Raw genomic sequence first — 71,172 nt, 5'->3', positions numbered from 1 at the left:
TGACAACAAATCTGTAAGTACAACTCAGAGTATGTCCGCTGTAGAGGAGAAGAAGCCAAGAGCTTCAGCTCACTTCCAGGATATTTTCAAGAAGAAGATTTCTATAAAGATGGGGAATTTCCTGAGATTGTTTCCAAATTCCTTCTCCCGTGAAATGGAAAAGATAAAATATTATAAAATTATTAATTTTGTATCTGAGAGACCTGAATTGTAGCCCTGGGTGCTCTGTAAGTCAATGGTAGTTTTCTAAAGAGGTTTCAGCCACTCTGCCCTTGGACAGCACCAGCATCCCCTGTGCTGGACCCATCAGGCTCAGTCTGACCTGTCCTTTCTCCAAGCTGCAAACAGAACCTGCCCCCAGCCAGTGCCCTGCAAACAGGCAGGGTTCTGTAGGGACAAGGAGAGTGCACAGAGATTTGGGGTGTGTGAGTGCTGGCAGAGGGAAACAACTCCAGGAGGAAAATCTCCAGGAAGCAGAGAGAAGTTCAGGGAAGGAGAGAAAACAAAAACCAAAAAATGTTGTGGCAGGGAAAGTTTAGACATCTCCAGAGGATCCCCCTCAGCAGTGCAGCCCCTCGGTCTGAAGAAGCCCCTTCCCTCCTGTCCCCCAGCCAAGCCTCTGCCCTCAGGGCTGGGGCTCCAAGGCGTGAAGCCCCTCCTGTGCAGGCAGAGCTGCAGCAGAGCTGTGGGGCAGCTCTGCAGCCCCGGGCCCAGTTCCCTCTCCTCTCATCACTTTGCCCCACAGAAGGTGCTCTGTTATCCCTGCCAGCAGCAGAAATGCTGAGGGTTTCTGACACCTAAAAGAAGTCAGCAAGAAAAATAAACAATACCTTTTAAAAAAATGTAGAAAATGTTGACAGGTTTTACCATTCCCATTCCTACACAGCAGGAGTGAAGATGATGAGGGGTTCCTGTTCATAGGAAAGGATTTCCACAGAAAATATTGAACAGTAGGTCTGGTCCCTGTCCCCTCCCACCCGTGCAGAGTAGACCTGAATTGACATGAGGACCTGAGATGATGTCCTTCCCATCACTGCAGCTGTGGTCTCCACCAAACACACCTCCCACTCAGCCCTGAGGGAGCATTTCCTGAAAGAGAAAGAGTTTTCTATTTGAAAGCAGGAATGTCTTTGATTTTGGAAATGGCTTTGATTTTGTGTTATACAAGTCCCACCTAACTTGTCTCTTACTTCTTGTCCTGTAAAAGATTTTCATGCCAAGAGGGGCCAAATGTCCAACAGCAGCTCCATCAGGCACTTCCTCCTGCTGGCATTGGCAGACACGCGGCAGCTGCAGCTCCTGCACTTCTGCCTCTTCCTGGGCATCTCCCTGGCTGCCCTCCTGGCCAACGGCCTCATCATCAGCGCCGTAGCCTGCGGCCACCACCTGCACACCCCCATGTTCTTCTTCCTGCTCAACCTGGCCCTCACTGACCTGGGCTCCATCTGCACCACTGTCCCCAAAGCCATGCACAATTCCCTCTGGCACACCAACAACATCTCCTACTCTGCATGTGCTGCTCAGCTCTTTTTCTTTACATTCTTCATTGGAACAGAATATTCCCTCCTGACCATCATGTGCTACGACCGCTACGTGTCCATCTGCAAACCCCTGCACTACGGGACCCTCCTGGGCAGCAGAGCTTGTGCCCACATGGCAGCAGCTGCCTGGGCCAGTGCCTTTCTCCATGCTCTGCTGCACACAGCCAATACATTTTCCCTGCCCCTGTGCCATGGCAATGCCCTGGGCCAGTTCTTCTGTGAAATCCCCCAGATCCTCAAACTCTCCTGCTCCAAATCCTACCTCAGGGAACTTGGGATCATTGTGCTAAGTGCATTTCTGTATTTTAGTTGTTTTGTGTTCATTGTTTTCTCCTATGTGCAGATCTTCAGGGCTGTGCTGAGGATCCCCTCTGAGCAGGGACGGAACAAAGCCTTTTCCACCTGCCTCCCTCACCTGGCCGTGGCCTCTCTTTTCCTCAGCACTGGGTTTTTTGCCTACTTGAAGTCCCCTTCCATTTCCTCCCCAACCCTGGATCTGTCCCTGTCAGTTCTGTACTCAGTGGTGCCTCCAGCCCTGAACCCCTTCATCTACAGCTTGAGGAACCAGGAGCTCAAAGCTGCAGTGTGGAGATTGCTGGCACGAGGATTTCATAAACATTGAACGGGGGGCCAATTTTCACAAATCACTTGTAATAAAAGTAATTTTGAATACTTCTTGTTAGTTTGGTTGTGGAATTTTCTTCCTTTGTTTTTTTATATTGTCCACAAAGGAAATGTGTAGATTGTGCTGGTTATAATTTTGTTTCTCTCCACCTTCACTGTGGCCACAGAGTGTGTCAGTGAGTAGCTGTGCTCTAAGTGTCTTTAATGAACTAAAGGATCTCTCTCCCAGCACATTTTTTTCCAGAGATGTCCCTGTTGTTCCCTTCTCTGGAGCTGCAGCAGCAATGTCTGTGTGCAGAGCTGGGGCAGATCAGTGCTGGCACAGCAGCTGTGCCCAGCAGCAGCAGCAGCAGCACTTGGTGTTGCCAGTGCTGCTCCCGTGCCACTGCCCCGCTGCCCTCCTGCCCCTGGTGTTGCTGCAGGGCCTGAGTGCTCTCAGGGCCGGGCACAGCCCTGGGGGTGGCAGTGCCAGGGCTGCAGCAGGGACAGGCCATGGGCACTGCTGGGGCAGCGCTGACACCTCAGGGCAGGGCCTGGGGGCTGGAGGCTCCTTGCCCAGGCTCTCTCCAGAACACCTGGCCAGGCCAACGCTGAGCACAGAAAAGCCCCGGGAGCAGCCCCAGGCTGGCCGTGGGCAGGCTGGGCCCAAACAGCATGGCTGGTGCTCTGCAAGGTCCCTGCAAAGGGAGAGCCTGGCAAGGAGCAGCAGAGCAGGGGCTGATCCATCCCCAGTGCGCTGGACACCCCAGGGCAGCGTCCCAGAGCGTCCTCGTGCACCTGCCAACAACATCCCCCCTCTGCAGCCCTGGCCTCTCCCCCAGCTCACACAGGTGCCCCATCCTTGCAGGCACACACACGGCAGCACTGCCTCAGGAGCCCCTGTTTGCATTGCACAGAGCAGGCGTCAGCACCGCCATGGTGCTGCTGTGGGCAGAGGGACCTGAGGGAGCACAAATGCCATCAGCCCCTGGGGCCAGCAAGGGCTGCGGGACCAGAGGGAAACCACTCAGGTTTGTCGTGGCCTCTGAAGTCAGACAGAAAGTTTGTTCCCATGAGCTGTGACTTTCCTGTCCCACTGCAGACGTTGCTGCTCAGAGCCAGGGCTGCCTGGCAGCCACCCCCACACTGCTCTGAGCATTTCCTTTGCTTCATCTTTGCTTTCTTTACTCTTTCCTGATCCAGATTTCTTCCTGTTGCGCTTCCCTGTAACCTCCCCTGCAAACCACCCATCCCTTTCCTCTCTGTCCCCACTCCCCATTTCACTTCCTGATCTGGCACATTGGGAATGTCCCTTGGGGTGCAGGATCATCCTCCAAGTGGTCCAGGAATTGTCTGCAGGGTCTTGCAGTGCCTGGTGCCGCTCCCTTGCCAGAGGCACCACAGGCCAGGGGGGCACATCTGGGCTGGTGTGTCTGGCTGTGGAGCTCCCTGTTGTGGGCAATGAGGAGGGGCTGGAGAGGCTCTGCAGGACTGACAGGATGGGCTTTGGGGGCTGTGAGGAGAAGCTGAGGGACCTGGGCTGCTGCACCTTCTGAGGAGGAGGCCCAGGGCTCATCCTGAACTGCTCAAGGGGTGGTTTCAGAGAATCACAGAACGAGGAAGGCTGGAAAAGGCCTTGGAGATCATCAAGTCCAACCTGTGCCCTGACACTGCCTTGTCTCCCTGAGCTTCCTTTTGTCCAGGATAAACAATCCCAGTTCTCCCAGCCCCTCCTCACAGGACTTGTGTTCTAGACCCCTCACCAGCCTTGTTGCTCTTCTCTGGACGCACTCCAGCCCCTCCATGTCCTTCTTAAATTGGGGGGCCCAGAACTGGACACAGCACTCAAGGTGCTGTGCAGAGCACAGGGGAAGAATCACTGCCCTGCTCCTGCTGGCCACACCATTCCTGATCCAGGCCCAGGTGCCACTGGCCTTCTTGGCCACCTGGGCACACTGCTGGCTCATGCCCAGCCTGCTGTCCATCACTGCCCCCAGGTCACTTTCTGCCTGGACCATTTCCAACCACTCTGTCCCCAGCCTGTAGCACTGCAGAGGTTGTTGTGGTCAAAGCGCAGGTCCCCATTCTTGGTCTCGTTAAATGTCACCTTGTTGGATTTGGGCCCTGGATCTAGCCTGTCCAGGTCCCTCTGCAGAGCCCTCCTACTCTCTTGCACATGAACACTGCCAGAAAACTTGGTACCACCACAGTTCTATGAGTCCCTGAAGTCTCACAATTGTCTCCATGATTCCATGAGGCCTCCCAGTGTCACAATGGCCTCTTGGTCTCAAGAGGCACCACAATGTCATACATGTTTCCTTCATTCTAAGAGTCCCTGTCGAGCAGACCTGGCCCCTTGGTTCCATGGGGCACTACAGTGTCACAATGGCCCCATCATTACACGAGGCCCTGCTCTGTCACAATGCTCTGCATGGTTCCACAAGGCCCTGCAGTGTCACAGTGACCTCTGTGGTTCCACGAGGACCCAGACTGTCACCATGGACTCCTTGATTCCATTTATCCCCACAGTGTCACAATGGCCCCTTGGTTCCACAAGGCCCTGCAGTGTCACAGTGGCCTCTGTGGTTCCACGAGGACCCAGACTGTCACCATGGACTCCTTGATTCCATTTATCCCCACAGTGTCACAATGGCCCCTTGGCTCTATGGTGCCATGTCGTACACAGTGTCACTCTGGTCCTCTCCGTTCCACCAGGCCCCGCAGTGTCACAGTGGCCCCTTGCTTCCCCAGGGCCCTGCAGTGTCACAATCATCCCAGAATCACCAGGGCTGGAAAAGACCTTAGAGAACATCAAGTCCAACCTGTGACCCAACACCACCTTGTCACCCAGACCATGGCACTCAGTGCCACATCCAGTCTTTCCTTAAACACTTCCAGGGATGGTGACTCATCCACCTCCGGGGCAGCCCATCCCAATGGCCTTCCAATCACCCTTTTTGTGAAGAATATTTCCTAATGTCCAGCCTAAATCTCCCTTAGTGCAGCTTTAAGGCTGCATCCTCTTCTCATGTCTTTGCTCCCTGGGAGAAGAGCCTGACCCCCACCTGGCTGCTCCCTTCTGTCAGGGATTTGTAGAGAGTGATGAGGTCTCCCTTGAGCCTCTTCTTCTCCAGGATAAACATCCTCAGCTTCATCAGCCACTCCTAAGAGGAACTGTGTTCAAGACCCCTCGCCAGCCTTGTCGCCTTCTCTGGACACACTCCAGCTCCTCCATGTCCTCCCTAAATTGGGGGGCCCAGAACTGGACACAGCACTCAGGGTACTGCCTAAGCAATGCCAAACAAAGGGGAAGGATTACTGCCCTGCTCCTGCTGGCCACACCATTCCTGATCCATAGGAATCACTGGAGCTGGATGACAGAAATGGTAGGAAGGGTGTGGGGACAAAGTGTGACTGATTGTCAGCCATGAAGGGTCTTGATTTTCATATCTCTTCAGACTGCACTAGACGGTTCTGGGGGTCAATATTAATTGGACATTGCTGATGTCAACCTAGAAACAGGAAAAGAAAACCTAACAGGACAAAATACTTCTCTCTGCATTGTTGTCAATATAGTATATTCTCTTGGAATACAGTTCTGAAACGCATCTAATTAATAACAGAGGATTTGATAACTTCACTTATTCCCACTTATTCACTTATACTTTTTTTCTTTATTTGTTTTGAACAAATGTTTATGAACTTTTGTGTCTGAAGTTCTGAACTCCATAAAAAAGAGGCTTCTGGAGTAGTAAAATTCTTCAGCAACCTCTAAATCATTGAGGATCCATCCTCATCAGAGCAGGAATGAGCAGAAATGAGCCCAGCTTTGTGGCTGCCCCAGCTTTGGGATGGGCCCTGGGCCTGGAGCAGGAGCAGCTCTGGAGGGCCCCAAGGCCGGGGCTGTTGTGCTGGCCTGGGCAGATGGGATGGCAGGAGGGGCTGCAGAGCTCTCAGGAGCTCAGGGAGAGGGCAGCAGGGCACACAGGGAGCCTCCTTTGGCCTTGGCCAAGCACCTTCCCCCATGGCCGGGGCTCAGTCCTCTCTGGGCTGCACTTGCTCACCCAATGGTGATGGCAGCAGCTCGGGCACTCGCAGTGTGGTCAAACCCACACACGATACAGGGGATGCCAATAGCAGTGCTGTGGGAGCTCCGCTGTCAATGCAGCAGGGTGGCAAGGAAAGGATAGGGGTCCTGGATATCAACCATCCCTCCCTCGGCTTCCTGCACTTCCTGCCTCTCCTCCCATGCTGCGTTCCCGAGGGTGCACTCACTCTCCTTGCTGCTTCCCTGGTGGGTGGTGCCCACGGCATCTCTGCTGGGCTCTCATGTCTGTGTCCAGTGCATGGCTCTGAGCCCCTTCTCTTTCTCCTGGGGAAAATCACGTTCCCATATCTCCAGCCGCTTCTTCTTTTTATAAGAGTCCTCTGTTTACAAAGGTCCCCAGCAGGTTTTTCCATTCACAAGGTCCAGACCTCCACAGATCTCAGCTGCTGGCAGCTCTTCCTGGTCACCTTCCCCTGCTGGGGTTCCATCTCCACCGCTGTCCCCATGGTCGGGTTATTGCTGATCACTCATGGCAGTGGAGACAGAAGGGATGACACAAAACTTCATGTTCATGTGACAGTAATTACTAACATTTCAGTTATAAAATTACAGTCAGGATTAATTATAACTGTAAGACCTCAAGGCCAGCTGTTAGCCACTACACACAGCCACTGAGCAAAGCCACTGACCAGCCCCAATCACCACTGCTCACAGACCACCTCCACTGACCACACCAACAACTGACCACACTGCACTGGCCACCCCATTTACCACACCCACTGACCACCCTCTCACTGCCCAAAGCCACTCACAACCCCCCAGCAACCAACTGACCACACCCAATGACTACCCAAATGACCACACCCAAATGACCACACCCAAATGACCACACCCAAATGACCACACCAGTGACCACAGCCCACACCAGTGACCACACCCAGAGACCTTCCAACTGCCCACACCCACTGCCCACACACAGTGATCACACCCACTGACCACAGCCCAAAGGACTCTCAGCTGACCATACCCCAGCTAACAACCCCCAACCATAACCACTGACCACACCCCAATGACCCCTAAACTGACCATACCCCTACTGAACAGCTCCATTGTCCTTAACCAGTGACCACAGCCAATGACAACACCCATATCAGGAAACCAATGTCCACACTCACTGACCACACCCCAATGACCACATCCACTGACCACTACCCCTTGACCTAACCCCACTGGCCACACCCCTTGACCACACCCAAAAGACCTCCCAACTGATGATACACCCAGGGACCACACCCACAACCCACATCCACTCCCCACACCCACTGACCAAACCCCAATGACCAACCCAATGACCACCCCCTCTGACCACTCCACACTGGCCATGTCCAATGACCACACCCACTGACCATAACCACTGACCACACCCAGTGAACACACCTATTGCCAAGACACCAATGCCCCCACCCCACTGACCACACTCACTGACCACAGCCCACCAAATTCTGCCACGGACCACCCCCACTACCCACATCTACTGACCACATCCAACTGACCACACCTACTGACCACAACCACAGTCCACACCTACTGACCACAGAAACTGACCACACCCCAATGACCCCCAAACTGACCATACCCCCACTGACCACCTGCACTGACCAGAATCACTGACACCCACACTGACCACACTCACTGACTCCATCCATACCAAAAAAACAGTGCCCATATCCTAATGACCACTGCAACTGGCTGCACCCACTGACCTCCCCCAATGACCACATCCACTGCCCACACAGACCGCACCAAGAGACCACCCCTCACTGACCACATCCCAATGACCACACCCACTGACCACATCCACTGACCACACCTGTAGCCTTGTGAAGCCATATGTTCAGTGACTGAATTGTCTGTAAAGGCATCTTCCTTATCAGTCACCATGGACTCCTGAGTTCTGTGAGGAGACACGTTCCCACACAGTCACAATGGCCCCTTGGTTCCATGAGGATCCATAGTGTCTCCATGGTGTCCTTGGATCTGCTGCTGTCCTTGTCACAACTGACCCATGGTTCCATGAGGTTCTGCAGTGTCACCATGGTCGCTGTCAGAGGCTGGATGAGATCCATGTCCCCAGACACCTCGGGATGAGCTGTCAGTCAGTCCCACAGTGGGCTGGTGCTGACCCAGGCTCTCATTGCCCGAGCCATCCCAAGTCCCACCTGGGGGGAGGCCCACAAAGGGTCAGGGGCTGAGAACACAGAGCAGGAGCTCATCCCATGGTGCGTACCCTGCCTTCTCCTGGGGTCTGTGTCTCACCCACACTGCAACCCTAGGAGTTGGTAGCCATGTGTGTGTGTCTTTCTAGAGAGCTTCTGTCCTTCTGTCTCTCTCTCTTTCTTCTAATTCTCATGTTCTTTATATGGAACAGTTTGGCTACCTCAACAATTAAATGTTTAAAGGTTTCTAAGGTTACATGGGCTAAGTTAAAGAAATTCCTGCCATGATAAGAGTTTTATGTTGAATTGAATTCTATATTAAATCATTTTCCAGAATTCCTTGATTTTCTATACTTTGCCACTAAAGGTTTTGTGCCACTTTGACCTCTTGAGAATATCTGGCTGGGGTTTCTCCTGTGCACCAAACTCAAGTAAAGGAACCTTTGGTTACCCATATCATTTCATTGTTCTGGGGTGTTACAGCCCTGCAGGCTCACCATGGCCTCTTGTTTCCATGAGGCCCCACAGTGTCACCCTGTGCCTTGGTTCCATGAGCATGTGGAGTGTCCCACAGGCTGATGCCATTTGTCCTTGCTGCCCCTGCCATCCCACTGCCCCAGCAACAGCCCCGAGCCACCCGTGAGGGACAGGCCCTGCTGTCCCAGGCCTGGGCTCAGCCTTGGCCTTTCTGCTTCCTCCAGCCAGCCCAGGCCTTGCTCAGCATTGCAGTTCCCTGCTCACAGCCTTTGGCTCCTGCAATCCTGCCCTCAAGGATCTGCTCTCCCCAGGCCCTGGGGAGCCTTGGGCCCTCCCTGCCCTCACTCATGGCGGCCACTGATGCTCCAAGGCACTTGCAGTTTTGCTGCTGACTCCTGCAGCAGCTTCTTCAACCTTCTCTCAGTGCCTCAGGCTCCTGCCATCAGCCCCAAATCCCCAAGTCTGGGCATCATTAAAATACACAAAGGCCTTGGGAGCTCTTTGTCTTCCTTCCATTGTCCTCAAGTCTCCAGGGCTTGTGCAGCTGCTTGCAGTCACTTTGGAGTTCTGTTAAGGAGGGAGATTTCAAAGTGCACCTCAGGATTTTTTGTTTTAATCAAGGGCATATTATTTTTGGTTTTCAGTTCCGAGAAGAAGTGACAGAAGCATTCCCCAAGTGATGTTGATGCTGAATGTCTCCTTAGGAGATCTGGGCACAGAGCAGAATGATCCCTTTCAGGGCTGACCCTGTTTGAACAACCTGCTCCTCACCCCCACCCTCACCGTGTCTGACATTGCCCACCTGAGACTGACATCCTGAAAAATAAAAAAAAAATCCCTATAAATGTATTCTTATAATTACAATTAAAGTAAACAATAAAATTATAAATATATTTTCCTTATAAAAGGAAATATTAGCAGTTTTTCATTTAATAAATGAAAAATAATTAAATTTACTAAAGAAATTTATTTTTCTATTTATAAAAAGAAACATTATTTTTAATTATCTAATTTTAGTTTTTATATTAAAATCTATCAATTTTTTAGAAACCAGAGAAGTTACTAGTCATTGGTTCGAAGCAACACAAATCCTTTAAATTATTGGCTGTTCATTTCTCCTTCTTTATGCTAGTGTTTTTAGCAGTCCTTTTGTAATCCCTTTTATGCCAGTTTGGGATCTATGGAAACTTTTTTGGGGCACATTTGGGGATGATTTGTGTCTGGGGAGGGAATTTAGATAGAACTTGAGGGTCTGCAGGACACTTCAGGGAGCCGGGTGGGCACTGGGCAGGGCACTGAGGGATTCTGACGGACACCTCGGCGTCCGGGGCAGCTCTTGGGGGCCCAGGGGGAAAAACTTGGAGGTCAGGGAGGGGAATGTGGAGCCCTTCGGGGTCCGGGCGGGCACTTGGGAGGCTCGAACGGGGCTCTCTGGGGCGCGGGGCATGATGGGAGTTGTAGGCGCGGGTAGAATACTGTTCAGTGGAGCCGCGGAGCATCACGGGAGTTGAACGCGCAGCTGCAATGTCTCTCTGTCGGGCGCGGTGCATGACGGGAGCTGTAGTCCCGGAAGTGTCTGGGACGGGGCATTTGGGGTCCGGGAAGGCTCCTGGGGGACACTTTTGAGTCCGAGCTGTGACTTGACGTGCTCAGGGGGGAACGTGTACGGTTCGGGAGCATTTGGGGGGAGCTTGGGGAGGTCTAACTGGGCCCTTTAGGGCGAGGAACACGGCGGGTGTTTTAAACGAGAAACTGCGTTATATGGGGCTATGGGGCCGCGGGAGGTGACAGGAGATTAATTCCCAGAAGTGGTTGTAACGGGAATCTGTGGCGCTGGGAGCAATCAGGGAATCCGGAGCCGCTTCTGGGGGCTTCTGAGAGGATGGTGAGGGGGCACTTCGGGATCCTGGAGAGTGTGGGGGACTATTATGGTACATGGGGGGAGGGGGCAGATAGCGGAGTTCTGTGGAGCGCGGGGCATGATGGACGTTGTAGTCCCAGCTCCAATGGGGCTCTATCGGGCCGCGGTGCATGATGGGTGTTAGAGGCGAAAAGGAAAAGATGGCGCCTTCACAGGCCCCGCCCCCATTCCCAGATTCCCGGCGCTGATTGGCTGCGGGCAGTGATGGGCGGGGGCGGGAGCAGCCCATTGAACCCCTCCAGTCCCTCCCAGTACAGCCCAGTTCATCCCCAGTACAGTTCAATACAACCCCAGCACCTCTCCAGGCCCTCCCAATACACCTGAGTTCATTTGTATTCTCTTCCAGTACTCCCCAGTGTCATCCATAGTACGCCCCAGTGTCCCCCGTCATCCCCACACTGTTCAGAGTGTCTCCAGTTTGTCCCAGTATACCCCATTATCACTCAAAGTATTCATAAATTGCTCCAGTATTGCCCAGTGTCAGTCCCAGTATGTCCCAGTATGTCCCAGTGTGTTTCTGTGAACCCCCACAGTCCATCCCAGTCCACCCAGATCCCCCTCAGCATTCCCAGTGTTCCCCAGTGTGTCCCAGTCCTCCCCACTGTTTCCAAAGAAAATTGAACTTCTCATGGTTTCCATGGCACCCAAACCCAGCAGTGGGGTAAGTGCAGTGTCCATGGCCACAGCCCCTGGCAGTGCCCAATGCAGGTTGGGATGATGATCCACCCTCACAGCTGGCCCAGGGCAGCTCTGCAGTGGTTTTGGTGGCACCCTGGGCTGGCACACACCTGAGGAGTGTCTGTTTGCAGTGGGGGAAATTAGGAGTTTCATAAGTAGAGTTGAAACTTTCCTCATGAACTGCAGCAGACCAGTGGGGAATCAAGGCAGAGCTGTGGTTTGTTAGGAACCCTCTCAAGAACTCCAAGTCAGAATCGAAGTCCAAAGATTCTTTCATTTTTAATGGATCCCACTGAGGGACACAACTGAGAAAGTGTGCCCAGGTTGCAGTCAGAGCAGGAAATTGGAGGCAGTGATGACAGGAGGGGACAAAGAGAAGCCAAGTCTTGGTGGCCTGGGGCACAGCAGGGTCTGTGCCACCAAGGGCTGTGAGCAGACACCTTGTCCTGAGCCACTGGGGCCTCCTGGCACAGCCCCAGCAAGGCTGGGCACTGTCAGCCCTTGTCCTGCCCTCAGCATCCCCCCACATGCCAGTGGCCTCAGGGATCTGCTGGGACCAGTCCCTGGGGAGCCTTGGTCAGGAATGGCCCTGGGGGCTCCTTCATGCTCCCAGGGACTGCAGGTTTTTCAGAGGACTTTGGGTTTTGCTCTTGCCTTGGAGTCTCTGAGAGCTTTGTGCAATCATGGCCCCAATTATCTGGTTTAATTAGTCTCTGGAGAGCCTTTCTCAGTAACAACAGTCAGTGGGGCTCATGGGATCTTTAAGGTACTTCAATTTTTGAGGTACTTTCCTTTGTCCTTTGTTCTTTAAGTCTGGGAGGTTTTTGTGCAATCATGGCCTCCAGTTCTCTCCTCCAAGGAGTCAAAGAGGATCCTGTTGGGGATGGACCTCAGTGGAACCCATTAAGGCTTTGAGACACTTTGGGTTTTTCTTCTGACTCTCACTCTTGGAAAGATAACTGCAATCTCCTGTCAGGCCCTGAGGTTCAAGGGCTCAGCACCAAAAGCACCATGGAGCTCATTGGGATCAAGCAAGTCCTGACAAACCACGGCTCTGCCTTGATTTCCCTCTGGTCTGGTGCAGTTCATCAGGAAGGTTTTCAAATCCACTTAGGGGGAAATATTTCATAGAGTTTCGGAGAAATATCCATTCCTATTTTGAATGAATGGTTTTTAATACTGCTCTGTTTAGAGCAGAGTTGACTGCAGCACTCTGTGACTGATGTTGATCCAGGGTCTCTCCTCAGGAGGTCTGTCCTGCTCAGAGGAGCTGTGACTTGAGGTCTGACCCAGTGTGGACAACCTTGCTCCATATTCCCCAACTCCAAGCTGTCTGTCCTCCCTCATCTGGGATCTGCTTTGCTTGCAGAACTGGCTGCACTCAGACAAAGGAGAGGATTTTCCTTTACTTTTTTTAGAAGAATCTTGAATTCCTAACTTTCACCATTAAAAACAGACTCACTCCTCAGGTGTGTGCCAGCCCAAGGTGCCACCAAGGAGGTTCCCCCTTCCCCGAGGCAGAAACCTGGAAAGAATGTTTGAGACCTTTGAACTCCTTGGTTCCCTGAGGCCTTGCAGTGTCACAAAGGTCCCTTGGTTCCAGGAGGTTCATTGGTGTCACCATGGTCTCTCTCCATGGTTCCATGAGGTTCATTGGTGTCACCATGGTCTCTCTCGTTGGTTCCATGTTGTTCATTGGTGTCACCATGGTCTCTCTCCTTGGTTCCAGGAGCCATCACAATGTCACAACGACCCCCTGGTTCCAGGAGGTTCCTGCAGCAGGACTTCCCCTGTGGCACAGCAGAGCTCAACTGTTCTGTCCATCAGCTGGGCCATCACTCAGGGCATCTTCCCCCTCTCAGCAATTGCTGAGGTAACCCAGGCTGGACATCTGTCCTGTGCTGAGTTATCTCTGGTGCCAGGGAGGTGGTATTCCCAGCTGACCATGAACATCCTGCCTTGAGAGCAGACTGAAGGGAGGGAGATAAGCCTTGAATTTCTGAGTGACACACACTTCAGTTTAAAAAACTATAAAATATACACAAAACTTTCACCATACAAAACCCTTGTGCATAGTCCCTGGAAACAGGCAGGGCTTCACTTCGAAGTCTGGATGAATCTTTGTGGTTCCATTTCTGGAAGCTGAGTGAAAGGGCTCCATGTGCACTCCCTCATCAGTTCAGTGGTAAGTTACATTGACTCCTGATCTCTGCTATTTCTTCACTTGCTGTAATATAGGTAACTTTATTGTGCACTGGGTTTCTATCTACTTTTACTTCTTTGGTTTATCCTGGGCAGTAAGTAGTCCTTTTAAAGTCTCTTCTCTGTTATTCATGAGTTCATTAGGTAAATAATTAAATTTATAATAGACCTAATTTTCTATTCTGAAGAACTTGAGGGCAAGAGTAATTTGGGGTTCAGGTACTTGAAACAGAGCTACTGCCACAAACCTGAGCATAAGGCAGAACTTGTCTAAGCTTTCAGTGAATCTGTAACATATTTTATTTAAAAACAATGAGCAGGAATATATTGTTTTCCCATTTATTCTTTTCCACGTTATAGATTGATATCACCAATCTCCAGCTGATATTGACCCCCAGCACCTCCTCATGCACTCTGAACAGATATGAACATCCAGACCCTTTATGGCTGACAATCAATCACACTCTGTCCCTACCCCCACCCCACCATTTCCCTCATCCAAGCCCTGGCACTCAGAGCAGCCCAGTGCAAATCTGAGCTTCCTCCAGTCCAGGCTGTGCCTGCAGCTTTCAGCTCCTTGGCACCAAGTCCCAGCTGCTTTCCTTGGAGAAGGAGCTGCCCCAGACACAGAGGGATGTTCATTTGGGGTCAGCAAACAGAAGCCAAGGCAGGCCCAGCTCCATGGCAAACACAAGTGCAGCCCAAGGAGTGCTGGGCAATGGAGCCACATGCAGGGGTGTCCCCAGGGCTCAGGACTGGGGCCAGGGCAGTTCAATGTGTTCCTTGCTGATCTGCACCAGGCCATGGAGGGCACCCTGAGTCAGTGTCCAGGGGAGCCCAAGCTGGCTGGGAGTGTGGCTGTGCTGCAGGGCAGCAAGCTCTGCACAGGGATCTGGCCAGGCTGGAGCCATGGGCCCAGGACAATTGGATGAGCTTCAGCAAGGCCAAGGGCCGGCTCCTGCCCTGGGCTCACAACCACCCCAAATCCCTGGCCGTGCCCTGCCCCTGATCCCCACAGCCTGTCCTGTTTCCTTCATCCCTGCATTGCCAGGGACTTTGTGGGACAAGGGAGCTCTGCTGTGGCTGTGGAGGGAGGTGCAAGAGCCACCAGTGCAGTGGGCACCAGAGCTCATCAGGTTTGTGTCCTTTGGGGGTCAGGAACTGCTGAGACTCAGAGGCACAGGAAGGTTTCTCTTCATGGCCAACGTAAAATAATGTAGCAACTATAAAACTTAATAAAGATCCAAATTCTTCCCTCATCTCTGCAATATCAAGCCGTGCCTAATATTTCTTCCATGCACAAGGGATTTCCATGCAGGAACAATTTTAGACAAAGACATTAGAAAAAGCTGATTCTGTGACAGATGTAAACACAATTAAGATGTTGACTGATGTGGAATGACCAGAGAACAACTGGAGAAGGAAATCTGGGAGCAATGGGAAGGCCACAGAACCAGCTGGTCTAGTGAAGAGTCATCCTTAGACACGGCCATTTAAACAGGAGTGGTGGAAACACCCAAATGAAGAGGGATATGAAATAATAGACAGTACAGTGGTAACACAGGTAGAGGGAAAGAGCAGGATTTCTGTTCTTGCCATCAGTACACATCCAGGAAATTTCTGTTTTCTCCTGGTGGGAAAACTTGGACGTTTCTTCAAGTACACAAATGCCCCAACTTATGACATGTGGTCATGAACCTCGCAAGCTACAGGTCCCCAACATCACCAGGACTGCTCCTGTCCCATAAAAATCTGCTGTGTCCCATTCCAAAATAGGGATTAACATGGAAAATATTTTATCAAGTCTGCAGAAACTGGGTCAGACCAAGTGGTTCAAGGCTGGATTTGGTCTGAATCTGGAAATCCCGAAAGACAGAGACAGAGCATCATTCCAGAACCTGTCTGAGCCCATGGGAACAAAGGTTTTCCACATGTCCTGTCTGATCTCCCCTCTTTCCCCCTTTCCACCCATTGTCTTTTGTCTCCCCCCAGGCCCCCCGGTGAAGATCCTGGCTCTGTGTTCTCCATCAGCTCCTGGCTGGCACTGCCAGGCTGGGATGAGGAGCCCCTCAGCCTTCCCTGCTCCGGGCTGGACAAGCCCAGCTCCCTCAGCCTCTGCTCACAGCCAAAGGGCTCCAGCCCCACCTTGGAGGCCCTTCCCTCACCCTGCTCCAGCTGCCAGACATCTTTCCTGCCCTGGGCAACCCAAACCAGGCCCCAGTGCCCTGGATAATCCACGTCCTTGATGTCCTGGTCCCACAGCCCTGGGTGCTCCTGCCCTGCCTCGCTGCCAGGGCACACGGCTGCCTCCTGCCCAGCTCCTGCCCACCAGGAGTTTTCTGACAGGGCCTGGTGGATACAGGGAGGGCTGGGGATGTTGTCTACTTGAACTTTAGCCTTGGACACCCCATCCCACAGCATTCCCTGGAAAAGCTGAAGCCTGTGGCTTGGAGCGGTTCACCCCTCCCTGGGCTAAGAACTGGATGGACATCGGGGCCCAGAGAGTGGTGGGGAATGGTGCCACATGCAGCGTGTGTGCAGTGGTGTCCTGCAGGGATCAGTGTGGGCCCATTTCTTATTTCTTATAAAATTTTTAGCATTTTTAAAAAATTTATTTTATTGGATGGTTGTAGTTAGATTTCATGTTTGTAATTAGGTTTTATGTTTGTAGTTAGATTTTGGGTAATGTATATTTTGTAGGGTTTTTTTTGTTAATTAGGTTGGTGAATAAATATTGATTGTATTTTGTTTTATTATTTTTTATTTTGTTTATTGAACTGTTGTAATTATTTGATGATCTAGAATTCGAGTTTTAGTTAAGATTGGGGGTTTTTGTTGGTTTATATTTAGTTTGGATGAGTATTAAATGGGTAGTTTTTAGGTGGGTTTTTATAATAGTAATTATTTTGTTAAAAATATATGGTTTAGAAGATAATTTAAAATTAGCACTATTATTAGTTTGGTAAGAGATGATAAGAGGGTGGGGTATGGTTATGGGGAATGGTTAAACTATGATTTATATTAATTTTGTTGGGGGTTTTTGGGATTTCTTTTTTTAAATTTTTTTGTAGTTTTGTTATGGTATTTTGTGTAATTTTGGTATGATTTGTATATATATATAGGGTTTTTTAAGAATAGTGTAAAGTTGTTTTTTTTTCTTGTAAAAATATTAATGGATGAGGAATGGTGTGGCCATCAGGAGCCGAGCTGCTGTGCCACCCCTGACCTGCCCCCACCTCTGCCCAAAGATATTGCTGCTGCAGCTCTAGAGAAGGGAGCAGAAGGAAGCTCCAAAGAAAGGAGATCTCCAGTAAAAAAAAAAAAAAAATAGGGAGACCCTTCAGTTAATTTAAAGCTGCAGAGAACAGAGCCCATCCTGGACAGAGTCTGGGGTGAGAGCAAAGGAGGAGAGACAAAAATATATCACAAATATGGGCATGATTTTGTGCACAAATTATTAGACTAAAAGGTAAAAACTTCTGGCAATGAAGGAAAAGAAAGAATTCTCAAAAATTATTTATATTACAAGTGACTAGGAGAAATTGGCAACTTGCACAAATTGGAAAGGTTCACTGTTTCTAAAACCTTCCAGTCATCAGTGTCCACAGTGCAGCCTTGAGCTCCTGGTTCCTCAAGCTGTAGATGAGGGCGTTCAGGGCTGGAGGCACCACTGAGTACAGAACTGACAGGGACAGATCCAGGGATGGGGAGGAGATGGAGGGGGGCTTCAGGTAGGCAAAAAAGGCAGTGCTGAGGAACAGGGAGACCATGGCCAGGTGAGGAAGGCAGGTGGAAAAGGCTTTGTGCCGTCCCTGCTCAGAGGGGATCCTCAGCACAGCCCTGAAGATCTGCACATAGGAGAAAACAATGAACACAAAACAGCCAAATACCAAACACACACTAACAGCAAGAAGACCAAGTTCCCTGAGGTAGGATTTGGAGCAGGAGAGTTTGAGGATCTGGGGGATTTCACAGAAGAACTGGCCCAGGGCATTGCCATGGCACAGGGGCAGGGAAAATGTATTGGCTGTGTGCAGCAGAGCATTGAGAAAGGCACTGGCCCAGGCAGCTGCTGCCATGTGGGCACAAGCTCTGCTGCCCAGGAGGGTCCCGTAGTGCAGGGGTTTGCAGATGGACACGTAGCGGTCGTAGCACATGATGGTCAGAAGGTAAATCTCTGCTGACATGAAGAATGAAAAGAAGAACACCTGAGCAGCACATGCAGAGTAGGAGATGTTGTTGGTGTGCCAGAGGGAATTGTGCATGGCTTTGGGGACAGTGGTGCAGATGGAGCCCAGGTCAGTGAGGGCCAGGTTGAGCAGGAAGAAGAACATGGGGGTGTGCAGGTGGTGGCCGCAGGCTACGGCGCTGATGATGAGGCCGTTGGCCAGGAGGGCAGCCAGGGAGATGCCCAGGAAGAGGCAGAAGTGCAGGAGCTGCAGCTGCCACGTGTCTGCCAATGCCAGCAGGAGGAAGTGCCTGATGGAGCTGCTGTTGGACATTTTTGGTGTCTTGGCATGGGGACCTGTAAAAAAAGAAATCATGGATCAGATCAGATTGGAGAGGATTTAAATATCCCAGCCCAGCTTGGTGTCACTTTCCCCCCAATGCCTGCCCAGGGCTCTGCTGCCTGGAGCTCTCCCTGCCAGCTGCTGCTTCCCTGTGCCCAGGGCTGGGCCCTGCCAGTGCTGCCAGAGCCCAGCCCAGCCCTGGGGGCTCAGCTCTGCCCTGCAGACCCCTCCCAGCACAGGGCACTGCCAGGGCCAGCTCTGCCTCTGCAGGCTCTGATGGCAAATCAGAGCAACCCTGAGGAGGCTGGAAAAGCAACAGTGATGCTGCCTGTAAGGGACCCTCTGCTGATTTCTTTCTTTTCCTGGTTTATTCAGACCTAAGAGAAATTGTTCTTATTGTTCTCAACCTGAACAGACATATGAATATCAATGTTCAATTTTCCATCTAGGCAACCCTGATCAGTAGATTATAAAATCAGGATTTTCCCTTTTATGCAGCCCCTGACTTGCTGTGCTCCCTGTATAATCTATTGGAAATGTTCTGTAGTTAAATGTCGTGCTGGGGTCAGTCCTGATCAATGCACCATCCTCACCGCACAAGGAGAACACTTCCAAGTCTCACCAGCTGTCTCCCTCCACCCAGACCTTGTCCCCCAGTGCTGGCAGCAGCTCCCAGGGCTGGCTGAGAGCTGTCCCTGGCAGGCAGCAGAGTCCCTGCCCAGCACAGCACCCTGGGCTGCAGGACCCTGCTCTGCAGGACAGCCCTGGGCACCCCTGGCTGCTCTACAGGAGAGAGAATCAGAGAATGTACTCACAGAGTCTGTAGGCATTGGGATGTTCCAGCTTTAGGAGATCACTGCAGGAGCTGCGGCTGCATTGTCCTGCAGCCAGAGGCTTCCTGTGCCCAGGGCTGGGAGTGATTCTGCCCCAGGCACTTGTGAGCATCTTCCCAGCCCTGACTGATTGAAGATCTCTGTGCTTCTGTGCTGAGCCTGGTGTGGCTGCAGTCAGTGCCCTCAGCCCTGCTGGGCTGGGAGAAGAGCTGCAAATCAGCAGAAAGGTCTTTTTCAAGCTTTTCATGGTTGCCAAGAGCTGCCTCTGTGCCAGGAGCCCAGCCCAGCTCACTAGCAGAGACACAGCACAAGGACTTTAATGGCCCTCTTGAGGCTTGGATGCTGTTTACATCAGACACGGTCCCCCATACTGTGCTTAAAATCTTCACAAAAACCCAAAGTGATATTCAAACTGCAAAGTTTCTTGAAGTTTTAATGGATTCCAGTAAGGAACAGAACTGAGAAAATGTCCCCATGTTCCAGTTAGAGCAGAACACTGGAGGCAGTGATGACAGGTGGGGACAAACAAGGGAAAGGTGTCCCTGATGCTGAGCAAACCTGGATGTGTCTCAGCAATGCCAAGGGCCAAGGGCTGAGCCCCAGCCCCTGGCAAGGCAGATCCTGTCCCTCCCTCCTTGCTCAGGGCTCTTCCCGGGGCACTGGGCTCTGGGGATGTGCAATGCCAAGGGCAGCACCATGGGGCGGCCCCTGCCAGGCTGCTGAGCAGGGACAAGGAGGCAATGAGGCCCCAGCACAGCAAGGCTCACTTGTCCCCTGCTGGCCAAGGGCCCAGGGCCAGCAGCCATGGCCAAAGTGCTGCAGCACTTGGCTCTGGCAGGGCCTTTCAGCTGCTGCCCATCCCTGTGCCCTCTGCAGCCCAGGCTGTCCTACGGTGTCCATGCCCTGCCCCTCTGTCCCTGCAGGCTGTCCTCATCCCCCGGCTGCCCCACCTGGCTGGCCCCTTCCTTTGCTGACAGCTCTGCGTCCTGCCTGCCTCTGCCTGCACACACAAAGCCTTGGGCTGCTCCAGATTCCTTCTGGGGGACGTGCTGCACTCAGCCCTACTCTGGGAGGGAAATTCTTTTCTCCTTGGGTCCTGTCTGGGCTCTCCTCTGCTCTCCTCAGTTTCAACTCCATCGTGCACAGAGCTCCTTTGTCTCTATATTGTGGTCATGTGCCCAAAGCCTCCAAAACCAACCTTGGGTGATTTCTGGGCCCTCTTAGAGGTGTTTGCAATTGAAAACATTCTGTTCATAGTCTACTGAAAAAAACCAGAGGAACAAGGCAGCCAGATCTCCCTGTTCTGCCTAATACTTTCTAGGAGCTATGCTTGGATACATGGAATTTTGGAGGCCAATTTTAGCCATTGCATCTGGACAAGAAGCTAGGTTTTTTTCCATAGAAAGGAAGGAAGTATGCACCAGTGTTTCAGGGGCGAATGAGCATTCACCACCGGAGGCCAAGGCCAGCTGGAGCGGTCTGGTCTTGTATCTTTTGCCTTAGAGTAACCCTTTTATATATGGAAGTTTTAGGGGGAGCTCCAGTTTCAGCTATGGGTTACAGGAAACGCAGATGGTTCTTTTCCATAGGAAGGAAATCACAAAGTCTCAGTGCTCCAGTGCAGATGAGAGGCAGCCCTTGACATGCTAAATTCAGCCAGACCTGCCAGGTAATCTGTGGGAGTCCCAGTCACCAGAGCTGTTCCATGACCCCTTGGTTCCATGGGACCCCACAGTGTCACAATGGTCTCCACGATTCCATGGGGCCTTGCAATGCCACAATGTTCTCCATGGATCCACGGTGCCCTGCAGGATCACAGTTCCCCTTTGGCTGCACGAGGCCCTGTAATGCAACAATGGCCTCTTGGTTCCACACAGCCCTGCTGCTTCACACCGGCCCCTTGGCACCATGCAGCCCAGCAGTGCCACAGTGATGAACTTGGTTCCAAGGGGTTTTGATGGTGTCACAAAGTGTCATTTCACAACTCCTGAAAGTGTCACATTTGTCTCCATGGTTCCATGGGACCTCTCAATATCACAATGGTCTGCACAGAAATGAAACCACAGAGCCCCAGTGTTTCAGGGGCTGAGAAACTGCAGTCAGCAGAGGCCAAGACCAGACAGACCTATCTGTCCTAGCAGCATTTTGTGGGAGAAATCCTTGAGGATAGGAATCTGGGAGGAAAAGTTCCCATTTTGGCCTTGGGTGCTTGTACAGGAGGGATGGTTCTTTTCCTTAGGAAGGAAAGCACCGAGCCCCAGGGTTTGAAGGAAGGTGAGAGCTGGCTCTAAGGAAGACAAGGACAGCCAGACTTGTTGGTAATGGCAGCTTTTGTATGGGAGCAATCCCTGGATATTGGGAATTTTGGAAGGGGAATCTAATTTTGGCCATGGATTCTTGAATGGGAAGGACAGTCCTTTTCCATTTGAAGGAAATCCCAGAGCCCCAGTGTTTCAGGGCAACATGAGAAGAGACCCTTGACATGCCAAGGGCAGTTGGACCAGTCAGGTCAATCCAACCAGACCTGTTCCCTGTTCCCTTGGATCCACGGGGCCCTGCAGTGTCACAATGGCTGTGTCATGTTGGATCCTTGGTTCCATGAGGCCCAGCTGTGTCACACTGCCCTCTTGTTTCCAAGGGGTTCCACAGTGTCACAGTGGTTCTTTGCTCCCATGTGGCCTTGCAGTGTCACAGGGGTCTCCTTGGTGCCTTGTGCCACCAAAATGAACCCTTGGTTCCATGGGGACTCACAGTGTCACAAGGGTCTCCTTGGTTCCATGAATCCCTTCAGAGCCCCTCGATTCAACGAGGCCTCAAAGTGTCCTCATGGCCTCCAGGATTCCATGAGGCCCCAGTGTCACAATGGACCTGTGGTTCCATGGGGTCCCACACTGTTCCATGAATCCTTAGTTCCATGGGGCCCTGCAGTGTCACAATGGACTCCTTGGTTTCGTGGGGCTGCAAAGTGTCACAGTGGCCCCTTGGTTCAGTGACAACTGTGATGCCTTAAGCTTTTAGCCTTGGTATTTTTCAAATCCTGTACTGCATCAGTGAATATCTCTAAATGCCATAGAAAATGTCAGTTTACCATCTTCACATTTTGATCAGGCAAAACAATTCCTCCTGGCCTGAAACTCAAGGACACCCTACAGCCGCAGGGTCTGAAAATATAAATAAACATGAATTTGGGGGAGCGAACTGGGGTAACATGGCTTCATTCCCTGAAGCTGCAAAGGGAGAATTAACCACTGATATTGAGACAGACCAAACTTACAATTTTTTTTAAATTTAATGGGGACCATCATTTTTGTATGTAGGCGCTAGCCAAGAATTGTGCCCAGACAAAAGTATCCAGGACACAACTGTTTGGCTGCCTTGCCCTCTGTTGATTTGGTTAGATTATGAGAAGAATGTTTTAATTTGCCAGCAGTGTGGAGAGGGCCCAAAAATCTCTCAAGATGGTGTTTGGAGGCTACAAACAAACGACCACTATATAGGGACAAAGGAGCTTTGTGCCCAGAGGAGTGGAGACTGAAGAGAGCAGAGGAGAGCACAGACAGGACATGAGGAGAAAGGAATTTCCATCCCATGGCAGGGCTGGGGCCTCATTGCCTCCTTGTCCCTGCTCAGCAGCCTGGCAGGGGCCGCCCCATGGTGCTGCCCTTGGCATTGCACATCCCCAGAGCCCAGTGCCCCGGGAAGAGCCCTGAGCAAGGAGGGAGGGACAGGATCTGCCTTGCCAGGGGCTGGGGCTCAGCCCTTGGCCCTTGGCATTGCTGAGACACATCCAGGTTTGCTGGGCATCAGGGACACCTTTCCCTTGTTTGTCCCCACCTGTCATCACTGCCTCCAGTGTTCTGCTCTAACTGGAACCTGGGGACACTTTCACAGTCATATCCCTCGGTGGAATCCATTAAAACTTCAAGAAATTTTGGAGTTTGAGTAAGACTTTGAGTTCTTGACAAGTTTTCTTTCTGCTCCCTCTCAGGGACTGATGTCCAGGGACTCAGCACTCTTGGAACACCCCAGCTCTACAGACAGGGCAAGTGTGAGGAATTCTTCTGAAAGATATTATTACATTATCAGTCTTGTAAAGGGTGAAATATAAGAGAGGTAAAACTACATGCCAGTCTATCAGAAGCCAATGTATTTCCTGATTGCAATGCAATAAATAAATATTTTTCAACCTATTAGCTTTTGCCAGACAGTAGAGCTGATATTTCTAACATAAATCAAATATTATTGTATCCCATGTGGTCTTGCCACAATGCATCTTTTACAGTTTACATCCTCCAAAATATCTGGTCTTTTTGCAGGGCCATCATTTGAAATTTGTTTCTAGTTCAATCTCTCTCTCTACAATGCCTTCTCTATTCCATGGCCTTTCTAAGTCAGCACACCTTATCTCAGAGTTTTCATGCACATGAACAAGACTGTGAGAGCTTTCAGTCAGGCTTTGAGAATCCTTTACAAATCCATTTCTCACAAGTATCAATCACAAAATGCTACAATGACCTCTGCTCTAGAGACAACAGTAATAAAATGCAGCCTTGATAATACCAATGGAGATTTCTAAGTTCTTTGACATATTTCTCAATTAATGGAGTTGAAAATTTTCTGATGAACTGCACCAGAGCAGAGGGAAATCAAGGCAGAACCGTGGTTTGATAGGAAACCTCTCATGAATTCAGTCATAATCAAAATCCAAAGTTTCTGATATCGTTCATGGGTTCCACTGAGGGACACAACTGAGAAAGTGTGCCCAGGTTCCAGTCAGAGCAGGAAATTGGAAGCAGAGATGACAGGTGGTGTGGGAAATGCAGGCATGGAGAGCTCCCAGGGCCTGGTGCATACAGGCTGAGAGATAGAGATGGATCCAAGGCTTGACCTAAGACCTTGGAGAAGAATTGGAGAGTTAGAGCATTAAAAGTAAAATAGACACAAAACAAGAATATAAGTTTGTAGTTTAAGTAGAAATGTGTTTTAAGCAAACAGAGATGTGTATTATGTAAGCAAAGCAGTATGTTAAGTAAGATAGTAAAAGATTATAAAGATTAGCAATAGAACCTGTTATAAAGCTAAAAGCTTAAGATGCATCAGTGAAGGTTTGTGAAGTGTTTTATGATTAGTTGAAAAATGACACACTGCAGCAAAGCCATGGGAAGGAAAGCAATTAATGTCTGGTGTCAAAAGACACTGGCAAAGTTCATAGAAGTATTGGATTGGCTAAAATCCTGACATATGGCATTGTAACTAAGAATTAGATGGCTTTTGATATTTTGGTGTTGGATGTAACACCTTTAATATCTCACCCTTCAATGAGACTGATGCAATAAAGCAATAAACCATTTTTTACAATATCTCTCAGTTGCCCCATCTGTTGTAATTTTAATCTCCTGATAGAGATTTTTCAGACATCAGGAGTGCTCCATTGAATTGAATAGGGATGTAGGGACACCAGGTCTATCCTGTTGAAGTCAATATGGATTTAGGGACATCACATTTGCCCTATTGAAATTAATGAAGATTTTAGGGAGACCAGGTCTATCCATTCAAGTCAGTGGGGATTTTTTTTGAAATTTAGTGGTAAAATTTGGAAAACTGGGTAAACTTGGGGGAAATCTAGGGCTGAATTGCAGGAATTTCCACTCCAGAATCATGGTGCTGAGACTGCAGAAGTCCTGGATGAATTCCTGGAAGCCAATCCCAAATGCCTTATTTCATGTCTGCAGCCTTTTCTGGAGTTGTGCCTCCAGGCAAGCCCAAAAATCTCCATTTTCACCCCAAAAATGGGATTTTGAGCACCAAAATCTATGGCAAATCAGGTTGACTGGCTGAAGCCAATGGAGATTGAGGGACACCAGGTCTACCCCATAATAGCATTTGATTGGGAAGGTTCATGGTTAAACTGGGAGCACTGGGAGCAGCTAAGGCAGGGCACTGGGATTACTGGGAGCACTGGGGCAAAAGTGGGACCACTGGGAGGGATTAGGAGAGATAAATGAGGATGAGCAGGACTCCAGATCTACCCCATTGAAATCAAAAGGGATTTAGGGACACCTGATCTGTCCATGAAAGTCATTGGGGATTCAGGGGCATCAAGTCCACCCAGTCAAAGCCATGAGGATGTTTGGGACACCAGGTTTGGGGGTTTTTCAGTGATCCAGGTTTCCAAGGGGTAACCAGGTGGATCCAGGTGTTCTTTGAGATGATCCAGAATATTTCTGGGGGTACCCAAGTGTATCCAGGTGATTTTTGGTGGATCTAGGTGTACCCAGGTGATTACCGGGGGGATCCAAGAGCTTTTGGGTAGTACCCAGGTGTACCCAGATAATTTTTGGGGATATCCAGGGAACTTCTGGGGCACTCAAGTGTCCCAACTTACCCTGATGGGCTGGGGGAAGATGACAGCCCAGTCAATGTGGACACAGATGACCCTCAGCAGTGGGGGAGTGCCAAAAGGGACCCCAGTATTCAGAAGGCAGCCCAAAACTCCAGGTGAGGGCCCCGGGGGTGGGAGGGAGGCCTGAGTTACCTCAGCAGAGGATGCAGCACAGGTACACCGAGGTGCATTGGTCTGTGGGGTTGGTGAAGACAGAGTTCTGCACCAGCTCCAGCTCTGGGGTGGCAAAGGGGGTAAACCAAAATCTCAGGGGGGCAGTGGGGGACACACCAATATGTGAATACCCAGGTGTGCAGGAGTTCAGGTCTACCCATTAAAGTCAATAGGGATTTAGGGGCACCAGGTCTATGCATTAAACCCAACAGAGCCCACCATCTCCCACTTCATGTGAAAGAGAGGTTGGAAAATTTGGGGATTTTGGATTTCCCCATAAAGTTCTGGGAATTTTTACAGGGAATCCCTCTCCTTCCTTTAGCACTGGCCTCACCCTTGCTGGAGCTCCTGGCGAGTGCAGGTTCCAGGCTGAGAAGTTGGAGAAGCAGCGGCTCAGCAGGGCTCCAGTGAAGGCTAGCTGGGCCTCGGGGTCCTGCCCAGCTGCCAGTGCCTGCTGCTGTTCCCAGGCATGGACTGGGAGGGCACCAGTATAAACCAGTAAGCACTGGGAGACACCCCTGAGCCCCTGAGTCCTTTGGCAGCAGGTCCCAATATAAACCAGTAAGGATTGATGTGCCCAAACCTGCTTCCAGTGTGGTCTAGAGGCTCCAAGTGTGGTCTAGTGAGATGGGGTATGGTTTTGAAATACATGGTATATATGGGTTTGAAAATTCAGAATTTTAGAAGCCTATAAGATGCTTAAGCAGGTGGAGGGGAAATAGAACACATGGCAGGAACAGTATGGAACAAACCACACAGGAACTTAGTTGCCAGGAAAAAAAAATCCATTAAAATAAGATATATTGTGAAAACTCAGCAAAGCAAGACCCAACAGAGCAGAAACCTGTGGCTCCAGAAACCAGCCAGGAGCAGACGGGTGGTTTTGAGCAGGACAAGCTGACCTGAGGCAGAGACAAACCTCCACTGCACCTGCCCCAGAAGGAGAGGTCAAACACTGATCACTGAGGAAGACACCCGGCCTTCATCCCAAAAACGACCGGACACGACCTCCAGGAGGTGTGGCAGCTAATTATAATACAAAGGGAGAGAAGGTGGAGATGGGTGGGCAGGGAGGTGTGGGCTGGTGGGATCAATGTGTATTTCTACCTGGAACCTGTCTTGACCAGGTATGCATGGTTTGGAGGAGATATCCCCTCCATGTGTCCCAGCTGGAAATAAAACATACTCTCCACAATTTTGGTTGTCAGCTCCTGATTCCTGAAATCAATTGGCAAGGCCAGCCAGGAGCTCTTTGTCTGGCTGCTGAGTGCATTGGACATGGACATCCCAGTGTGCCCTGGACTTTTTTATGGAAGGGATCTCCACTCCCTGCTCACTCACTGTGGAAGCAAACAGCCAACCTCCTATTCGCCCTAGAAGTACGTTTTATTAATTCTTTTGGGGGTGGCACCAAGGTAAGGAGGCCACTAAGACACTAGGGACACCTGCTCATAGTGATTGGAGTTTTGTGTTTGCATCACTCTAATTTTGGTGGTGGAGATTTTGGATTTTGGGTAACGTTTTCTATGTTTTCTAAGGTGGACTTTTGCAATACCTTTGATGTCACACTACCCTCTTGTGTGATTAACTGTAATTGCAGTGGGTTAGGATTTCTGTTCTTTTCTGAGGACTCTGTTGTTTTGGAGGTATTTCTGCCCTCTTGTGTCTATAAGTCTCAATGACAGGGAAGTGATTTTTTGGGACACTAGGGAGAGAGGGATGAAGGCTCGACCAAGCGAGGAAGCCCTTTTCAGGTGGTTTCAGCTTGAGCCCCTGGATTTCTTGAGGGACCAAGGGAAACTTGTACGGGTGGTACAGGAGGATGGAGCAGTTAGAGCAGGTATATTCAGGAGGAATAGTCTCAGATTCAAGAGAGAGTTATCTGGCTTTTGATTGGGAGCAACCTCTAATCAAAAGGGAACCTAGAAGGGTTAGACGAGTTCCTTGCCTTGCATGTGGACTAGCAATTTGGGCACCAAGGTGGCCTCCAGCCTGGGTCCTCCTACGGTGCCATTGGTGTAAAAGGAAGTGGTAATGCACATCTAGGAGGTGGGTGCCTACATGGCCCAGGTGTACCCTGGACCCAGGGCATCATATTCAGGAATTCATTCATGTGGAGTGTGAGACTGTGGAGCTGATCTGTGGAAAGAGTAATTCAATCCCCGAGGGTTGGCATGTTTTTGAGGACCACTGGGAGGAAGTGAAAGAACATTGCCAGCAGAGTTTTGGGAGAGGAGATAAGGGAAATAAGGAGATAAATCAGGAGGACCCAGCAAAGCAAAAAAGTGCCAAGGAGGAGCCCTTTAGGATGCATACTACCCCATTGGAAGGAAGTTGTGGGGAAAAGAGGAATGGAGAGCAAAGGGGTTTTAATAAAATATTGTCATCAGTGGTGGCCTCTGCATACATTAGAAGATGAGGCAAAGGGGCCATTAAATGGATGCACAAACTATAACACCATGTTGCACTTAATGTTATTTTTTAAGGTGGGAAGGAAAATGAGATGAGGCATCATATGCAGAAATGTTTTTCACCTTATAAAACCACCCAGAATGGCAAAAGGATTGTGGTATTAATCTTCTACAAGACCTACTGATCCTAGCAATGGAAAGAGAAAACAGAAGGGTCCTGCATAAATTCAAACAATGCTGCTCAGCGTGTAGTCTTGGTCAGACATGCACTAAAAATATAACAAGGTGTATGATGAAGAAGAGTCTGATCTGGATGATGTCCCCTCCTCAATCACTGGAGTTGGGTGGGAGCCCAGGAAGGGCACCAGATCAAACTCCAACGCTCCCAGGCAGTCCAGTGTCCTCCCATACAAGGGCAAACCTAGGGAACAACCAATACTTTTGCAAACACCTCTTAGAGAAGCAGTGGGACCAGATGGAGCCATGATGTTACTGAAGGTTCCCTTCAATACCAATGATTTGGAAATTTGGATAAAGAATTTAAAGGACTGAAAAATGGACCCTGCATGTATAGCTGGACACTTCTGTTTAATAGTAAAAAAAGATAACCTGGATTGAAATGATTTTACAGTTACTGTTACATAGAATGACAGAAACAGAGAAACAGCTGATTCTAAAGGTATTTGGGGATTTGGCCGAGGAGCACTATAAGACATGGGGGGAGGATGCAAAGGAATTTTTTTCCCTCCAGGATCCAAAGGGGGATGTGAATAGAATGGCAGAAAGACAGAAGTTACAAGAATATCAGGAGTGGACTGCAAAGGGAATAGAGAAAGCCATCCCCAAATCTATTAACTGGTCAGCTTTGTGTGCCATTAAACAAGGTCCCTTTGAGTCACCATCTGAGTTCTTGGACAGGCTGAGAGACACAATGTGTCATAGTACACCTTTGGACACAGAATCAGACACTGGAGTACAGCAGTTAGCTTTTTATTTTAGTTTTAATTTTAGTTTTAGGTCAATCCGCCACTGATACAAGACATAAAAAATTAAAACCCACTGAAGGAAGAAACTTCGAAATATTACTGGATGAAGACTGGAGGGTGTTTAGCAATTGAGAAGAAGGGAATAAAGGGAAACAAGAAAGGGTGATTGCAGCAGTTAAAAGGGAAGACAACAATTTTTAAAAGGGGCTTCCCCTCCCCACCTGGGGAGAAACCAATGTGCAATCTCTAAGCAATGAGGCCACCGAACAAATGAATGCCCAGAAAGCTGGGAGAAGGGAAACAAAGGGGCATGAGTGGTAGCAAATGTAAATAAAGACTGACAAGAACCAGGGTGGTCTTCCCTAGATTGTGCTCCAGTTATAACAAAGCTAGGGGAAAGAGAAAATCAAAAGCAATAGAATTTCTGATTGATACAAGGGCAACACATTCACTTTTAAACACAGCTCTAACTCAAGTGGGAGAAGATCACAATATAGTTAAGGGAGCCACCAGCCAAGCTGAAAAGGCTTATTTTTGTGAGTCACTAAAATATAAATTGGGAAAACATTTAAGCTTGCATAAATTCTTATACATGCCTAATTCACCACTCCTTGGAAAGGATTTGCTTGAATAATTGGATGCAACAATCAGATTTGGAAAAGGGGGGATTGCTCTGGAGGTGTATACTCAACAATATATTCAAATAATGAGTTGACTTTTAGTTGATGCTCCCATCGAATTAAAAATGGGTGAAGATCTCACTGACCAGGTGAGCCCTGGTGTGTGGGCCACTGAGAAGCCAGGAAGAGCTAAAAATGCATCACCAGTAAGGGTAAAGCTTAAAGAGGGACAATGAGCAGTAAAGACAAAACAATATCCCTTGAGAAGAGAGGATAGGGAGGGAATCCAGACGGTGACAAAAAAAATCTTGCAATGGGGTCTGTTAAGGGAATGCAAATCTGATTTCAACACTCCCATATTACTGGTTCATAAACCTGATGGAACATACAGAGTAGTCCAGGATTTAAGAGCACTCAGTAGAATAGTAGAGGATTTATATCCTTCAGCAGCAAACCCATATACTTTGTTAACAGCATTGACACCAGAACTAACCTGGTTTACTGGTTTAGATTTCAAAGATGCTTTCTTTTGCCTCCCTCTCTGTGAAGCCAGACAAAAGGTATTTGCCTTTGAATGGGAAAATCCTAAAAGTGGATGAAAGACCCAGCTCACTGGGACTGTGCTGCCTCAAGGATTCAAGAATTCCCCCATCATATTTGGTAACCAACTCACCAAGGATCTTGAGTCTTGGGAAACACCACGCAGGAAGGGGAGACTGCTACAATACGTAGATGACATCCTGATTGCCACTGAGACAGAAGATACTTGCATGGCTTGGACTATAAGTCTCTTAAAATTTTGAGGCTCCAAGGGTACCCAGTTTCTAAAAAAAGGCCTGGACAATGCAGCAAGAAGACACTTACTTGGGGTATAAAATCAGTGTGAGGCAAAGGGGCAAGCCCAAAAAGAAGGCTTTATGCCAGACAACAAAACTACAGATTGGAAGAAACTGAGAACTTTTCTCAAAACGACCAGGTAGTGTTGCCTTTGGATCTGTAAGTAGGAGCTGCATGTTAAACCCCTGTATGCAGTAATCAACTCCAGACAGAAGCATCTGCAATGGGACAAACAGGGCATAGGAGCCTTTGAACAAATGAAAAAGGCCCTGAGGTCAGCTCCAGCTCTGGGACTCCCTGATGTGAGTCAGCCTTTCTTTTTGTTTTCTCATGAGGAACAGGGAATCACCCTGGGAATATTGGCACAAGATTCAGGTTCATATCACAGAGCAGTCACCTACATCTCCAAGCAATTGGATGGGACTGCAAAAGGGTGGCCAGGATGCCTTTGTGTGTGGTAGCAGCAGTAGTGCTAAATATCCAGTGCTAAATATTGAAAATTCACCTTGGGACAAAAAGATGACTGTGTTGGTGTCCCATAGAGTGTCTGCAGTATTACAAGTGAAGGGCAGGTACTGGCTTTCTCCACAGAGGTTCCTGACATACCAGTCCATACTGGTGGAACAGGATGATGTGGAGATTGTGGTCACTAACATTGTCAATCCAGCTTCTTTCCTCACTGGGAACACAGTGGAACCAGTACACCATGACTGCTTGGAAACCATCAAAGCAACATACCCAAGCTGCCCGGATTTGAAGGATGTTCCTATGGGAGATGCAGAGGGCTGGTTCACGGACAGAAGCAGCTATGTCCTGAATGGCAAAAGGCATGCAGGATATGCCATCACCACCTGCCATGAGGTAATAGAGTTGGAACCACTGCCTGTCAATACCTCTGCACAAAAGGGGGAAAAAATCGCCTTGACCTGAGCCTTGGAATTGGCCCAAGGTAAGAATGTGAACATAGACATGGATTCAAAGTACACTTTTGGAGTTGTGCATGCTGATGGAGCAATCTGGAAGGAAAGGTGACTATTGAACTCTCAAGGGAAGAACACTGAACATGCAGAAGAAATTCTGAAATTGCTGGAGGCAGTACAGCTCCCAAAGAGAACAGCAGTTATGCACATCAGAGCACATGAAAAAGCAAACTCAAAATTAGAAAAGGAAACGAGCTGGCAGACAGGGAGGCAAAAGAAGCAGCAAAAAGAGAGGTAAAATTGGAAGGAGCTCTAATCCCAAATGGGAAAAACTCCCTTGCGTGTAAACCAAATTCTGACAAAGAGGATCTGAAGCTAATTACAAATTTGGTTGGATCATAGAGTAAAGATGGTTGGGTCCATTCTCCAGAAGAAAGGGAAATCATACCTAGCCATCCAATATGGTCTGTAATAAGGGAAGAGCATAGGAAAAGGCAGTGGGGAGCAGAGGACTTGTATGAACACTTCAGTCAGAACATCATGGCTAGAAATGTATACACTATGGTATAGCAGGTAAATCAACAGTGTGACCTCTGCCTCCAGACTAATCCTAAAAGCTCTCCAAAACCAGAAATGGGTGAAATTGGGAAGGGGAATGTACCTGGCCAATTATGGCAAAGAGACTTCACAGAACTCCCCAGAAAAGGGGGGTTTGTTATTTTCTGGTATTAACTGATACCTTTTCAGGATGGCCTGAGGCTTTCCCTGCTAGAACTGCTAAGGCCCAAGAAGTGTTCAAAGTATTAGTTAAGCAGATAGTACCACAATTTGGGGTTTCCAGCTGCCATTTCCTCAGATAGAGGACCCCATTTTATCACAAAGGTGGTACAGCAGGTTAGTTGTACTTTAGGTATAGATTGGACACTACATACCCCATGTCATCACCGGTCAAGTGGACAAGTAGAGAAGATGAATCATTTCATCAAACAGCAAATTCTTAAATTAGGACAGGAGGTCAATCTGCCTTGGCCTCAATCCCTTCCTTTAACCCTTTTACACAAATGAACTAAACCAAGGACAAAGAAAAGGCTGAGTCCTTTTGAGATCCTGTATGGGTGACCTTATGCAATACAGAAGGAAATATCAGCACACATAGGGGAAGAAAGTAAAACAGAATATATGGTGGCCCTAGGGAAACAAGTCAATAATATCAGGAATCATGTATAAGGAAGCCGGTGTAGGGGATTGGATGGACCAGCCCATAATGTGCAACCTGGAGATTATGTGTATGTGAAGTCTCTTACAGAAAAGACTTTGGAACCACAGTGGAGAGGACCATACCAGGTGCTCCTCACCTCCTTCACCACCATCAAGGTCAGAGAACAAGCGGCATAGGTACATCACACTGGGATTAAAAAGGCTTCACAGTCACCGTGGAGAATCAAGCAGGTGCACCCTGGGAAGCTGTGGCTCTCAGGATCACAGTCACGGCTACAGCTACAGCAGACATCAGTGCAAGACCTCCTCTATACATTGTGACTGGCATTTCTATGTGTCAGGGAAAGGCTTCTGACTTTGACTCTCACAGCTCTCCGTGGCAGGTGCTAAAAGTCACAAATGCAACATCTCTGGGAGAGATGTCTGGGGATGCAAATTTGCATTTGTTCAGGATGGATTCCATCAGGGACCTCTAAAACCCATTCAAATTGGTAAGGAATGGTGTGACACATGCTTAAATAACTGTTCTGAATTCAGGCTTAAAATAGAGGGATGTGAAACCAAGGCTTTTAGAATTAAACCATGAGGGAACTGTGCTACATCCTCCTGAACACAGAATGTGGGCACAAGAGGTTAAAGGGAAGTGGAAGAGTATTAACACTGGGCTGTGTGCCACAAGAAAACAACTGGGGTTTATATGTGGAGGAAATGTAAACGATGACTGAGATATCTGCCTGGATACAGAACAAAGCATCTGTCACTTGGAAATCCATTCAGTCAACAACCTGGTTCTTACATATAGGATTATATACAGGATTATGTATAGGGTTGTATATGCCTCAGAACAACGTGCCCCACCATAATAGTGGACAAGCTCGTTATAAATGAAACACAATCTAATTTGTGCATTTGTAACTTTGTCAAAATTGAGGGATGCAATTTCTCCTAGTGGGTACCTGTATTATCACATCAGTATATAAAGGCAAACCAGACAGCTGAGCAGGATGTATTGCCTGTGCCCATAGGAATGAATCTCACTCTAGTTAAAGAGCTACTAAAACACAGAGATCTTCAGGAAATTCTTAAAGAAATTAAAAATATGGGCAAGAAGACCTTGATTGAAATACACCATGACACAGACTATAAGGAGGCCTTAGAAGGTTGGAGGGAGACACATCTCACCACTGGTGGGATGTACTTTTTGGGTGGTCTCCTACTGCAGCCAGGTTTATAAACTGATTGTGTCATCCCATAGAAGGTTTTAGTTCAGGTTTGCTTAAATAGTAGATTTTTTTGTGTTCTTGATTATGATTTTCTGGAATTTGAAACTGTCCCAAAGAATGGCTGCCTATGGTGTTATCTAATCAACTAGTTAAAGACAGTCGTAGAGAGTACGATAAATATCTTAGAAAGCAAAAGAATTTGCATCATTTAGAAGAAAAATAAGGAATTGAGATGGGGAATATATATGATTTTGAAAATTCAGAATTTTAGAAGCCTATAAGATGCTTAAGCTGGTGGAGGGGAAATAGAACACATGGCAGAAACAGTATGGAACAAACCACACAGGAATTTAATTGCCAGGAAAAAAAAAAACATTAAGATAAGCTATATTGTGGAAACTCAGCAAAGCAAGACCTGGCTATTGCACAAACCCAACAAAGCAGAAACCTGTGGCTCCAGAAACCAGCCAGGAGCAGACGGGTGGTTTTGAGCAGGACAAGCTGACCTGAGGGAGAGTCAAACCTCCACTGCACCTGCCCAGAAGGAGAGGTCAAACGCTGATCACTGAGGAAGACACACGGCCTTCATCCCAAAAACCACCGGACACGACCTCCAGGAGGTGTGGCAGCTAATTATAATACAAAGGGAGAGAAGGTGGAGATGGGTGGGCAGGGAGGTGTGGGCTGGTGGGATCAATGTGTATTTCTACCTGGAACCTGTCTTGACCAGGTATGCATGGTTTGGAGGAGATATCCCCTCCACATGTCCCAGCTGGAAATCAAACATATTCTCCACAATATTGGTGTCAACTCCTGATTCCTGAAATCATTGGGAAATGTGGAGCAATGTTGTCCTCACTGGGTCAGATGTCAAGGCACAGCTTCTCTGAGCACGATGAGCCTCCTGAAGAGAGACCCTGGATCCATTTCAACCACAGAATGCTGCAATCACCTCTGCTCTAAGGAGAACAGCAATAGAATACACTCTCTAAACTAGGAATACATATGTCTTAGAAGTTCACTGAAATATTTCTCCATAAATGGAGTTGAAAACTTTCCTGATGAACTGCACCAGAGCAGAGGGAAATCAAGGCAGAGCCGTGGTTTGTCAGGACTTGCTTGATCCCAATGAGCCCCGTGGTGCATTTGGTGTTGAGCTCTTGACCTTCAGGGCCTGAAAAAAGATTGCACAATTCTTTCCAGGAGTCCAAGTCAGAAGAAAAACCTAAAGTGTCTCAAAGCATTAATGGGTCCCACTGAGGTCCATCCCCAACACAGGATCCTCTTGGACTCCTTGGAGGAGGGAATTGGAGGCCATGATTCTCCAAAAACCTCCCAGACTCAGAGAAGAAAGGAAAAAGGAAAGTACCTCAAAAAACTGAAGAACCTTGTAACACTGATGAGCCCCACTGAGTGTTGTTACTGAGGAGCCCTCTCAAGAGACTAATTACAGCAGAGAATTGGAGGCCATGTCTGCACAAAGATCTCAGAGACTCCAAGGCAAAAGCAAAACCCGAAGTCCATGGAAAAACCTGCAGTCCCTGAGAGCATGAAGGAGCCCCCGGGGCCATTCCTGACCAAGGCTCCCCAGGGACTGGTCCCAGCAGATCCCTGAGGCCACTGGCATGTGGGGGGATGCTGAGGGCAGGACAAGGGCTGACAGTGCCCAGCCTTGCTGGGGCTGTGCCAGGAGGCCCCAGTGGCTCAGGACAAGGTGTCTGCTCACAGCCCTTGGTGCCACAGACCCTGCTGTGCCCCAGGCCACCAAGACTTGGCTTCTCTTTGTCCCCTCCTGTCATCTCTGCCTCCAATTTCCTGCTCTGACTGCAACCTGGGCACACTTTCTCAGTTGTGTCCCTCAGTGGGACCCATTAAAACTTTTAGAATCTTTGGAGTTTGATTCTGACTTTGGGTTCTTGAGAGGTTTCTCCACCTCCCTCTCAGGGACTGATGTTCAGGGTCTCAGCACAAAATCCCAGAGAGATTCATTAAAGTCCTTGTGCTGTGTCTGTGCTGCTGAGCTGGACTGGGATCCTGGCATAGAGGAAAATCCTGGCAATCAGGAAGAGCTTTATAAACCCATTTCTCTTGCTGAGCAGCTCTTCTCCCAGCACAGCAGGGCTGAGGGCACTGCCTGCAGCCACCCCAGGCACAGCACAGAGGCACAGAGAGCTTCAATCAGTCAGGGCTGGGAAGATGCTCCCAAGTGCCTGGGGCAGAATCACTCCCAGCCCTGGACACAGGAAGCCTCTGGCTGCAGGACAATGCAGCTGCAGCTCCTGCAGTGATCTCCTAAAGCTGGAACATCCCAATGCCTACAGACTCTGTGAGTACAACTCTGAGTGTTTCTGGTGCAGGGGAGATGAAATGCTCATGAAGCTCTGAAATGCTGAGGGTTTCTGATATGGCATAGAATGTTTCCAAGGGAAGGATTTTGATAAATATGAAGAAATTTCCTAAGACATTGTATTTGGTTTTCTAGTATAGCAGAATGGCAGGGAGGGAGGGGATAAATATTAAAGGTAATATGAATTTTCACAAATGCCTGAGGCATGCAAACTGTTATTTTTAGTGATCACTAGGTACACAGGAGTTTCTTAATGTACTTTCAGCCATTGCCCTCTTGCCCTTTGCTCGACCCATCAGGCTCAGTCTGACCTGTCCTTTCCCCTTCCTGCAAACAGAACCTGCCCCCAGCCAGTGCCCTGCAAACAGGCAGGGTTCTGTAGGGACAAGGAGAGTGCACAGAGATTTGGGGTGTGTGAGTGCTGGTAGGGAGACATCAGGGACAGGGAAGGATCTCCACGAGGAAAACCTGCAGGAAGCAGAGAGAAGATCAGGCACTGATAGAAAACAGAAAACCAGAAAAGTTGTGTCACGGAGAGTTTAGAGATATCCAGAGGATCCCCTGCACCAGTGCAGCCCCTCGGTCTGAAGAAGCCCCCTCCCTCCTGTCCCCCAGCCAAGCCTCTGCCCTCAGGGCTGGGGCTCCAAGGCGTGAAGCCCCTCCTGTGCAGGCAGAGCTGCAGCAGAGCCGTGGGGCAGCTCTGCAGCCCCGGGCCCAGTTCCCTCTGCAGAGCACAGGGCTGGGAGCAGCTGCCCGGCACTGGGGGCTCTGGGAGGGGGCACAGCTGGCTCAGGGTGACGCTGTCCCCAGTGCCCGGCTGTGGGCAATGCTGTCAGTGCAGCCAGGGAAGGAGCTGCATCTCCCTTACTCCAGTGACACCACTGGGACACTTGGAACTCTCCCTGAGATTTCAGTCCAAACATGGAGCTTTAATCATGGATGACAACCTTTCCAAGAGCATCTCTGAGTTATAAATGAATGGGGAAAGGCAGAGCTGTTCTGGCACTGCACATGCTGTTGGGTTGGTAAAATGAGCAACAGGAGTCCTTGGTTATAGATGTGGTGCCGGACTCTGGTGGATCCATCTGTTCTCAGGAGTAGCTGTTGGTTTTTAAGGGAAACATGGGAGGATAATCACCCTCCACTTGAACAAGGTTAAAGCCTAGAGAAACTCTGAACTGGTCAGAATGAAGAGCCTTTGTCCTGCTCCCTCCACTCACCACTCTGCCTCACAGAACATGCTCTGGTCTCCCTGAGGGGAGCAGAAATGGTGAGATTTCTCATATCAAGAAATACTAGGAGAGATATGGGGGAAGTTTACAAATCTACTCTGAAATTCTTAAAATGTAAATTGTGTCTATGTGTGTGAGAGGAGAGGATGTCAGGGAAATGGCTTTGATTTTGGTTACAGGTGTGTCCTCTATCTCTTCACTGTCTCTTTCTCCATGACAGAACCCAATGCCCAGAGTGCAGACATGTCCAACAGCAGCTCCATCAGGCACTTCCTCCTGCTGGCATTGGCAGACACGCGGCAGCTGCAGCTCCTGCACTTCTGCCTCTTCCTGGGCATCTCCCTGGCTGCCCTCCTGGCCAACGGCCTCATCATCAGCGCCGTAGCCTGCGGCCACCACCTGCACACCCCCATGTTCTTCTTCCTGCTCAACCTGGCCCTCACTGACCTGGGCTCCATCTGCACCACTGTCCCCAAAGCCATGCACAATTCCCTCTGGCACACCAACAACATCTCCTACTCTGCATGTGCTGCTCAGCTGTTTTTCTTTGTGTTCTTCTTGTCAGCAGAGCTGTCCCTCCTGACCATCATGAGCTACGACCGCTACGTGTCCATCTGCAAACCCCTGCACTACAGGACCCTCCTGGGCAGCAGAGCTTGTGCCCACATGGCAGCAGCTGCCTGGGCCAGTGCCTTTCTCAATGCTCTGCTGCACACAGCCAATACATTTTCCCTGCCCCTGTGCCATGGCAATGCCCTGGGCCAGTTCTTCTGTGAAATCCCCCAGATCCTCAAACTCTCCTGCTCACACTCCTACCTCAGGGAACTTGGGCTTCTTGCTGTTAGTGTCTGTTTAGCTTTTGGTTGTTTTGTGTTCATTGTTTTCTCCTATGTGCAGATCTTCAGGGCTGTGCTGAGGATCCCCTCTGAGCAGGGACGGCACAAAGCCTTTTCCACCCTTTTCCTCCCTCACCTGGCCGTGGTCTCTCTGTTCATCTGCACAGCAGTGTTTGCCTACCTGAAGCCCCCCTCCATCTCCTCCCCATCCCTGGATCTGGCCCTGTCAGTTCTGTACTCAGTGGTGCCTCCAGCCCTGAACCCCCTCATCTACAGCCTGAGGAACCAGGAGCTCAAGGCTGCACTGTGGACACTGATGACTGGACAATTTAAGAAGCATTAAAGTTGTAGCAAATTTCTGCATAGCTCATGTAATAAAAGTAATCTTTGCTAGTTCTCTTTGGATTTTTTTTCCCTGTTTTTTATCTGTATTTTCAGTTTTTAATATTGTCTATAAACCAAGCCCATTGTTTCTGCCATCTCTCCTTTTTATCTCTCCACATTTTTTTTTACTGTGACACACAGATTGTGTCAATGCAGAGCTGTGCTCTTGATCATTTTAAATGAAATAAAGGATATGCAAAAAGTCTTTTCATGGCAGATGCTCCTTGTATTCCCTCCTCTGGAGCTGCAGCAGCAATGTCTGTGTGCAAAGCTGGGGACAGATCAGTGATGGCACAGCTGGCCACACCATTCCTGATCCAGGCCAGGTGCCATTGCCCACCTGGGCACACTGCTGGCTCATGTCCACCCTGCTGTCCATCACTGCCCCCAGGTCCCTTTCTGCCTGGCCCCTCTCCAGCCACTCTGTCCCCAGCCTGGAGCACTGCAGGGGTTGTTGTGGTCAAGGTGCAGGACCCAGCTCTTGGTCTTGTTAAACCTCACCCTGTTGGATTTGTGCCCTGGATCCAGCCTGTCCAGGTCCCTCTGCAGAGCTCTCCTGCCCTCCAGCACATCCACACTCACACCCAGCTTGGTGCCATCTGCACATTTGCTGATGCTGCACTCAATTCCCTACTCTGGATCATAAATAAATATGTTAAACAGGACTGGGCCCAAACTGATCCTGGGGGGACACAACTGCAAACATGCTGGATGTGGAACCACTCCACACAAACCTCTGGGTCCAGATGTGCAGTCATTTCTTATTCCAGGCAAGGAGAATGAGGGGAGATCACAAAGGACATGTGGAAAACCTTTGTTCCCATGGACTCACACAAGTTCTGAGATTCTGCCCTGTCTCTGTCCTTTGGGATTTTCAAATTCTGACCAAATCAAGGCTTGGACCACTTGGTCTGACCCCGTTTCTGACAGCTTGGGCAGCAGATTTGCTGACGTCCCTTCCAACCTCAGCTTCCTGACGATCCCTGGACAATGCTGCTCCCAATTTTGAAATGGGTCAGAGCAGATATTTATGGGACATGAGCCCTCTGGAACTATAGGCAACCTGATGCTTGCAAGGTGCACGAGCACATCTCACTAGCTGGGGCATTTGAGTACTTGAAGAAATCTCCAAGTTTTCCCACCAGGAGAGAACAGAAATTTCCTGGATGTGTACTGATGGCAGGAGAAGAAATCCTGCTCTTCCCCTCTACCTGTGTTACCACTATACTCTCTATTATTTCATGTCCCTCTCCATTTGGGTGTTTCCACCACTCCTGTTTAAATGGCCATGTCTAAGGACATCTCCTCACTAGACCATATTTTTCTATGGCTTTCCCACTGCTCCCAGATTTCCTCCTCCAGTTGTTCTCTGGTCGTGCCACATAAGTGAATATCCTAATTGTGCTTGCATTTATCATAGAATCACCCTTTCTAATGAATTTATCTCAAACTGTTCCTCTATGTCCCTTGGAAATGACAAGTGCCACACCTTCAGCCCATGGGGGAGAAAAGGGCTCTGAATTGCCCACCCCTGGCACAGAAACCCTGTTCCCAGGGTGCTTCAGACACAGGATTCTTACAGAGGACTCCAGAAAGCTGAGAGTCAGCTCTGCCTCCTCCATGTTCTGTGTCCTAAAGCTGCCTGAGAGAAGAAATTGGGACTCGGCTCCAGCAGCACAATCCCTGCTGGCCCAGGGCACAGTGCCAGGAAAGTCCTTGTGTGCTGAGCCTTTGCTCCAGCCAAGAAAAGCTCCCGGCACAGGGTCACCTTTCCTGCTCCTCAGTCTGACCCCTCGAGTGCCCCAGCAGCAGGAAATGGAGGGATCTGGGCAGCACCAGTGCTGGCAAATGCCAGACTTGGGCTCTGCTATGGCCAGCAATCTGCTGCATCTGGAGTCCTGGCACCCACAAATTACCAGAGCTGGGCAGTGCTGGTGCCTGGAAATGGCCAGATTTTGGCTGTTTGGGCATGAAAATTGCTAGACATGGGGTGTGATGACACTGGGAAATTTCGGGATCGGGGCAGTGGAGGAGCCAGAAAACACCACATTTCAGGCTCCAGCTGCTGGTAAGGACCAGATCCAGGATTCTGGGATCAGGACTGCCCCTTCCCTTCCCTTCCCTTCCCTTCCCTTCCCTTCCCTTCCCTTCCCTTCCCTTCCCTTCCCTTCCCTTCCCTTCCCTTCCCTTCCCTTCCCTTCCCTTCCCTTCCCTTCCCTTCCCTTCCCTTCCCTTCCCTTCCCTTCCCTTCCCTTCCCTTCCCTTCCCCCCTCCATCACTGACCAGGCTCCCTAGGGAATGCTCACAGCTGCCAAGCTGCCACAGCTCCAGGAGCCTTTGGACACCTCTCCCAGGGATGCACAGCCTCACCTTGTTGGGCTGTGTGTGCAGGGCCGGGGCCTGGACTCCAGGACCCTGCTGGGTCCCTCCCAGATCAGCCCCTCTTTCCATCCTCACCCTTTGACTCATCCTTTGTGTCCCCCGGAGACACTGGGAGAGCTCTTGGGGCTGCACCAGCAGCAGGGCAGCCCCAACTTTCCCCTCTCTGGGACACCACAGCTGTGGCAGCCCAAATATTCCATCCCTGGAGACGCTCCATGGCAAGCTTGCTGTCAACACAACTGACTGGCCACTGAGCACCCCCAGCCGGGCCTGATGTGGATTCATCCACACACAGCTCGGGCAAGGTCCCCTTGGAGAACTTCACAGTGCCACAGACAAACGCCCCCGGTCCCTTTCAGCCTGGGCCCTCTCCAGCCACTCTGTCCCCAGCCTGGAGCACTGCAGGGGTTGTTGTGGTCAAGGTGCAGGACCCAGCTCTTGGTCTTGTTAAACCTCACCTTGTTGGATTTGTTCCCTGGATGCAGCCTGTCCAGGTCCCTCTGCAGAGCTCTCCTACCCTCCAACACATCCACACTCACATCCAGCTTGGTGCCATCTGCACATTTGCTGATGGTGCACTCAATGCCCTCATCCAGATCATCAATGCACATATTGATATCCACGCTGGCTGGCTCTGATCACTCAGCCATCCTGGAGGTGCCCTGTGATGGCACTCAAGGTGATCTGTTCCATCACCTCACCAGGCACCCAGCTCAGGCTGACAGGCCTGGAGTTCCCCAGATCCTCCTTCCAGCCCTTCCTGGGGATGGGGTCACATTGGCACCTCCAGTCCTCTGGGACCTCCCTGCTGAGCCAGGACTGATGAGAAATGATGGACAGCAGCTTGGGGAGCTCATCCACCAGCTGCCTCATCCCCCTAGCATGGATCCCATCTGCTCCCAGAGACACCTGTGAGCATCTGAGTGGCTCAGCAGGTCCCCAGCTGCTTCCTCCAGGATTACAGGGCTCTGTTCTGCTCCTTGTCCCCATCCACCATCTTAGGAGAACACTGGTCCTGAGAACAACCTGTCTTATTGTTGAAAACTGAGGCAACAAAGGTGTTAAGTACCCAAACCTTTTCTCATCTTCAGTTAGTATATTCATCACTGCAGCCAATAAAGAGATAAGGTTCTCCTTGTCCCTACTTTTGCTGTTAATGTATTTATAAAAATATTTTTCATTATTTTTCACCGCCGTTAGCAGGTTAAGCTCTAATGGAGCTTTCACCTCTCTGCTTTTCTTTCTGCATGACCTAAAGACATCTTTAAACACTACCTGAGCTTCCTTTCCCTCTGTCCAAAAGTGACACACTTTCTTCTTCCCCTGAGTTCCTGGAGAAAGCTCCATGCCCAACCAGGCCAGACATTTTCCTCACTAGCTCACATTTTGGAACACAGGCACAGTGTGCTCCTGCTCCTTCAATATTTCTTTCTTGAACTGTGGCCATGCTTCATGGACCCCTTTGTTCTTAAGAAATGTTCCCTTTAAAAAATCAGTACCTGAATTTGTTACTCTCCAAATCTGCATCCTGAAGAGTATGAAGACTTCTCTCCATAATTCTAGTGTAAAAGTTTTGTTGATGCCCCTCTTTCTTTCACAGAATATTTAAAAACTCAACAATTCCATGCTCCCTATACCCCAAACAGACTCTGACCACCACATCACATAACCTCCCCCCAGCCCTTCTCCCTTTGTGAACAGCAGCAGACAGAGCTTTCCTTGGCAGAGGGAAGAGAAGGAATCCTCCCCAAAGTGCAGCCTGGAAGGTTCACCCTGGAGCTGAGGGAACACAAAAGTCCCTCCCAGGGCAGAATGTCGGTGGCCGAGGTGTCCCAGCGTGAGGCCGGGCCACGGCACGGCTCTGTGTGCCAGGAGCCGGCAGCGCCGGGTGCAGGGAGCCCAGGGAGGGCACAGAAATGCTGGGCTGAGAAATGCTGGGGGGGACAGCGAGATGGGCGAGCGCAGCCGGCCAGGGCAGAGGAGCAGCACGCACAGGGGGCACAGGGTGCAGGAGAGATGGCCGAGGGCTGGGCAGGGCTGGCAGGGCCAGAGGCACCCAGGCCTTTGTCCCCTGGGCTCGGGCAGGGCCTCTGCAGGCCCCACAGAAGGAACTTTCCTGGCAGGGGCCGCACTTTGCTTCTGCCTCGGCCCTCCCTGAGGAGGCTGGCAGGGCTTGCAGGCTGATGCCATTTGTCCTTGCTGCCCCTGCCATCCCACTGCCCCAGCAACAGCCCCGAGCCACCCGTGAGGGACAGGCCCTGCTGTCCCAGGCCTGGGCTCAGCCTTGGCCTTTCTGCTTCCTCCAGCCAGCCCAGGCCTTGCTCAGCATTGCAGTTCCCTGCTCACAGCCTTTGGCTCCTGCAATCCTGCCCTCAAGGATCTGCTCTCCCCAGGCCCTGGGGAGCCTTGGGCACTCCCTGCCCTCACTCATGGCGGCCACTGATGCTCCAAGGCACTTGCAGTTTTGCTGCTGACTCCTGCAGCAGCTTCTTCAACCTTCTCTCAGTGCCTCAGGCTCCTGCAGTCAGCCCCAAATCCCCAAATCTGGGCATCATTAAAATACACAAAGGCCTTGGGAGCTCTTTGTCTTCCTTCCATTGTCTTCAAGCCTCCAGGGCTTGTGCAGCTGCTTGCAGTCACTTTGGAGTTCTGTTAAGGGGGGAGATTTCAAAGTGCACCTCAGGATTTTTGGTTTTAATCAAGGGCATATTATTTTTATTTTTCAGTTCATTGCAGAGGTGACTGAAATATTCCCCAGGTGATGTTGATGCTGAATGTCTCCCTAGGAGATCTGGGCACAGAGAAGAATGATCCCTTTCAGGGCTGACCCTGTTTGGACAACCTGCTCCTCACCCCAACCTCACCATGTCTGACATTGCCCACCTGGGACTGATATCCAGAAACATAAAAAAAAATCCCTATAAATTTATTCTTATAATTACAATTAAAGTAAGCAATAAAATTATAAATATATTTTCCTTATAAAAGGAAATATTAGCAGTTTTTCATTTAATAAATGAAAAATAATTCAATTTACTAAAGAAATTTATTTTTGTACTTCTAAAAAGAAACATTATTTTTGATTATCTAATTTTAGTTTTTATATTAAAATCTATCAATTTTTTAGAAACCAGAGAAGTTACAAGTCATTGGATCGAAGCAACACAAATCCTTTAAATTATTGGCTGTTGATTTCTCCTTCTTTATGCTAGTCTATTTATCAGTCCTTTTGTAATCCTTTTTATGCCAATTTGGGATCTATGGAAACTTTTTTGGGGCACATTTGGGGCAGATTTGGGTCTGTGGAGGGAATTCAGAGAGAACTTGAGGGTCTGCAGGACACTTCAGGGAGCCGGGTGGGCACTGGGCAGGGCACTGAGGGATTCTGACGGACACCTCGGCGTCCGGGGGAGCTCTTGGGGGTCCGGGGGGAAAACTTGGAGGTCAGGGAGGGGAATGTGGAGCCCTTCGGGGTCCGGGCGGGCACTTGGGGGGCTCGAACGGGGCTCTCTGGGGCGCGGGCCATGATGGGAGTTGTAGGCGCGGGTAGAATACTGTTCAATGGAGCCGCGGAGCATCACGGGGGTTGAAGGCGCAGCCGCAATGTCTCTCTGTCGGGCGCGGTGCATGACGGGAGCTGTAGTCCCGGAAGTGTCTGGGACGGGGCATTTGGGGTCCGGGAAGGCACCTGGGGGACACTTTTGAGTCCGAGCTGTGACTTCAGGTGTTCAGGGGGGAACGTGTAAGGTTCGGGAGCATTTGGGGGGAGCTTGGGGAGGTCTAACGGGGCCCTTTATGGCGCGGAACACGGCGGGTGTTTTAAACGAGAAACTGCGTTATATGGGGCTATGGGGCCGCGGGAGGTGACAGGAGATTAATTCCCAGAAGTGGTTGTAACAGGAATCTGTGGCGCTGGGAGCAATCAGGGAATCCGGAGCCGCTTTTGGGGGCTTCTGAGAGGATGGTGAGGGGGCACTTCGGGATCCTGGAGAGTGTGGGGGACGCTTATGGTACATGGGGGGAGGGGGCAGATAGCGGAGTTCTGTGGAGCGCGGGGCATGATGGACGTTGTAGTCCCAGCTCCAATGGGGCTCTATCGGGCCGCGGTGCATGATGGGAGTTATAGGCAAAAAGGAAAAGATGGCGCCGTCACCAGGCCCCGCCCCCATTCCCCGATCCCCGGCGCTGATTGGCTGAGGGCAACGATGGGCGGGGGTGGGAGCAGCCCATTGAGCCCCTCCAGTCCCTCCCAGTACAGCCCAGTTCATCCCCAGTACAGTTCAATACAACCCCAGCACCTCTCCAGGCCCTCCCAATACACCTGAGTTCATTTGTATTCTCTTCCAGTTCTCCCCAGTGTCATCCATAGTACACCCACGTCATCCCCACACTATTCAGAGTGTCCCCAGCTTGTCCCAGTATACCTCAGAATTGCTCAAAGTATTCAAAATTTGCTCCAGTATTGCCCAGTATCAGTCCCAGTATGTCCCAGTGTGTCTCTGTAAGCCCCCAGTCCATCCCAGTCCACCCAGATTCCCCCTCAGCATTCCCAGTGTTCCCCAGTGTGTTCCAGTCCTCCCCAGGGTTTCCAAGGTAAATTGAACTTCTCATTGTTGTCATGGCACCCAAACCCAGCAGTGGGGTCAGTGCAGTGTCCATGGCCACAGCCCCTGGCAGTGCCCAGTGCAGGTTGGGATGATGATCCACCCTCACAGCTGGCCCAGGGCAGCTCTGCAGTGGCTTTGGTGGCACCCTGGGCTGGCACACACCTGAGGAGTGTGTCTGTTTGCAGTGGGGGAAATTAGAAGATTGCTTCAAGAAAAAAGGAAAACCCCTTTGCCAGACCTCCTGAGGAGTGACCCTGGATCAGTATCGGTCACTGAATGCTGCAATCACCTCTGCTCTCTAGAGAACAGTAATAAAAAGGACACCATTTAAAATAGGAATGTGGTTACATTTCTTAGAAGTTCTTCTTGTAATATTTGTCCATAACTGAAGTTGAAACTTTCCTCATCAACTGCACCAGAACAGAGGGAAATTAAGGCAGAGCTGTGGTTTGTTAGGAAACCTCTCAAGAGCTCCAAGTCACAATCAAAGTCCAAAGTTTCTTTTACTTTTAATGGTTCCCACTGAGGGACACAACTGAGAAAGTGTGCCCAGGTTGCAGTCAGAGCAGGAAATTGGAGGCAGAGATGACAGGAGGGGACAAAGAGAAGCCAAGTCTTGGTGGCCTGGGGCACAGCAGGGTCTGTGCCACCAAGGGCTGTGAGCAGACACCTTGTCCTGAGCCCCTGGGGCCTCCTGGCACAGCCCCAGCAAGGCTGGGCACTGTCAGCCCTTGTCCTGCCCTCAGCATCCCCCCACATGCCAGTGGCCTCAGGGATCTGCTGGGACCAGTCCCTGGGGAGCCTTGGTCAGGAATGGCCCTGGGGGCTCCTTCATGCTCCCAGGGACTGCAGGTTTCTCCATGGACTTTGGGTTTTGCTTTTGCCTTGGAGTCTCTGAGAACTTTTTGCAATCATGGCCCCCAATTATCTGGTTTAATTAGTCTCTTGAGAGCCTTTCTCAGTAACAACACTCAGTGGGGCTCATTGGATCTTTAAGGTACTTCAATTTTTGAGGTACTTTCCTTTGTCCTTTCTTCTTTAAGTCTGGGAGGTTTTTGTGCAATCATGGCCTCCAGTTCTCTCCTCCAAGGAGTCCAAGAGGATCCATCCAAGGGATGGACCTCATTGGAACCCATTAATGCTTTGAGACACTTTGGGTTTTTCTTCTGACTCTCAGTCTTGGAAAGATAACTGCAATCTCCTGTCAGGCCCTGAGGTTCAAGGGCTCAGCACCAAAAGCACCACGGGGCTCATTGGGATCAAGCAAGTCCTGACAAACCACGGCTCTGCCTTGATTTCCCTCTGGTCTGGTGCAGTTCATCAGGAAGGTTTTTAAATCCACTTAGGGAGAAATATTTCAAAGAGTTTCTAAGAAATATCCATTCCTATTTTGAATGAATAGTTTTTAATACTGCTCTGTTTAGAGCAGAGTTGACTGCAGCACTCTGTGACTGATATTGATCCAGGGTCTCTCCTCAGGAGGTCTGGCCTGCTCAGAGGAGCTGTGACTTGAGGTCTGACCCCGTGTGGACAACCTTGCTCCATATTCCCCAACTCCATCCTGTCTGTCCTCCCTCATCTGGGACCTGCTTTGCTTGCAGAACTGGCTGCACTCAGACAGAGACAGGATTTTCCTTTACTTTTTTAGAAGAATTTAAAATTCCTAACTTTCACCATTAAAAACAGAGTCACTCCTCAGGTGTGTGCCAGCCCAAGGTGCCACCAAGGAGGTTCCCCCTTCCCCGAGGCAGAAACCTGGAAAGAATGTTTGAGACCTTTGAACTCCTTGGTTCCCTGAGGCCTTGTAGTGTCAAAAAGGTCCCTTAGTTCCAGGAGGTTCATTGGTGTCACCATGGTCTCTCTCCATGATTCCATGAGGTTCATTGGTGTCACCATGATCTCTCTCCTTGGTTCCAGGAGGTTCATTGGTGTGACCATGGTCTCTCTCCTTGGTTCCAGGAGGTTCATTGGTGTCACCATGGTCTCTCTCCTTGGTTCCAGGAGGTTCATTGGTGTCACCATGGTCTCTCTCCTTGGTTCCATGAGGTTCATTGGTGTCACCATGGTCTCTCTCCTTGGCTCCAGGAGCCATCACAATGTCACAACGGCCCCCTGGTTCCAGGAGGTTCCTGCAACAGGACTTCCCCTGTGGCACAGCACAGCTCATCTGTTCTGTCCATCAGCTGGGCCATCACTCAGGGCATCTTCCCCCTCTCAGCAATTGCTGAGATAACCCAGGCTGGACATCTGTCCTGTGCTGAGTTATCTCTGGTGCCAGGGAGGTGGAATTCCCAGCTGACCATGAACATCCTGCCTTGAGAGCAGACTGAAGGGAGGGAGATAAGCCTTGAATTTCTGAGTGACACACACTTCACTGTACAAACTATCAAATGTACACAAAACTTTCACCATACAAAACTCTTCTGCATAGTCCCTGGAAACAGGTAGGGCTTCACTCCCAAGTCTGGATGAATCTTTGTGGTTCCTTTTCTGGAAGCTGCGTGAAAGGGCTCCATGTGCACTCCCTCATCAGTTCAGTGGTAAGTTACATTGACTCCTGATCTCTGCTATTTCTTCACTGGCTGTAATATAGGTAACTTTATTGTGCAGTGTCTTTGTAGTTCTGTTTATCCTGCGCACTACGTATGTTACTTAAAGTCTCTTGTCTGTTAATCTTGAGTCCATTCAAAATAAATATTTCATTTTATACTAGACATAATTTGCCATTCTAAAGAACTTGTGAGCAAAGGGAATTTGGGGTTCAGGTATCCTGAAATAGAGCTACTGCCAGAAACCTGGCATAAGGCAGGACTTGTCTAAGTTTTCACTAAAGTTTTAACATATTTCATTTAAAACAATGAACAAGAAATTTTTTCCCATTTATTCTTTTTGCTGTTTATAGGTTGATCTGAGCAGTCTCCAGTTTATATTGATCCCCAGCACTCCCTCACGCACTCTGAACAGATATGAACATCAAGACCCTTTATGGCTGACAATCAATCACACTCTGTCCCTACCCCCACCCCACCATTTCCCTCATCCAAGCCCTGGCACTCAGAGCAGCCCAGTGCAAATCTGAGCTTCCTCCAGTCCAGGCTGTGCCTGCAGCTTTCAGCTCCTTGGCACCAAGTCCCAGCTGCTTTCCTTGGAGAAGGAGCTGCCCCAGACACAGAGGGATGTTCATTTGGGGTCAGCAAACAGAAGCCAAGGCAGGCCCAGCTCCATGGCAAACACAAGTGCAGCCCAAGGAGTGCTGGGCAATGGAGCCACATGCAGGGGTGTCCCCAGGGCTCAGGACTGGGGCCAGGGCAGTTCAATGTGTTCCTTGCTGATGTGGACCAGGCCATGGAGGGCACCCTGAGTCAGTGTCCAGGGGAGCCCAAGCTGGCTGGGAGTGTGGCTGTGCTGCAGGGCAGCAAGCTCTGCAGAGGGATCTGGCCAGGCTGGAGCCATGGGCCCAGGACAATTGGATGAGCTTCAGCAAGGCCAAGGGCCGGCTCCTGCCCTGGGCTCACAACCACCCCAAATCCCTGGCCGTGCCCTGCCCCTGATCCCCACAGCCTGTCCTGTTTCCTTCATCCCTGCCTTGCCAGGGACTTTGTGGGACAAGGGAGCTCTGCTGTGCCTATGGAGGGAGGTGCAAGAGCCACCAGTGCAGTGGGCACCAGAGCTCATCAGGTTTGTGTCCTTTGGGGGTCAGGAACTGCTGAGACTCAGAGGCACAGGAAGGTTTCTCTTCGTATGCCAAGATAAGAAGTGAATAAATGTTATAATTTAATAAACATCAGAATTCTTCCCTCAGCTCTGTGCAATGTCAAACCAGTATCAGATATGTCCACCATGCATAAAGGATTTCCATTCAGAAACAGTTTTAGAAAAAGACATTAGAAAGGGTGATTCTATTACTAATGAAAACACAACTCAGACTGATGTGAAATTATCAGAGAACAAGTAGAGAAGGAAATCTGGGAGAAATGGGAAGGCCATAGAACCATCTGGTCTAGTGAAGAGACATCCTTAGACATGGCCATTTAAACAGGAGAGCGGGCAACACCCAAATGGAGAGGGACATGAAATAATAGACAGCATAGTAGTAACACAGGTAGAGGGGAAGAGCAGGATTTCTTCTCCTGCCATCAGTACATATCCAGGAAATTTCTGTTCTCTCCTGGTGGGAAGACATGGATATTTCTTCAAGTACTCAAATGCCCCAGCTAGTGAGATGTGTTCATGCACCTTGCAAGTGTCAGGTTCCCTACACCCCCAGAGGGCTCCTGTCCCATAAAAATCTGCTCTGGCCCATTCCAAAATCGAGCGCAGCATTGTTCCAGGATCATCAAGGTGCTGAGGATGGAAGGGGCCTCAGCAAGTCTGCAGCCCAAGCTGTCAGAAACTGGGTCAGACCAAGTGGTTTAAGGCCAGATGTGATCAGAATTTGATTATCCAAAAGAAGAGTGATAGGGCATTATCTGAGAACCTGTCTGAGCCCATGGGAACAAGAGTTTTCCACATGTCCTGTCTGATCTCCCCTCTTTCCCCCTTCCACCCATTGTCTTTTGTCTCCCCCCAGGCCCCCCGGTGAAGATCCTGGCTCTGTGTTCTCCATCAGCTCCTGGCTGGCACTGCCAGGCTGGGATGAGGAGCCCCTCAGCCTTCCCTGCTCCGGGCTGGACAAGCCCAGCTCCCTCAGCCTCTGCTCACAGCCAAAGGGCTCCAGCCCCACCTTGGAGGCCCTTCCCTCACCCTGCTCCAGCTGCCAGACATCTTTCCTGCCCTGGGCAACCCAAACCAGGCCCCAGTGCCCTGGATAATCCACGTCCTTGATGTCCTGGTCCCACAGCCCTGGGTGCTCCTGCCCTGCCTCGCTGCCAGGGCACACGGCTGCCTCCTGCCCAGCTCCTGCCCACCAGGAGTTTTCTGACAGGGCCTGGTGGATACAGGGAGGGCTCTGGATGTTGTCTACTGGAACTTTAGCCTTTGACACCCCATCCCACAGCATTCCCTGGAAAAGCTGAAGCCTGTGGCTTGGAGCGGTTCACCCCTCCCTGGGCTAAGAACTGGATGGACATCGGGGCCCAGAGAGTGGTGGGGAATGGTGCCACATGCAGCGTGTGTGCAGTGGTGTCCTGCAGGGATCAGTGTGGGCCCAGTCCTGTTTAACATCTTTATTGATGATGTGGAGAAGGGAGCACAGTGCACCATCAGCAAATGTGCAGATGGCACCAAGCTGGGTGTGAGTGTGGATGTGCTGGAGGGTAGGAGAGCTCTGCAGAGGGACCTGGACAGGCTGGATCCAGGGCCCAAATCCAACAGGGTGAGGTTTAACAAGACCAAGAGCTGGGTCCTGCACCTTGACCACAACAACCCCTGCAGTGCTCCAGGCTGGGGACAGAGTGGCTGGAGAGGGGCCAGGCAGAAAGGGACCTGGGGGCAGTGATGGACAGCAGGGTGGACATGAGCCAGCAGTGTGCCCAGGTGGGCAATGGCACCTGGCCTGTGTTATAAGTGAGTTACAGGAATTGATAGAAATAAATTTGATTAGATTTAGTATGATTTATTGAGTAAGTTATAGTAACTAAAAGAGTGTTGGGTGATTGGGGAGTTTTTGTTTTATTAATGGTTCATGATTTTTTATTTGATAGTTTTAATTTATATATTTTTTAATTTTTTGTGTCCTGTATCTTTTTTGTTGTGTTTTGTGTATATGTGGTGTGTTGTTAGTGGGTTTTTTTTTGTTTTCTAGTCGTTGTGAAGATGAAGGTTTTTTATTATTTTGGTGTTTTGATGAATTTTTGTATATTTCTTATATAATTTTTAGGATTTTTAATTTTTTTTTATTATATTGGATGGTTGTAGTTAGATTTCATGTTTGTAGTTAGGTTTTATATTTGTAGTTAAATTTTGGGAAATGTATATTTTGGGCTTTTTTGTTGTTGTGAATTAGGTTTGGTGAATAAATATTGATTGTATTTTGTTTTATTATTTTTTATTTTGTTTATTGCACTGTTGTAATTTTTGATGATCTAGAATTCGAGTTTTAGTTAAGATTGGGGGGGTTTTTGTTGGTTTATATTTAGTTTGGGTGAGTATTAAATGGGTAGTTTTTAGGTGGATTTTTATAATAGTAATTATTTTGTTAAGAATATATGGTTTAAATGATAATTGAAAATTAGTACTATTATTAGTTTGGTAAGAGATGATAAGAGGGTTGTAAGTTATGGGGAATGGTTAAACTATGATTTATTTTAATTTTGTTGGGTTTTTGTGTGTTTTGGTTTTTTTTAAATTTTTTATTGTAGTTTTGTTACGGTATTTTGTGTAATTTTGGTATGACTTGTATATATATATAGTATTTTTTTTAAGAGTAGTGTAAAGTTTTTTTTGTTGTAAAAATATTAATGGATGAGGAATGGTGTGGCCATCAGGAGCCGAGCTGCTATGCCACCCCTGACCTGCCCCCACCTCTGCACACAGATATTGCTGCTGCAGCTCTAGAGAAGGGAGCAGAAGGACTCTCCAAAGAAAGGAGATCTCCAGTAAAAACAGTTTTGGGAGATCCTTTAGTTCATTTAAAGCTACAGAGAACAGAGCCCGGCCTGGACAGAGTCTGGGGCCAGAGCAAAGGAGGAGAGACAAAATAATATCACAAATATGGGCATGATTTTGTGCAAAATTATTAGACTAAAACAAATGTAAAATCTTCCGGCAATGAAGGAAAAAAAAGAATTCTCAAAAATGACTCATATTGCAAGTGACTAGGAGAAATTGGCAACTTGCACAAATTGGAAAGGTTTACTGTTTCTGAAACCATCCTGTCATCAGTGTCCACAGTGCAGCCTTGAGCTCCTGGTTCCTCAGGCTGTAGATGAGGGGGTTCAGGGCTGGAGGCACCACTGAGTACAGAACTGACAGGGCCAGATCCAGGGATGGGGAGGAGATGGAGGGGGGCTTCAGGTAGGCAAAAAAACCAGTGCTGAGGAACAGAGAGAGCACGGCCAGGTGAGGGAGGCAGGTGGAAAAGGCTTTGTGCCGTCCCTGCTCAGAGGGGATCCTCAGCACAGCCCTGAAGATCTGCACATAGGAGAAAACAATGAACACAAAACAGCCAAATACCAAACAGACACTAACAGCAATGAGCCCAAGTTCCCTGAAGTAGGAGTGTTAGCAGGAGAGTTTGAGGATCTGGGGGATTTCACAGAAGAACTGGCCCAGGGCATTGCCCTGGCACAGGGGCAGGGAAAATGTATTGGCTGTGTGCAGCAGAGCATTGAGAAAGGCACTGGCCCAGGCAGCTGCTGCCATGTGGGCACAAGCTCTGCTGCCCAGGAGGGTCCCGTAGTGCAGGGGTTTGCAGATGGACACGTAGCGGTCGTAGCACATGATGGTCAGGAGGGACAGCTCTGCTGACAAGAAGAACACAAAGAAAAACACCTGTGCAGCACATGCAGAGTAGGAGATGTTGTTGGTGTGCCAGAGGGAATTGTGCATGGCTTTGGGGACAGTGGTGCAGATGGAGCCCAGGTCAGTGAGGGCCAGGTTGAGCAGGAAGAAGAACATGGGGGTGTGCAGGTGGTGGCCGCAGGCTACGGCGCTGATGATGAGGCCGTTGGCCAGGAGGGCAGCCAGGGAGATGCCCAGGAAGAGGCAGAAGTGCAGGAGCTGCAGCTGCCGCGTGTCTGCCAATGCCAGCAGGAGGAAGTGCCTGATGGAGCTGCTGTTGGACATTTGCTGTGTCTTGGCATGGGGACCTGTAAAATAAAAAGAAATCATGGAATAATTCAATTTTGGGATGACTTGAAATATCCCAGCCCAGCTTGGTGTCACTTTCCCCCCACTGCCTGCCCAGGGCTCTGCTGCCTGGAGCTCTCCCTGCCAGCTGCTGCTTCCCTGTGCCCAGGGCTGGGCCCTGCCAGTGCTGCCAGAGCCCAGCCCAGCCCTGGGGGCTCAGCTCTGCCCTGCAGACCCCTCCCAGCACAGGGCACTGCCAGGGCCAGCTCTGCCTCTGCAGGCTCTGATGGCAAAGTCAGAGCAACCCTGAGGAGGTTGGAAAAGCAACACTGATGCTGCCTGTAAGGGACCCTGTGCTGATCTCCTTCTTTGCCTGGTTTATTCAGAAATGAGAGAAATTGTTTTTATTGTCCTCCACCAGAGCATAGATATGAATATCAATGTTCAATTTTGCATCCAGGCAAACCTGAGCAGTAGATTATAAAATCAGGATTTTCCCTTTTATGCAGCCCCTGACTTGCTGTGCTCCGTGTATAATCTATTTGGAAATGTTGTGTATATAAATGTCGTGCTGGGGTCAGTCCTGATCAATGCACCATCCTCACCGCACAAGGAGAACACTTCCAAGTCTCACCAGCTGTCTCCCTCCACCCAGACCTTGTCCCCCAGTGCTGTCAGCAGCTCCCAGGGCTGGCTGAGAGCTGTCCCTGGCAGGCAGCAGAGTCCCTGCCCAGCACAGCACCCTGGGCTGCAGGACCCTGCTCTGCAGGACAGCCCTGGGCACCCCTGGCTGCTCTACAGGAGAGAGAATCAGAGAATGTACTCACAGAGTCTGTGGGCATTGGGATGTTCCAGCTTTAGGAGATCACTGCAGGAGCTGCAGCTGCATTGTCCTGCAGCCAGAGGCTTCCTGTGTCCAGGGCTGGGAGTGATTCTGCCCCAGGCACTTGTGAGCATCTTCCCAGCCCTGACTGATTGAAGCTCTCTGTGCCTCTGTGCTGTGCCTGGGGTGTGTGCAGTCAGTGCCCTCAGCCCTGCTGGGCTGGGAGAAGAGCTCCTTCTCAGCAGAAATGTCTTTTTGAAGGTCTTCTTGGTTGCCAGGAGCTGCCTCTGTGCCTGGAGACACAGCACAGTGACTTTAATTACCCTATTAGTCGTTTGTTCTTCTTTAAATAAGACGCAGTCCCTGAGAAATTGTTTTACAAAAAATACTTCTCAAAATGTAAAGTGAGATTTAAAGTTGGAAGATTTTTTGACTTTTAATGGATTCCAATGAGGGATATGACTGTGAAATTGTCCCCATGTTCCAGTTAGAGCAGAACACTGGTAGCTGTGATGACAGGAGGGGACAAAGACAAGGGAAAGGTGTCTGTGATGCTGAGCAAACCTGGATGTGTCTCAGCAATGCCAAGGGCCAAGGGCTGAGCCCCAGCCCCTGGCAAGGCAGATCCTGTCCCTCCCTCCTTGCTCAGGGCTCTTCCCGGGGCACTGGGCTCTGGGGATGTGCAATGCCAAGGGCAGCACCATGGGGCGGCCCCTGCCAGGCTGCTGAGCAGGGACAAGGAGGCAATGAGGCCCCAGCACAGCAAGGCTCACTTGTCCCCTGCTGGCCAAGGGCCCAGGGCCAGCAGCCATGGCCAAAGTGCTGCAGCACTTGGCTCTGGCAGGGCCTTTCAGCTGCTGCCCATCCCTGTGCCCTCTGCAGCCCAGGCTGTCCTACGGTGTCCATGCCCTGCCCCTCTGTCCCTGCAGGCTGTCCTCATCCCCCAGCTGCCCCACCTGGCTGGCCCCTTCCTTTGCTGACAGCTCTGCGTCCTGCCTGCCTCTGCCTGCACACACAAAGCCTTGGGCTGCTCCAGATTCCTTCTGGGGGATGTGCTGCGCCACAGCCCTGCCCTGGGAGAGAAATTTCTTTAACCTTGGGTCCAGTCTGGACCATCCTATCTGCTCTTGGCATTAATTCTTTCTTTCTCAGCCTGTTTTCAGCTATGTCTAAAGGATCCTCCATCTATGAAACCTCCCTTGAACCACTCTCTTCTTCTGTCCCCTGTCTCCTCTCCACTAAACACAGAGCTGTTTTGTCCTGATACAGAGGTCATGTTCTTGCTGCCTCCAAACCCAAAATTTTGAGATTCACAGAATTCACAGAATTTAGAGATTTCACAAATTGAGAAAGTTGGAAGAGACCTTCAAGAACATCAAATCCAACCCATGCCCTAACACCTCAACTTGACCATGGCCCAAATTGCACATCCAGTCTTTGTTTTAACACATCCATGGATGGTGACTCCACCACCTCACCGGGCCGATCATTCCAGTACTTTTATCACTGTTTCCGTCAAAAACGTTTTTCCTAGTATCCAGCCAAATTTTCCCTAGACACAATTTGAGGCTGTGTCCTCTTGTTCTGTCAGTTGCTGCCTGGTGATCTCTGGGCCCTCTCCAAGGTGTTGGCAAATGAAAACATTCTGCTCTAAGGAAATCACCAGAGAACCTGTCTGTCCTGGCTACTTTTGTCTGGACCCAGTTCTTGGACAGATGCAATTTTGGAGGTGGAATCCCAGATTTGGGCATTGGCAGCTTGGTAAGGAGGGCAGTTCTTTTCCACTGGAAGGAAAGCACTGAGTCCCAGTGTGTGGTGGTAGATGAGAGGCAGCCCTCAGGAGACCAAGGCCAGCCAGAGTTGTCTGTCCTGGCAGATTTTGGCTGGGAGCAACCCTTGTCTATGGAGAACTTTTTATGGGCAGAGCCAATTCTATCCTTGCGCACCTGGAAAGGTGGATGGTTCTATCACATCAAAAGGAAAGCCCAGAGCCCCAGTGTTCCAGGGGCTGATGAGATGCAGCTCTCAACATGTCAGGATGAGCCAGACCGGCCAGGTGGCCCCCAGGAGGCCAAGGCCAGCCAGAGCTGTTCTATGTCCCCTTGGTTCTATGGGACCCCACAGTGTCACAGTGGTCTCCATGATTCCATGGGGCCTTGCAATGCCACAGTGTTCTCCATGGATCCACGGTGCCCTGCAGGATCACAGTGCCCCTTTGGCTGCACGAGGCCCTGTAATGCAACAATGGCCTCTTGGTTCCACACAGCCCTGCTGCTTCACACCGGCCCCTTGGCACCATGCAGCCCAGCAGTGCCTCAGTGATGAACTTGGTTCCAAGGGGTTTTGATGGTGTCACAAAGTGTCATTTCACAAGTCCTGAAAGTGTCACATTTGTCTCCATGGTTCCATGGGACCCCTCAATATCACAATGGTCTGCACAGAAATGAAACCACAGAGCCCCAGTGTTTCAGGGGCTGATAAACTGCAGTCAGCAGAGGCCAGGACCAGACAGACCTATCTGTGCTAGCAGCATTTTTGTGGGAGAAATCCTTGAGGATAGGAATCTGGGAGGAAAAGTTCCCATTTTGGCCTTGGGTGCTTGTACAGGAGGGATGGTTCTTTTCCTTAGGAAGGAAAGCACCGAGCCCCAGGGTTTGAAGGAAGGTGAGAGCTGGCTCTAAGGAAGACAAGGGCAGCCAGACTTGTTGGTAATGGCAGCTTTTGTATGGGAGCAATCCCTGGATATTGGGAATTTTGGAAGGGGAATCTCATTTTGGCCATGGATTCTTGAATGGGAAGGACAGTCCTTTTCCATTTGAAGGAAATCCCAGAGCCCAAGTGTTTCAGGGCAACATGAGAAGAGACCCTTGACATGCCAAGGGCAGTTGGATCAGTCAGGCCAATCCAACCAGACCTGTTCCTTGTTCCCTTGGATCCACGGGGCCCTGCAGTGTCACAATGGCTGTGTCATGTTGGATCCTTGGTTCCATGAGGCCCAGCTGTGTCACACTGCCCTCTTGTTTCCAAGGGGTTCCACAGTGTCACAGTGGTTCTTTGCTCCCATGTGGCCTTGCAGTGTCACAGGGGTCTCCTTGGTGCCTTGTGCCACCAAAATGGACCCTTGGTTCCATGGGGACTCACAGTGTCACAAGGGTCTCCTTGGTTCCATGAATCCCTTCAGAGCCCCTTGATTCAATGAGGCCTCAAAGTGTCCTCATGGCCTCCAGGATTCCATGAGGCCCCAGTGTCACAATGGACCTTTGGTTCCATGGGGTCCCACACTGTTCCATGAATCCTTAGTTCCATGGGGCCCTGCAGTGTCACAATGGACTCCTTGGTTTCGTGGGGCTGCAAAGTGTCACAGTGGCCCCTTGGTTCAGAGACAACTGTGATGCCTTAAGCTTTCAGACTTGACATTTTTCAAATCCTGTACTGCATCAGTGAATATCTCTAAATGCCATAGAAAATGTCAGTTTACCATCTTCACATTTTGGTCAGGCAAAACAATTCCTCCTGGCCTGAAATTCAAGCACACCCTACAGCCGCAGGGTCTGAAAATATAAATAAATGTGAATTTGGGGGAGCAAACTGGGGTAACATGGCTTCATTCCCTGAAGCTGCAAAGGGAGAATTAACCACTGATATTGAGACAGACCAAACTTACAATTTTTTTTAAATTTAATGGGGACCATCATTTTTGTATGTAGGCGCTAGCCAAGAATTGTGCCCAGACAAAAGTATCCAGGACACAACTATTTGGCTGCCTTGCCCTCTGTTGATTTGGTTAGATTATGAGAAGAATGTTTTAATTTGCCAGCAGTGTGGAGAGGGCCCAAAAATCTCTCAAGATGGTGTTTGGAGGCTACAAGCAAACGACCACTATGTAGGGACAAAGGAGCTTTGTGCCCAGAGGAGTGGAGACTGAAGAGAGCAGAGGAGAGCACAGACAGGACACGAGGAGAAAGGAATTTCCATCCCATGGCAGAGCTGGGGCCTCATTGCCTCCTTGTCCCTGCTCAGCAGCCTGGCAGGGGCCGCCCCATGGTGCTGCCCTTGGCATTGCACATCCCCAGAGCCCAGTGCCCCGGGAAGAGCCCTGAGCAAGGAGGGAGGGACAGGATCTGCCTTGCCAGGGGCTGGGGCTCAGCCCTTGGCCCTTGGCATTGCTGAGACACATCCAGGTTTGCTCAGCATCACAGACACCTTCCCCTTGTTTGTCCGCTCCTGTCATCACTGCCTCCAGTGTTCTCCTCTAACTGGAACCTGGGACACTTTCACAGTCATATCCCTCGGTGGAATCCATTAAAACTTCAAGAAATTTTGGAGTTTGAGTAAGACTTTGAGTTCTTGACAAGTTTTCTTTCTGCTCCCTCTCAGGGACTGATGTCCAGGGACTCAGCACTCTTGGAACACCCCAGCTCTACAGACAAGGCAAGTGTGAGGAATTCTTCTGAAAGATATTATTACATTATCAGTCTCGTAAAGGGTGAAATATAAGAGAGGTAAAACTACATGCCAGTCTATCAGAAGCCAATGTATTTCCTGATTGCAATGCAATAAATAAATATTTTTCAACCTATTAGCTTTTGCCAGACAATAGCGCTGATATTTCTAACATAAATCAAATATTATTGTATCCCATGTGGTCTTGCCACAATGCATCTTTTACAGTTTAAATCCTCCAAAATATCTGGTCTTTTTGCAGGGCCATCATTTGAAATTTATTTCTAGTTCAATCTCTCTCTGTACAATGCCTTCTCTATTCCATGGCCTTTCTAAGTCAGCACACCTTATCTCAGAGTTTGCATGCACATGAACAAGACTGAGAGAGCTTTCAGTCAGGCTTTGAGAATCCTTTACAAATCCATTTCTCACAAGTATCAATCACAAAATGCTACAATGACCTCTGCTCTAGAGACAACAGTAATAAAATGCAGCCTTGATAATACCAATGGAGATTTCTAAGTTCTTTGACATATTTCTCAATTAATGGAGTTGAAAATTTTCTGATGAACTGCACCAGAGCAGAGGGAAATCAAGGCAGAACCGTGGTTTGATAGGAAACCTCTCATGAATTCAGTCATAATCAAACTCCAAAGTTTCTGATATCGTTCATGGGTTCCACTGAGGGACACAACTGAGAAAGTGTGCCCAGGTTCCAGTCAGAGCAGGAAATTGGAGGCAGAGATGACAGGTGGTGTGGGAAATGCAGGCATGGAGAGCTCCCAGGGCCTGGTGCATACAGGCTGAGAGATGGAGATGGATCCAAGGCTTGACCTAAGACCTTGGAGAAGAATTGGAGAGTTAGAGCATTTAAATAAAATAGACACAAAACCAGAATATAAGTTTGTAGTTTAAGTAGAAATGTGTTTTAAGCAAATAGAGATATGTATTATGTAAGCAAAGCAGTATGTTAAGTAAGATAGTAAAAGATTATAAAGATTAGCAATAGAACCTGTTATAAAGCTAAAAGCTTAAGATGCATCAGTGAAGGTTTGTGAAGTGTTTTATGATTGGTTGAAAAATGACACACTGCAGCAAAGCCATGGGAAGGAAAGCAATTAATGTCTGGTGTCAAAAGACACTAGCAAAGTTCATAGAAGTATTGGATTGACGAATAACCTGACATATGGCATTGTAACTAAGAATAGATGACTTCTGAAATTATGGTGTTGGATGTAACACCTTTAATATCTCACCCTTCAATGAGACTGATGCAATAAAGCAATAAATAATTTCTTTTACAACATCTCTCAATTGCCCCATCTGTTGTAATTTTAATCTCCTGATAGAGATTTTTCAGACATCAGGAGTGCTCCATTGAATTGAATAGGGATGTAGGGACACCAGGTCTCTCCTGTTGAAGTCAATGTGGATTTATGGAAATCACATTTGCCCTACTGATATCAATGAAGATTTAGGGAGACCAGGTCTATCCATTCAAGTCAGTGGGGATTTTGTGGCCATTTGGTGCAAAAACTGGAAAAAGTGGATAAATTTGTAGAAAATCTGGGGAAAATCTTGGGCTGAATTCCAGGAATTTCTGCTCCAGAATTGTGTTGCTGACACTCTGGAAAGTCCTGAATGAATTCCTGGGAGGCAATCCAGAATCTCTGACCCCACATCTGTGGCCTTTTCTGGAGCTGTGCATCCAGGTAAGTCAAAAAATCTCCATTTTCAGCCCCAAAATGGGATTTTTAGCATCAAAAACCTTGGGGAATCAGGTCTACATACTGAAGTCAAAGTGGATTTTTGGGGACACCAGGTCTACCCCCTAATAGAGTTTGATTGGGAATGGTTACAGGCTAAACTGGGAGCACTGGGAGTAGCAAAGGTGGGGCACTGAGATTACTGGGACCACTGGGGCAAAAGTGGGACCACTGGGGCAAAAGTGGGACCACTGGGAGGGATTAGTAGAGATAAATGAATATAAATAGGACTCCAGGTCTACCCCATTGAAATCAGTAGGGATTTAGGGACACCTGATCTGTCCATTAAAGTCAATGGGGATTCAGGGACACCAAGTCTACCCAGTCAAAGCCATGAGGATTTTTGGGACACCAGGTTTGGGGGTCCCCAGGTTTTTTTGGTTGATCCATTTGTCCAAGGGGTAACCAGGTGTATCCATGTAGTTTTTGAGATGGTCCAGGATATTTTTGGGGGTACCCAGGTGTATCCACGTAATTTTTTGAGCAGTACCCAAGTGTACCCAGGTGATGGTTGGGGCAATCCAAGTAATTTTGGGCAGTGCCCAGGTGTACCCTGATCATTTCTGGGGATATCCAGGGGGTTTCTTTGGGGCACCCAAGTGTCCCAACTTACCCTGACAGGCTGGGAGAAGATGACAGCCCAGTCAATGTGGACAGATGACCCTCGGTGGCAGAACTGCCAAAAGGGACCCCAACATTCAGAGGGCAGCCCAAAAGTCCAGGTGAGGGCCACAGGGGTGGGAGAGAGGCCCGAGTTACCTGAGGAGAGGATGCAGCACAGGTACACCGAGGTGTTTTGGTCTGTGGGGTTGGTGAAGACAGAGTTCTGCACCAGCTCCAGCTCTGGGGTGGCAAAGGGGGCACCCCAAAATCTCAGGGGGGCAGTGGGGGACACACCAATATGTGAATACCCAGGTGTGCAGGAATTCAGGTCTATCCATAAAAGTCAATGGGGATTTAGGGACACCAGGTCTATCCATTAAACCCAACAGAGCCCACCATCTCCCACTTCATGTGAAGGAGAGGTTGGAAAATTTGGGGATTTTGGATTTCCCCATAAAGTTTTGGGAAATTTACAGGGAATCCCTCTCCTTCCTTTAGCACTGGCCTCACCCTTGCTGGAGCTCCTGGTGAGTGCAGGTTCCAGGCTGAGATGTTGGAGAAGCAGTGGCTCAGCAGGGCTCCAGTGAAGGCTAGCTGGGCCTCGGGGTCCTGCCCGGCTGCCAGTGCCTGCTGTTGTTCCCAGGCATGGACTGGGAGGGCACCAGTATGAACCAGTAAGCACTGGGAGACACCCCTGAGCCCCTGAGTCCTTTGGCAGCAGCTCCCAGTATAAACCAGTAAGGATTGATGTGCCCAAACCTGCTTCCAGTGTGGTCTAGAGGCTCCAAGTGGGGTCTAGTGAGATGGGGTATGGTTTTGAAATACATGGTATACATGGGTTTGAAAATTCAGAATTTTAGAAGCCTATAAGATGCTTAAGCAGGTAGAGGGGAAATAAAACACATGGCAGGAACAGTATGGAACAAACCACACAAGAACTTAGTTGCCAGGAAAAAAAAACATTGAGATAAGACATATTGTGAAAACTCAGCAAAGCAAGACCTGGCTATTGCACAAACCCAACAAAGCAGAAACCTGTGGCTCCAGAAACCAGCCAGGAGCAGACGGGTGGTTTTGAGCAGGACAAGCTGACCTGAGGCAGAGCCAAACCTCCACTGCACCTGCCCAGAAGGAGAGGTCAAACACTGATTACTGAGGAAGACACACGGCCTTCATCCCAAAAACCACCGGACACGACCTCCAGGAGGTGTGGCAGCTAATTATAATACAAAGGGAGAGAAGGTGGAGATGGGTGGGCAGGGAGGTGTGGGCTGGTGGGATCAATGTGTATTTCTACCTGGAACCTGTCTTGACCAGGTATGCATGGTTTGGAGGAGATATCCCCTCCACGTGTCCCAGCTGGAAATAAAACATACTCTCCACAATTTTGGTTGTCAGCTCCTGATTCCTGAAATCAATTGGCAAGGCCAGCCAGGAGCTCTTTGTCTGGCTGCTGAGTGCATTGGACATGGACATCCCAGTGTGCCCTGGACTTTTTTCTGGAGGGGATCTCCACTCCCTGCTCCCTCACTGTGGAAGCAAACAGCCAACCTCCTATTCGCCCTAGAAGTATGTTTTATTAATTCTTTTGGGGGTGGCACCAAGGTAAGGAGGCCACTAAGACACTAGGGACACCTGCCCATGGTGATTGGTGTTTTGTGTTTGCATCACTCTAATTTTGGTGGTGGAGATTTTGGATTTTGGGTAACGTTTTCTATGTTTTCTAAGGTGGACTTTTGCAATACCTTTGATGTCACACTACCCTCTTGTGTGATTAACTGTAATTGCAGTGGGTTAGGATTTCTGTTCTTTTCTGAGGACTCTGTTGTTTTGGAGGTATTTCTGCCCTCTTGTGTCTATAAGTCTCAATGACAGGGAAGTGATTTTTTGGGACACTAGGGAGAGAGGGATGAAGGCTCGACCAAGCGAGGAAGCCCTTTTCAGGTGGTTTCAGCTTGAGCCCCTGGATTTCTTGAGGGACCAAGGGAAACTTGTACGGGTGGTACAGGAGGATGGATCAGTTAGAGCAGGTATATTCAGGAGGAATAGTCTCAGATTCAAGAGAGAGTTATCTGGCTTTTGATTGGGAGCAACCTCTAATCAAAAGGGAACCTAGAAGGGTTAGACGAGTTCCTTGCCTTGCATGTGGACTAGCAATTTGGGCACCAAGGTGGCCTCCAGCCTGGGTCCTCCTACGGTGCCATTGGTGTAGAAGGAAGTGGTAATGCACATCTAGGAGGTGGGTGCCTACATGGCCCAGGTGTACCCTGGACCCAGGGCATCATATTCAGGAATTCATTCATGTGGAGTGTGAGACTGTGGAGCTGATCTGTGGAAAGAGTAATTCAATCCCCGAGGGTTGGCATGTTTTTGAGGACCACTGGGAGGAAGTGAAAGAACATTGCCAGCAGAGTTTTGGGAGAGGAGATAAGGGAAATAAGGAGATAAATCAGGAGGACCCAGCAAAGCAAAAAAGTGCCAAGGAGGAGCCCTTTAGGATGCATACTCCCCCCTTGGAAGGAAGTTGTGGGGAAAAGAGGAATGGAGAGCAAAGGGGTTTTAATAAAATATTGTCATCAGTGGTGGCCTCTGCAAACATTAGGAGATGAGGCAAAGGGGCCATTAAATGGATGCACAAACTATAACACCATGTTGCACTTAATGTTATTTTTTAAGGTGGGAAGGAAAATGAGATGAGGCATCATATGCAGAAATGTTTTTCACCTTATAAAACCACCCAGAATGGCAAAAGGATTGTGGTATTAATCTTCTACAAGACCTACTGATCCTAGCAATGGAAAGAGAAAACAGAAGGGTCCTGCATAAATTCAAACAATGCTGCTCAGCCTGTAGTCTTGGTCAGACATGCAGTAAAAATATAACAAGGTGTATGATGAAGAAGACTCTGATCTGGATGATGTCCCCTCCTCAATCACTGGAGTTGGGTGGGAGCCCAGGAAGGGCACCAGATCAAACTCCAACGCTCCCAGGCAGTCCAGTGTCCTCCCATACAAGGGCAAACCTAGGGAACAACCAATACTTTTGCAAACACCTCTTGGAGAAGCAGTGGGACCAGATGGAGCCATGATGTTACTGAAGGTTCCCTTCAATACCAATGATTTGGAAATTTGGATAAAGAATTTAAAGGATTGAAAAATGGACCCTGTAAGTATAGCTGGACACTTCTGTTGAATAGTAAAAAAAATAACCTGGATTGAAATGATTTTACAGTTACTGTTACATAGAATGACAGAAACAGAGAAACAGCTGATTCTAAAGGTATTTGGGGATTTGGCCGTGGAGCACTATAAGACATGGGGGGAGGATGTAAAGGAATTTTTTCCCTCCAGGATCCAAAGGGGGATGTGAATAGAATGGCAGAAAGACAGAAGTTACAAGAATATCAGGAGTGGATTGCAAAGGGAATAGAGAAGCCATCCCCAAATCTATTAACTGGTCAGCTTTGTGTGCCATTAAACAAGGTCCCTTTGAGTCACCATCTGAGTTCTTAGACAGGCTGAGAGACACAATGAGTCACAGTACACCTTTGGACCCAGAATCAGACACTGGAGTACAGCAGTTAGCTTTTTATTTTAGTTTTAGTTTTAGGTCAATCCACCACTGATACAAGACATAAACTTCAAAAATTAAAACCCACTGAAGGAAGAAACTTAGAAATATTACTGGATGAAGACTGGAGGGTGTTTAGCAGTTGAGAAGAAGGGAATAAAGGGGAACGAGAAAGGGTGATTGCAGCAGTTAAAAGGGAAGGCAACAATTTTTAAAAGGGGCTTCCCCTCCCCACCTGGGGATGAACCAATGTGCAATCTCTAAGCAATGCGGCCACCAAACAAATGAATGCCCAGAAAGCTGGGAGAAGGGAAACAAAGGGGCATGAGTGGTAGCAAATGTAAATAAAGACTGACAAGAACCAGCGTGGTCTTCCCTAGATTGTGCTCCAGTTATAACAAAGCTAGGGGAAAGAGAAAATCAAAAGCAATAGAATTTCTGATTGATACAAGGGCATCACATTCACTTTTAAGCACAGCTCTAACTCAAGTGGGAGAAGATCACAATATAGTTAAGGGAGCCACCAGCCAAGCTGAAGAGGCTTATTTTTGTGAGTCACTAAAATATAAATTGGGAAAACATTTAAGCTTGCATAAATTCTTATACATGCCTAATTCACCACATGCACTCCTTGGAAGGGATTTGGTTCAGTAACTGGATGCAACAATCAGATTTGGAAAAGGGGAGATTGCTCTGGAGGTGTATACTCAACAATATATTCAAATAATGAGTTGACTTTTAGTTGATGCTCCCATCGAATTAAAAATGGGTGAAGATCTCACTGGCCAGGTGAGCCCTGGTGTGTGGGCCACTGAGAAGCCAGGAAGAGCTAAAAATGCATCACCAGTAAGGGTAAAGCTTAAAGAGGGACAATGAGCAGTAAAGACAAAACAATATCCCTTGAGAAGAGAGGATAGGGAGGGAATCCAGACGGTGACAAAAAAAATCTTGCAATGGGGTCTGTTAAGGGAATGCAAATCTGATTTCAACACTCCCATATTACTGGTTCATAAACCTGATGGAACATACAGAGTAGTCCAGGATTTAAGAGCACTCAGTAGAATAGTAGAGGATTTATATCCTTCAGCAGCAAACCCATATACTTTGTTAACAGCATTGACACCAGAACTAACCTGGTTTACTGGTTTAGATTTCAAAGATGCTTTCTTTTGCCTCCCTCTCTGTGAAGCCAGACAAAAGGTATTTGCCTTTGAATGGGAAAATCCTAAAAGTGGATGAAAGACCCAGCTCACTGGGACTGTGCTGCCTCAAGGATTCAAGAATTCCCCCATCATATTTGGTAACCAACTCACCAAGGATCTTGAGTCTTGGGAAACACCACGCAGGAAGGGGAGACTGCTACAATACGTAGATGACATCCTGATTGCCACTGAGACAGAAGATACTTGCATGGCTTGGACTATAAGTCTCTTAAAATTTTGAGGCTCCAAGGGTACCCAGTTTCTAAAAAGAAAGCCCGGACAATGCAGCAAGAAGACACTTACTTGGGGTATAAAATCAGTGTGAGGCAAAGGGGCAAGCCCAAAAAGAAGGCTTTATGCCAGACAACAAAACTACAAATCGGAAGAAACTGAGAACTTTTCTCAAAACGACCAGGTAGTGTTGCCTTTGGATCTGTAAGTAGGAGCTGCATGTTAAACCCCTGTATGCAGTAATCAACTCCAGACAGAAGCATCTGCAATGGGACAAACAGGGCATAGGAGCCTTTGAACAAATGAAAAAGGCCCTGAGGTCAGCTCCAGCTCTGGGACTCCCTGATGTCAGTCTGCCTTTCTTTTTGTTTTCTCATGAGGAACAGGGAATCACCCTGGGAATGTTGGCACAAGATTCAGGTTCATATCACAGAGCAGTCACCTACATCTCCAAGCAATTGGATGGGACTGCAAAAGGGTAGCCAGGATGCCTTTGTGTGTGGTAGCAGCAGTAGTGCTAAATATCCAGTGCTAAATATTGAAAATTCACCTTGGGACAAAAAGATGACTGTGTTGGTGTCCCATAGAGTGTCTGCAGTATTACAAGTGAAGGGCAGGTACTGGCTTTCTCCACAGAGGTTCCTGACATACCAGTCCATACTGGTGGAACAGGATGATGTGGAGATTGTGGTCACTAACATTGTCAATCCAGCTTCTTTCCTCACTGGGAACACAGTGGAACCAGTACACCATGACTGCTTGGAAACCATCAAAGCAACATACCCAAGCTGCCCGGATTTGAAGGATGTTCCTATGGGAGATGCAGAGGGCTGGTTCACGGACAGAAGCAGCTATGTCCTGAATGGCAAAAGGCATGCAGGATATGCCATCACCACCTGCCATGAGGTAATAGAGTTGGAACCACTGCCTGTCAATACCTCTGCACAAAAGGGGGGAAAAATCGCCTTGACCTGAGCCTTGGAATTGGCCCAAGGTAAGAATGTGAACATAGACATGGATTCAAAGTGCACTTTTGGAGTTGTGCATGCTGATGGAGCAATCTGGAAGGAAAGGTGACTATTGAACTCTCAAGGGAAGAACACTGAACATGCAGAAGAAATTCTGAAATTGCTGGAGGCAGTACAGCTCCCAAAGAGAACAGCAGTTATGCACATCAGAGTACATGAAAAAGCAAACTCAGAATTAGAAAAGGAAACGAGCTGGCAGACAGGGAGGCAAAAGAAGCAGCAAAAAGAGAGGTAAAATTGGAAGGAGCTCTAATCCCAAATGGGAAAAACTCCCTTGCGTGTAAACCAAATTCTGACAAAGAGGATCTGAAGTTAATTACAAATTTGGATAGGACATAGAGTAAAGATGGTTGGGTCCATACTCCAGAAGAACGGGTAATCATACCTAGCCATCCAATATGGTCTGTAATAAGGGAAGAGCATAGGAAAAGGCAGTGGGGAGCAGAGGACTTGTATGAACACTTCAGTCAGAACATCATGGCTAGAAATTTATACACTATGGTATAGCAGGTAAATCAACAGTGTGATCTCTGCCTCCAGACTAATCCTAAAAGCTCTCCAAAGCCAGAAATGGGTGAAATTGGGAAGGGGAATGTACCTGGCCAATTATGGCAAAGAGACTTCACAGAACTCCCCAGAAAAGGGGGGTTTGTTATTTTCTGGTATTAACTGATACCTTTACAGGATGGCCTGAGGCTTTCCCTGCTAGAACTGCTAAGGCCCAAGAAGTGTTCAAAGTATTAGTTAAGCAGATAGTACCACAATTTGGGGTTTCCAGCTGCCATTTCCTCAGATAGAGGACCCCATTTTATCACAAAGGTGGTACAGCAGGTTAGTTGTACTTTAGGTATAGATTGGACACTACATACCCCATGTCATCACCGGTCAAGTGGACAAGTGGAGAAGATGAACCATTTCATCAAACAGCAAATTCTTAAATTAGGACAGGAGGTCAATCTGCCTTGGCCTCAATCCCTTCCTTTAACCCTTTTACACAAATGAACTAAACCAAGGACAAAGAAAAGGCTGAGTCCTTTTGAGATCCTGTATGGGTGACCTTATGCAATACAGAAGGAAATATCAGCACACATAGGGGAAGAAAGTAAAACAGAATATATGGTGGCCCTAGGGAAACAAGTCAATAATATCAGGAATCATGTATAAGGAAGCCGGTGTAGGGGATTGGATGGACCAGCCCATAATGTGCAACCTGGAGATTATGTGTATGTGAAGTCTCTTACAGAAAAGACTTTGGAACCACAGTGGAGAGGACCATACCAGGTGCTCCTCACCTCCTTCACCACCATCAAGGTCAGAGAACAAGCGGCATAGGTACATCACACTGGGATTAAAAAGGCTTCACAGTCACCATGGAGAATCAAGCAGGTGCACCCTGGGAAGCTGTGGCTCTCAGGATCACAGTCATGGCTACAGCTACAGCAGACATCAGTGCAAGACCTCCTCTATACATTGTGACTGGCATTTCTATGTGTCAGGGAAAGGCTTCTGACTCTGACTCTCACAGCTCTCCGTGGCAGGTGCTAAAAGTCACAAATGCAACATCTCTGGGAGAGATGTTTGGGGATGCAAATTTGCATTTGTTCAGGATGGATTCCATCAGGGACCTCTAAAACCCATTCAAATTGGTAAGGAATGGTGTGACACATGCTTAAATAACTGTTCTGAATTCAGGCTTAAAATAGAGGGATGTGAAACCAAGGCTTTTAGAATTAAACCATGAGGGAACTGTGCTACATCCTCCTGAACACAGAATGTGGGCACAAGAGGTTAAAGGGAAGTGGAAGACTATTAACACAGGGCTGTGTGCCACAAGAAAACAACTGGGGTTTACATGTGGAGGAAATGTAAACGATGACTGAGATATCTGCCTGGATACAGAACAAAGCATCTGTCACTTGGAAATCCATTCAGTCAACCCAACAACCTGGTTCTTACATATAGGATTATATACAGGATTATGTATAGGGTTGTGTATGCCTCAGAACAACGTGCCCCACCATAATAGTGGACAAGCTCGTTATAAATGAAACACAATCTAATTTGTGCATTTGTAACTTTGTCAAAATTGAGGGATGCAATTTCTCCTAGTGGGTACCTGTATTATCACATCAGTATATAAAGGCAAACCAGACAGCTGAGCAGGGTGTATTGCCTGTGCCCATAGGAATGAATCTCACTCTAGTTAAAAAGCTACTAAAACACAGAGATCTTCAGGAAATTCTTAAAGAAATTAAAAATATGGGCAAGAAGACCTTGATTGAAATACACCATGACACAGACTATAAGGAGGCCTTAGAAGGTTGGAGGGAGACACATCTCACCACTGGTGGGATGTACTTTTTGGGTGGTCTCCTACTGCAGCCAGGTTTATAAACCGATTGTGTCATCCCATAGCAGTTTTTAGTTCTGGTTTGCTTAAATAGTAGGGTTTTTTTTGTTCTTAGTTATGATTTTCTGGAATTTGAAACTGTCCCAAAGAATGGCTGCCTATGGTGTTATCTAATCAACTAGTTAAAGACAGTCGTAGAGAGTACGATAAATATCTTAGAAAGCAAAAGAATTTGCATCATTTAGAAGAAAAATAAGGAATTGAGATGGGGAATATATATGATTTTGAAAATTCAGAATTTTAGAAGCCTATAAGATGCTTAAGCTGGTGGAGGGGAAATAGAACACATGGCAGGAACAGTATGGAACAAACCACACCGGAACTTAGTTGCCAGGAAAAAAAATCCATTAAGATAAGCTATATTGTGGAAACTCAGCAAAGCAAGACCTGGCTATTGCACAAACCCAACAAAGCAGAAACCTGTGGCTCCAGAAACCAGCCAGGAGCAGACGGGTGGTTTTGAGCAGGACAAGCTGACCTGAGGGAGAGTCAAACCTCCACTGCACCTGCCCAGAAGGAGAGGTCAAACGCTGATCACTGAGGAAGACACACGGCCTTCATCCCAAAAACCACCGGACACGACCTCCAGGAGGTGTGGCAGCTAATTATAATACAAAGGGAGAGAAGGTGGAGATGGGTGGGCAGGGAGGTGTGGGCTGGTGGGATCAATGTGTATTTCTACCTGGAACCTGTCTTGACCAGGTATGCATGGTTTGGAGGAGATATCCCCTCCACATGTCCCAGCTGGAAATCAAACATATTCTCCACAATATTGGTGTCAACTCCTGATTCCTGAAATCATTGGGAAATGTGGAGCAATGTTGTCCTCACTGGGTCAGACGTCAAGGCACAGCTTCTCTGAGCAGGATGAGCCTCCTGAAGAGAGACCCTGGATCCATTTCAACCACAGAATGCTGCAATCACCTCTGCTCTAAGGAGAACAGCAATAGAATACACTCTCTAAACTAGGAATACATATGTCTTAGAAGTTCACTGAAATATTTCTCCATAAATGGAGTTGAAAACTTTCCTGATGAACTGGACTAGACCAGAGGGAAATCAAGACAGAGCCGTGGTTTGTCAGGACTTGCTTGATCCCAATGAGCCCCGTGGTGCATTTGGTGTTGAGCTCTTGACCTTCAGGGCCTGAAAAAAGATTGCACAATTCTTTCCACAAGTCCAAGTCAGAAGAAAAACCTAAAGTGTCTCAAAGCATTAATGGGTCCCACTGAGGTCCATCCCCAACAGGATCCTCTTGGACACCTTCGAGGAGAAAAATGGAGGCCACAATTTCACAAAAACCTCTCAGAGACTCAGAGAAGAAAGGACAAAGAAAGTACCTCAAAAAAATGAACAAATTTGTAAAATTGATGAGCCCCACTGAGTGTTGCTACTGAGAAAGGCTCTCAAGAGACTAATTAAAGCAGAGAATGGGAGGCCATGATTACACAAACTTCTCAGAGACTCCAAGGCAAAAGCAAAACCCAAAGTCCATGGAAAAACGTGCAGTCCCTGGGAGCATGAAGGAGCCCCCAGGGCCATTCCTGACCAAGGCTCCCCAGGGACTGGTCCCAGCAGATCCCTGAGGCCACTGGCATGTGGGGGGATGCTGAGGGCAGGACAAGGGCTGACAGTGCCCAGCCTTGCTGGGGCTGTGCCAGGAGGCCCCAGTGGCTCAGGACAAGGTGTCTGCTCACAGCCCTTGGTGCCACAGACCCTGCTGTGCCCCAGGCCACCAAGACTTGGCTTCTCTTTGTCCCCTCCTGTCATCACTGCCTC

General features: G+C 49.0%; 3 protein-coding genes and 1 pseudogene across 3 annotated transcripts; 1 reads left to right on the top strand and 3 right to left on the bottom strand.

The window, feature by feature from the left end:
- Positions 1 to 1,230: 1,230 nt before the first annotated feature.
- On the top strand, positions 1,231 to 2,163 carry LOC134057382 (olfactory receptor 14J1-like). Its single transcript, XM_062514371.1, has one exon. The coding sequence runs from the start codon at positions 1,231 to 1,233 to the stop codon at positions 2,161 to 2,163; it is 933 nt and encodes a 310-aa protein (XP_062370355.1).
- Positions 2,164 to 17,264: 15,101 nt separating this feature from the next.
- Positions 17,265 to 17,807, bottom strand: LOC134057338 (olfactory receptor 14J1-like; the record flags this gene model as incomplete). Its single annotated transcript, XM_062514328.1, has 1 exon — positions 17,265 to 17,807. A coding segment is annotated over one exon (543 nt), but the record flags the coding sequence as incomplete, so codon positions are not given.
- A 3-nt stretch (positions 17,808 to 17,810) lies between these two features.
- LOC134057337 (olfactory receptor 14I1-like) lies at positions 17,811 to 26,872 on the bottom strand (the record flags this gene model as incomplete). Its single annotated transcript, XM_062514327.1, has 5 exons — positions 26,773 to 26,872; positions 26,506 to 26,516; positions 25,921 to 26,043; positions 25,416 to 25,424; positions 17,811 to 18,155 (listed from the first exon to the last, which is right to left on the bottom strand). Coding segments are annotated over exons 1-5 (588 nt in total), but the record flags the coding sequence as incomplete, so codon positions are not given.
- Positions 26,873 to 50,990: 24,118 nt separating this feature from the next.
- LOC134057372 (olfactory receptor 14A16-like) lies at positions 50,991 to 53,251 on the bottom strand (annotated as a pseudogene).
- Between the last annotated feature and the right edge of the window lie 17,921 nt (positions 53,252 to 71,172).

The sequence above is a fragment of the Cinclus cinclus genome, unplaced genomic scaffold, assembly GCF_963662255.1.
Source record: "Cinclus cinclus unplaced genomic scaffold, bCinCin1.1 SCAFFOLD_32, whole genome shotgun sequence".
Classification (NCBI taxonomy): Eukaryota; Metazoa; Chordata; class Aves; order Passeriformes; family Cinclidae; genus Cinclus; species Cinclus cinclus.
The sequence above is the reverse complement of the archived record's forward strand: the minus strand, read 5'-3'. Positions and strand labels throughout refer to the sequence as shown.

Excerpts from the sequence above, each read along its gene's own strand:
- LOC134057382 (XM_062514371.1), top strand. The coding sequence starts at position 1,231 with ATGTCCAACAGCAGCTCCATCAGGCACTTCCTCCTGCTGGCATTGGCA.